This window comes from Canis lupus, chromosome 14 (assembly GCF_048164855.1).
Source record: "Canis lupus baileyi chromosome 14, mCanLup2.hap1, whole genome shotgun sequence".
In the NCBI taxonomy this organism is placed as follows: Eukaryota; Metazoa; Chordata; class Mammalia; order Carnivora; family Canidae; genus Canis; species Canis lupus.
In genome coordinates this window covers 5,990,087-6,061,665 of record NC_132851.1, presented here as the reverse complement: position 1 = coordinate 6,061,665, position 71,579 = coordinate 5,990,087, and the positions used below count along the sequence as shown (strand labels likewise).

General features: G+C 44.5%; 1 protein-coding gene and 2 long non-coding RNA genes across 8 annotated transcripts in view; 2 read left to right on the top strand and 1 right to left on the bottom strand.

Moving 5' to 3' along the window:
• Positions 1 to 3,616, top strand: part of KLF10 (KLF transcription factor 10) — a 6,692-nt gene extending 3,076 nt beyond the window's left edge. For all 3 annotated transcript variants that reach the window (XM_072774101.1, XM_072774103.1, XM_072774102.1), the window contains exons 2-4: positions 253 to 486; positions 624 to 1,536; positions 2,016 to 3,616. In XM_072774101.1, coding sequence (XP_072630202.1) covers positions 253 to 486; positions 624 to 1,536; positions 2,016 to 2,275 — 1,407 coding nt within the window. In that variant the 3' untranslated portion in view covers positions 2,276 to 3,616. The remainder of the gene's footprint in view (positions 1 to 252; positions 487 to 623; positions 1,537 to 2,015) is intronic.
• Positions 3,617 to 41,124: 37,508 nt separating this feature from the next.
• LOC140603651 (uncharacterized) lies at positions 41,125 to 63,879 on the top strand. Of its 3 annotated transcripts, none has more exons than XR_012006598.1 (5): positions 41,125 to 41,253; positions 42,577 to 42,763; positions 54,960 to 55,041; positions 61,627 to 61,873; positions 63,502 to 63,879. It is a non-coding gene; the product is annotated as an uncharacterized lncRNA (long non-coding RNA). The 3 variants fall into 3 exon arrangements; XR_012006596.1 differs by lacking the exon at positions 41,125 to 41,253 and adding an exon at positions 42,292 to 42,469 and having other exon boundaries at positions 63,502 to 63,871; XR_012006597.1 differs by lacking the exons at positions 41,125 to 41,253; positions 54,960 to 55,041; positions 61,627 to 61,873; positions 63,502 to 63,879 and adding exons at positions 42,313 to 42,469; positions 43,560 to 43,803.
• LOC140603652 (uncharacterized) lies at positions 50,601 to 53,833 on the bottom strand. Of its 2 annotated transcripts, none has more exons than XR_012006599.1 (3): positions 53,396 to 53,833; positions 52,845 to 52,974; positions 50,601 to 51,749 (listed from the first exon to the last, which is right to left on the bottom strand). It is a non-coding gene; the product is annotated as an uncharacterized lncRNA (long non-coding RNA). The 2 variants fall into 2 exon arrangements; XR_012006600.1 differs by having other exon boundaries at positions 50,601 to 51,705.
• Positions 63,880 to 71,579: the final 7,700 nt, after the last annotated feature.

Below are 71,579 nucleotides of genomic sequence, written 5' to 3'. Positions count from 1 at the left end.
GTGCTCCTCTCTTCCTTGCAAGGATATCAGTGTTCAACCCTACGTGTGATAGAAAGAATGAAGATTTTATTTTTACCATTAGTGTTAGTATGAGTGAGAGAAAAATTATTTCAGAAATTTGGAAAGTTGTGTGAATTATAAAGAAAAAAGTTTTAAAGAAGATAGTTGTGTGTTGCTCTGTGTGTTATTTGGATGACAAAAATATGCTTATAATCATTTGACCTTTGGTGTTTTTTGTTTTTTTTTTTTAAGGAGGAAAGGATGGAAATAATTTCTGAAAGATCAAAAGAGAGTGTGTATTCGTGGAACAAAACTGCAGAAAAGAGTGATTTTGAAGCTGTAGAAGCACTAATGTCAATGAGCTGCAGTTGGAAGTCTGATTTTAAGAAATATATTGAAAATAGACCTGTTACTCCAGTATCCGATATGTCTGAGGAAGAAAATCTACTCCCGGGTACACCTGATTTTCATACGATTCCAGCATTTGTAAGTATTTCTGTTTTTAAGATGAGAATGTAGATGATAGAATTGTTGGTTTTGTTTTTGTTTTGTTTTGGTTTTTTGTAGTTTACGTAATGGACTTAATTTCTCATGCCCATTGCCTGTATATTTCTCTTTTCTAGTGTTTGACTCCACCTTACAGTCCTTCTGACTTTGAACCCTCCCAAGTGTCAAATTTGATGGCATCAGCGCCATCTACTGGACACTTCAAATCATTCTCAGATACTGCCAAGCCTCACATTGCTGCACCTTTCAAAGAGGAAGAAAAGAGCCCAGTACCTCCTCCCAAACTCCCCAAGGCTCAGGCCACAAGTGTGATTCGTCATACAGCCGATGCCCAGCTGTGTAACCACCGATCCTGCCCAGTGAAAGCAGCCAGCATTCTCAATTATCAGGACAATTCTTTTCGAAGAAGAACCCACCTAAATGTTGAGGCTGCCAGAAAAAACATACCCTGTGCAGCTGTGTCACCAAACAGATCCAAGTGTGAGAGAAACACAGCAGCAGATGTTGATGAGAAAGCAAGTCCCGCACTTTATGACTTTTCTGTGCCTTCCTCAGAGACTGTCATCTGTAGACCTCAGCCAGCCCCTGGGTCCCCACAACAGAAGTCGGTGTTGGTCTCTCCACCTGCAGTATCAACAGGGGGAGTGCCACCTATGCCAGTCATCTGTCAGATGGTTCCCCTCCCTGCAAACAACCCTGTTGTGACCACAGTCGTCCCTAGCACTCCACCCAGTCAGCCACCACCCGTCTGCCCACCCGTTGTGTTCATGGGCACTCAGGTGCCCAAAGGCGCTGTCATGTTTGTCGTACCCCAGCCTGTCGTTCAGAACCCAAAGCCTCCAGTGGTGAGCCCAAATGGCACCAGACTCTCTCCTATTGCCCCTGCTCCGGGGTTTTCCCCTTCCGCAGCAAAAGTCACTCCTCAGATTGACTCCTCCAGGATAAGAAGTCACATCTGTAGCCACCCAGGATGCGGCAAGACATACTTTAAAAGCTCTCATCTGAAGGCGCACATGAGAACACACACAGGTACCAACCATTTCTTATTTGTGTCTTAGAAATTCAGATGAATATTTTTAGGCCGTGATCACATATATATAAACCAGGCATGTTAAAGAAGAGCTTGCTTTATTAACCAGTTCAGTGGATAATACTTAAAAGTTCTTCTAAAATATTTCATCAAGGTGTTTTTTAATTTATTTAATGATGATCTTTGAGTGTCTGAGTAATTAATAAAAGTATTTCTAAAACCTTTTTATCATAGTTGAAGTCAGAAAACTTTTTGTTTTTGGCTTTTTGTAAAGGGAAGATTCCTATAAATGTGACAGAATGAAAGTTGAAAATAGAGCAGCATACATATTCACTTAACAGTTGATTCATTTAGTAGCTTTTATTTTGAAAAGATTCTCTTAGGATATTTTAAAATGTATATCTTTAGATATAACTAGATATGTAATTTCCAGTGATTTGATAAATGCATAGTAACGATCTGAATTTCTTTGTCTCAGGAGAAAAGCCTTTTAGCTGTAGCTGGAAAGGCTGTGAAAGGAGGTTTGCCCGTTCTGATGAACTGTCCAGACACCGGCGAACCCACACAGGTGAAAAGAAATTTGCTTGTCCCATGTGTGACCGACGGTTCATGAGGAGTGACCATTTGACCAAGCATGCCCGGCGCCATCTGTCAGCCAAGAAGCTACCAAATTGGCAGATGGAAGTGAGCAAGTTAAACGACATTGCCTTACCTCCAACCCCTGCCCCCAAACAGTGACCGCTCAGAAGGTGAGAATGAGAAGTAACTTTGGTTACTGCCAGGAGCCAGTGGTGTTATAAAAATGCTTCCACTGCAAGTCTGTGGTCCTCTAGTGTGGGCCGAAAACAGAAGCCCTACAGCTGAGGAGAATGCTCCGCCTGGGTTAGAGGACAAGAAGTGCTGCAGCCACAGGCAGGTCACGGTGTGGCAGGATTCATTTCTTATCACATAAGAGAGATGAGAAAGCTTTTATTCCTTTAAATATTTTTTGAAGGTTTCAGATGAGGTCAACACAGGTAGCACAGATTTTGAATTTGTGTGCACAATTTATTACTTCATTTTCACCATTTATACTTGAGACCAACTTTTCAATGTGATTCTTCTAAAGCACTGGTTTCAAGAGTAGAGAGACTGGAGATAAACATTACGGTACAGAGATGGAGATGGAAAATTGATTTGTATTATTACGAATATTGGCATCTTTTCCTAGTTACCTTGTTTACTATTCATAGTCTTTCCAGTCAACTTTGTGGATGTAGTTGTTAAATATATCTAGAACTAGCATTTTTATACTTGATAACATTTGGAATTAAGCAACTGTATATTGCTGAAGAGGGCCCAGAGAATTGGAATCCTCAATAATTTAATTGCTTTGAAGTATAGCTATAATTTTTCACGTTTTTGTTTTGAAAGTTTTAACAGATGAATATATCTAGGCATTTTATTATGCTTTGAACTTTAGTCTGCCTGCAGTTTCTTGTGTAGATTTGAAAATTGTATACCAATGTGTTCTCTGTAGACTCTAAGATACATTGCACTTTGTTTAGAAAAAAAGAATTGAAGATAAAAATATATATTGTAAAGAAGGGATACCAAGAATTTTAGATAACTCCTTGAAAATGATGGCTTATGTCATTAGTAAAATACCCTTATATTATGAGGATGTAATATGTGCTCAATTGAATTAGAAAGTTAGTGACCATTATTCACATGGACAAATGTCATCCTGTTAATTTATAAGAGTTTTGGTGGGTGGGGAGGGAGGTGGAACTAGTTGAGTAGAAGTTGTTAAAAATTCACTATTGTTAACAGTATTTCTGTTACATTCTGTTGTATAGTGGATGATATACACAGTGGTAAAACAAAAGTCAATTGTTTAAAATATATGGTGAAAAATGGCACTATATTTTCCCATTTAACATTTTTCTCTATTGGGTATTGATTTCTGACATCAAAACTTGGACCCTTGGAAAACAAGAATTCTTTTAATAAAAAAAATCTTTGTGATTTACAATTTGCACAATATTTCTTTTGTTGTACTTTATATCTTGTTTACAATAAAGAATTTTCTTTGGTATATTTACTTGGTTGATTGCATTTGTTAAGAACTATTCTCAGTCTAATGTGATTTGGTCACTGACACGTGACATTGGTCACTTATGGTACTGTCCAAAGATTTAGTGTCTGAAATTCTCTTAAGAGCTTCATTCAAATTTAGAATTGTTAGGAGTGTGTCCTTAACATGAATCAATTTAGAGCATATACAAAGTGAGGCCTGGTATCCATATATTCATTGAGATAATTTGCAAGCCTGCCCAGTCTAAGAAACCAGCGCATTTTAATCTTTGAACATTCTTGTACATTTTGATGATTTGGGGTTGAAATATAGCTCTGGCTCTCCGCAAAACCTTAAGTAGCATTAAGTTAAAGGGCATACCACAGTGAATAATTACAAGCAATGAGACTGCTGCAGCAAATGAAAAGGAGCCTGACCTGTTAAATAGAGTGTAAATTACCTCTAGAAGTTAGATTAGCTCAGACTATTAAGTGAAACCTTAAATGCAATAAACATACTGGTACTTAAACTGCGAGAATGGTAATACACCTGGGAAGAGCAACGCTTGCTAGTTACTTGTCAGGGACCTAGGAGCTATAAATGCTACTTGGTGTATTGAGTATACTTCTGGAGATTGCTATTTTAGTTGGCTCTGAAACCCCCTTGTCATGGGAGAACATCTTTTGCAGTGTCCAACATAACCATTGACCTGAAGTCTGGCTCACTTACTGTTGAACACCCATGGTAGGGGGCGATGTAATGTACTCACTTGGCACCAGTTATAAGACTAGCATCCCGGGTCATCTGTGCATCTGTTGCTACTTATTTCTTGGAAACTTAACACCACCTAACAACAGAGCTGCTGGGGAGGGGCCTTGTTGTTCCGCAGCTTCTATAGTGGGAACCTGGACCATCCTGACTCAGTTCCTCATGGTGGTGGTAGGTCCTCAGAAGTGGGAGAACAGGAAAGTAGCTGACCTAGTACTCATCCCCTTGTACTGACATGGCCAGTGGATATGTGCCACCCATTGCTGTGTTCTTCCCAGTCCTAGTTGCATCCAAGACTTTTCCTTAGAAATTTTGTAAATCAAATCATTTTAACAGTAATATATTTGAGTTGAATGTTCATGCTGGTTCTGATCTTGATGCAAAAGTTGCCCCGAAGCCAGAATATTTGTAGCATGTAATGACAATGTGGTATTAGTGTAGCTTTAGCACTACTTTTGGTGGTTTCCTGTCTGACATCTATTAAGGTCAGACTGTAAGAAATTGCTGATATTCAAGCTGTTTTAATAGTTCATTCTTTTTTGATAATTTTTTTTTTTTTTTAAGATTTTACGAGAGACACAGAGAGAGGCAGAGACATAGGCAGAGGGAGAAGCAGGCTCCCTGCGGGAAGCCTGATACAGGACTTCATCCCAGGACCCCAAGATCATGACCTGAGCCAAAGGCAAGCCTCTCAACCACTCAGCCACCCAGGCGTCCCTCTTTGTAGATGATTTTAGACTTAGAGTTGCAAAAATAGAGTTCCCATTTAACCTTTCATCCAGCTTTCCCTCGTGTAACATCTTACCCATAGAACGTTTATCAAAGTTAAGAAATTAATCTTGATGCAAAACTATTAACTAAAGCATAGAACTTAGTTTGAGTTTCACTAGTTTTTCTATCCGTCTTTTTTTTCTGTTAGAGTATCTAATCTAGGATCTCAAACATTTAAATTGTCCTACTCCGTTTTCTCCAATCGATGGTCATCCTGTCTTGTCTTCTCTTGGATTGTACTTGTCGGTTATTTTGTAGAATGACCCTCAATTTGGGTTTGATGTTTTTTGATGACTAGATTGAGATTATGCATTAATTGGGAAGATACCACAGAGTGATGTCTTCAGTGCATCATATCAAGAAATACATGATATCTGTGTTTCTGGTGATAGTAACCTGGATCACTTAGCTAAGTGATGTCTGCCAAAATTTTCCACTATAACCTATTTTTCTCTTTATAATTATTAACTATTTGGAGAGAGATTTTTAAAAAGATTTTTTATTTATTCATTCATGAGAGACACAGAGAGAGAGAGGCAGAGAGATAGGCAGAGGGAGAAGCAGGCTCCATGCAGGGAGCCTGACGTGGGACTCAATCCTGGGTCTCCAGAATCATGCCCTGGGCTGAAGGCGGCGCTCAACCGCTGAGCCACCCGGGCTGCCCGGAGAGAGATTCTTTAAGACGAATAACCTGTTTCCACTTACACCTTTAGGCATACCACTCAAGTATGCTTAAATAGATCTTGCTTATGGCAGTTATTACTGTGATATTCTAATAGTGATTTCCTATTGCCTTCATTGTGTATTAATTGAAATTCTGGAGGAAAGAGTTGTTGCTTCTCCTCCATGTACTTATGTATTCAGTTATTTATGTCACTATGAAATTAGGGATATTTATGTCATTCTTTGAGTTATTATACAATATTTATTTTTATGACTCAGTTGTTCCAACTTTGACTATTCAACCATTTTTGATTGACAAAGATGGAAATTTCACCGAGGTTCAAGCTATCATTTCTCACCAAAATGAGCCATTTATTTGGTGTTAGTGATTTGACTTTTTCAAAGTTTTCTCTATCCATGTGGTTACCGCTCATCTAATCCACTCTCTCACTTAAACAACCAACTGCAACTATCCCAAACTAGTCTCATCCTGTCTCCCACCATCCAGCTTCCTTGCCAGTCTTCTGAAAATGCAAACCTGACCATGTCACTTCCTCATTTAAGACATTTCAAAACTTTCACGATGCTCTTAGGAACAAGTCTAAGTCTCTTAACAGGATCTAGAACAATGCTGTCTAATAGCAATATAATGTAAGCCATATATGTAATTTGAAATTTTCTAATAGCCACATCAAAAAATTGTTAAATTAATTTTAATATTTTTATTTGACCCAGTATATCCAAAGTATTACATTTCAACAATCAGTATAAAATTATTAATGAGATATATTCTTTTTTTGCATGAATCTTTGAAATCCAATATATATTACTTGCTCACAGTGTATCTCAGTTGGAACTAACTCCATTTCAAGTGCTCAGTAGCTGTAGGCGGCTAGTGGCTGCTTAAGGCACTGTGCAGAGCTAGAAGTCCCACACTGTTCTGCTTCTAGCAACCTTGCATGGCTTTCCACCTTATTCTCCACACCATGTCCAAGCTCTGAGTATGCAATTTCTTCTGCTAGAAATGTTGCCTTGCCCTTCCTTTTACTTTGACATTTCTGCTCTAATAATTACAGTTTGCTGAAATTGCTTAATGTCTTTTCCCTTGACCTTTGTAAAATTCCACAAAGACAAAGGACCCTGTGAATCTTGCTCACTGCTCTATCACCAGCACCTAATACAGTGCCTGACACATAGCAGGGGCTCATGAAATTTTGTCAAACTGAAAACTGAACTGAGAAGAGGTTCTGTGCATCGTTAGGGAGTGAGAACAATTAAGGAGTTGTTAGATGACCTGCAGTGTACAAAGGCAATGAAAAGCTGAAACTGCCTTTTTCTTATTCCTATCCATCTCTGCTAGTATTAGAAGGACCACTCACTACAACCTTCTAAGCTCTCAGAGAGTTGCATGGGATTTAGGTTCTCTTCATTGCATTTTTAATTGGGCAGGGAAATCTGATCAAGATGGCCATACATAAGGCTCACCAAAGCCCTCTCAGTGAATCTAATTCCTCAGCCTGGAATGGTTCAGCTCTCACCCCACCCTTTCTCTTTGGGGATACTCAGAATGAGGCAAGACATAAATGAGGACCTTCATCGAGGGCACTGGACAGTCAGCAAAACCTTGGAGTTAAGAGAAATCTTTTGAGAAATGAAATCAAGGGACACCTTAAGGGAAGCCTTTTTTTTTCTTTTTTCTAGAGATGTCCCACTGATTTTGTGTGTGCATGCACATTTTGCACGTGTGTGTGTGTGTGTGTGTGAGTGGTAATCCAGTTCTGGCATTTTTCTGATCAACTAAACAGTTTGGAAAAAGGCTTAGAGTTGGTTCTCAAATAGAAATGCCTCTAATTTTCTGCACAGGTAGCTGTGCCCTAGAGAAGGTGTAAGGGAAGAGCACTGGTCAAATGATAAGACCCGGTGTATTAGGGTTCTCCAGAGAAAGAGAGCAAATAGAATTTATATAAAGAGATTAATTATAAGGAATTGTTTTATGTGGTGTTGGAGGCTGGCAAGTCCCAAGATCTGTAGTGGGCAAGCTGGAGACTCAGAAGAGCTGATGGTATAGTTCCAGTGCAAATGGGGGCAGTCTCAAGACTCAGAAAGAGCTGATGTTTCAGTCTCAGTCTGAAGGCAGGAAAAAAGCTAATGCCCCAGCTTAAAGATAGTCAGATAGCAGGTATTCCTCCTTAGTCTTCTGCTGTAGTCAGGCCTTCAACTGATTGGAGGAGGCCAACCCACATTAGGGAGGGCAGTCTGCTCTACTCAGTCTGTTGGTTCAAATGTTAATCTCCCACAGAAACACCCTCACAGACGCAACTAGAATAATGTTTGATCAAATATCTGGACACTCTCTAGCCCCATCAAGGTGACACACAGAATTAACCATCATGCCTACATTCTGGTTCTGGGTCTACTGATAACTAGTTTATTCCTTGGGAAAGTTGCTTTCTCACTCCTGGGTCTCAGCATCCACTTTTAAGAACAGGGCTGAACACACCTGTCTTATTCAGCTCATAGAGCTACTGGCAAGCTCAAACAAAGCTATGTATACAAAAGCTCTTGGAAAGTATAATACATTTTACACTCGTTGGCACTGTACAGCACCCATGTCTGGGAACATATGTATGGCAGTAAATGGATTAGCATGCCCCTGTAGGGTGGCCACCTATTTTGGAAAAGAGAGGCCACTCAGAGCGGGGAAGATTAGCAAATTTTAATATCCAGGGTTTCCATATGTATCTAATTATTTGGGTGACCCATTTACAGTAATTGTCATTACAATGAGGCCAGTCTAATGGGAAGGAACACACAAAGTATAAAGTCATGGCTATTTGCTGAGCATAGCTAACGCATGGACACTTGTCATTTTATTATAAAGTACGAATTTGGACGGAGTTACCAGAGAAGCATCCAGTATATGAACTAACTGCCTTTATGGAGTCAATTTATGGAGTTTATTTTGTTCTTCTTTGTGAATTCTCCAAGTCTGAGCTTTGCTAATTCATGTTAAAGTGCTCAATATCAGATGCTCTATCCAGCATCGGCTAAAAATGCTTTACAGACCTCTAGGAGTCAGAATCCCAGAGTCAGCATGAGTGATAAAAACATCTTTCCTCCCAGAAAATGATCAGACCCCACCTTTGCCAGGTCTGCCCAGGTAATGGGATCTCCCCCTATTTAACAGACACATTCCAAAGAAGCATAATTCTGTCATCTTTGGCTTTTTGTTCCAATGGAAGGAATAAAACCAAATGGGGCCACATAAATGAGGTTGTTTTAAGCTTCCCCCCACCAGCTGGCGTCCGAATCTTGACAGGGACTTAGAAATGCATGACTGTCTTCCCCGGTGGATGCCAATTATTCCAGTTTGACCTTGACTGACCAGTGTGGCAGTGGGATGCTAAAAGGGTGGAAGTACCCTCCAAATATGAGAAAGTGATTCCTGATCTTTCTTTAACTTTTTTGGGATAATTTAATTTTAAGTTTAGCCAATGGTCAGTGGAGGCACAGCCTAGGTTTGGAAAGCTCTGTATGAGATTCTGGGAAGAAAGAGAGAAGTTAAGAATAACCCAAAGTGATGAAGGGATGGTCACTGGTAGGCTTTGGTAGATTAGATTCTCTGATAAGATTATCTGAACCTTGATTATCAGTTTTATTTTATTTTTTAAAGATTTTATTTATTTATTCATGAGAGACAGACAGACAGAGACAGAGACACAGGCAGAGGGAGAAGCAGGCTCCATGCAGGGAGCCTGACGTGGGACTAGATCCCAGGTCTCCAGCATCAGGCCCTGGGCTGAAGGCGGCGCTAAACCGCTGAGCCACCCGGGCTGCCCTGAATATCAATTTTAAAAGGTACCCTTCTACTTTGCACAGTCTGACTGAAAAAGATGAATACAAGCATTGAGTGTTTATTGCCCCTGGACAAAGTAAAACAGTGTAGCCCTGTAACCGGTAACTTCTCCTGGGGCTACGGCTATCCACTCTGAACTGTCTATAATTATGAGCTCAGCAATTTAATTTCGTGGTTCTGTTTCGTTAGCTATGATGGGGATTCTAATGCTTATCTGACCTGCTTCCCAAGAGAGAATTAGATTTGAAAACTGAAAAAATAAGCAAACAAATGCTAAGAGAGATATCCCAATACAAGGGGTGGGTACTGCATTGTCACAACTCAGATCAATCATGAAGACAGAAAAGGCTTCAAAGTTTCAAATGTCAGTTAGAAATTGTGATGGTGTGGTCCCTCTTAGGAGGGAAGGTCAAATTCCAAATGTTCAGAAAAATGTTCACAGTAGGAGGCCAGAAATCTGACATCAAGGTCTTAGCAGGGCTGGTTTCTTCTGAGGACTCTCTCTTTGGCTTTTTTTTTTTTTTTTCCTTTTCTCTCTTTGGCTTTTAGATGGCCGTCATCTGGTATCTTCTGGTCTTCCTTCTATAGCTACCTGTGTCCTAATCTCGTCTTCTTTTAAAAACACCAGTCATATTGGATTAGGGACCACTCCAATGACCTCATTTTACCTTATTAACTCTTTAAAGACACTCTTTACGAGTACAATCACATTCTGAGGTACTGGGGAACAGGACTTCAACATATGAATTTTGAGGAGATGCAAAGCATCCCATTATATTGGTCAACCCATGTCAATCTGTACTGTTCCATCTTAATACACAGAGAGCAATATTTTCTAAACTGATCTCAAGTTCTTATCTGGTAAATTTCCAATGAGAGCTAAGCATCTTCAAACCCCTACCTCATGTCACACAGTGACATCATGCCCGATGCAGTGTGTCATTCGTAGCCACCAGGGAGACATATTTTTCTGTGGCATGCTCAAGTATTTCTTAGTCATGGAATAATCTTTTTCCTCAACAAAGTTTTCCTTCATTACATACTTATACACATTATAATGTAATTTGACAATCCCTTCTTTTCTCTTAATTATCTCAAAAGACAATTTTGTTCTGCCACAGACCTAAATCAGATTCAGAATCCTCTGCCCATTCCCAACAATACTGTGAATGGAATAGGCATCATGATGGTCTTTTGATATCCATGTTTGGATTTGTTCAATTTTATCTTTTGCTAAGAGATAAAATATTCTTATTCCAAATTTAAATTTCATTCAATAAGGAAAATTCAGTCAAGGCTAGAGTCAGCCTTGCAAGGTTGGAGATCTAACCTATCCATGTCACCTTCCAATACCGTTTGTCACATTCATTCTATTCTTTGTCAGTGTGGTTCTAATAACAGTAATCTTCAAACAGAAAGGGACCCTGGGGTGGTGCCAAGGTGTCTCAGTCAGTTGAGTGTCTGACTGTTAGTTTTGGCACAGGTTGTGATCTTAGGGTCCTGAGATCAAGCCCCATGTCAGGCTTGGCCCTCGGCATGGAATCTACTTCTCCCTCTCCCTCTGCTTCCCCTCGCTCTTCCCCTTCTCTCTGGAATGGATAAATAAATTCTTTTAAAAATAATAAAAATAAAAAGGAAAGGGAGCCTGGGTCCCCATCCCTGTAGAGATCATGATAGTGAGCTCATCAAATATTTCAGGCTCTCTGCTTTTCACTTCTCCCTTGTGGCTGGATGGGGTCATGCATTCAGGTCTGGTCAATTCAAGTCTGTGAACGGAAACGCTATGTGTCACTTCTTGAGCAGAGCATGTAACTGCCCTTGTTAGACTCTCCAGAGCTGTCTTTCCTTCTGTTATGGTGACCAGTAAAATTCCAGCTAGTCAGCCTTTGCTTTGGAATGTGTAGACAAGGGAGTGAAAATGATAGCTTGGTAATTTTAAGACACCTTGACTGGGGGGATTATTGGTTGTCAAGGCAGTACCCTGACTGACTTATAAATGTATACTGATTGATTCAAGCCCTTTTGTCTCGTGGGGCTGCTTTGTTCTCAGCGAATTTATTTACCTCCCTCCAGGGATCATTTCAACATATCATGAGGTATTGAGGATATGACTTTATTTATTTATTTTTTTTTTGAGGATATGACTTTAAAGGGAAAAAAAGACCTGTTACACTTCCCCCACAACATTGGGTGTCTTATATTTGCATAACTAAAGGGGCCCATGTCCCAGTTCATGGATCCTGAACAAGGAAGCACTTCTGCAAGATGTTTGGTCACGTCTACCTGGAGAGAAAAGCAAGCTGCCTTTGCCCTCTGCCTTCACACCACCAGCACCCTCCTCGAGCTGGTGGAGACAAAGCAAAGCTTATAAACCACTGTTTGAATAGTGCAATGGTACCATCCTAGATAATGCACAAGACATTATCTTAATGCCTTAGTTTTGAGATTCGAAGTATTTAATGTCTACTCCTTCCACCTGTGTCAGAAGGCAGGCTGGAGGGTGGAATCCTCTGGGGAGTGGGAGGGATGTAACAGCGAAGGGGGATCAGGTCTCTCCCAGTGTTTTATTCTTAGCAGCTCTAAGGGGAGAGAAAGAGTGTAGGGTGGATGACTGCTGCCTTGTGCCTGGTTTTGAGGTGAGGATATTACAAACGCTAAATGGGTAAAATTCTTATCTCCTGACTCAAATATTTTAAGAAGGCAGAGTATCGTGATGGCCCAAAGCATGAGGTCTGGACTGTTGTTGCCTTGAAAATCCAAGCTCTACCATTTAATGCTTACATGATGCAGGGCAAGTTAGGATTAAGTTCGAAGATGAAATGAATTAGCATCTATAAAGCACGAGGAATGCCTGGTACATAGTGACCACAACCTTTAAGTGTTAATGAGAATGATGGCATTCTACATTTCAAAGCCCCAGCCACAAGGATCCTGTCCCAGTCAAGATTGACCTATTTGAGATCTCTGCCTTCAGGGGGGGAAAAAAAGGGAGGGGTTCTAATGGAGCACTTTATAGGCATTTGGACTAAGGGAGAACTTAATAAACATAGAGTTTCTGCAGTGACACGTGTGCTCTTTAATCATAAAGATTCAGGTTCGGTGAGACAGTTGAATCCTGTTTGTCCCCTATTTTGAGCTAAGGCTGGAGCTACAGGCCAGCTTCTCCCCAGGCTTGCTGCTTGGGTGAAAAGGTGTTTAACCTTTTTTTCTGGATCCGAATGTTTTAGGGATTGTTCAGTTTTGTGTTCAGGCTTTCTTTGGCAGCTGTGAAGTAAATCCTTTAAAGCCAGAGTAAGTGTGGCTGCACTTAAACCACCCTGCGTCTCTTGGCCAGTGTGCGAGCAGCCTGGGTGGCCTCGGCGGTCGCCACTAGTCACCATGAGAGAGACTTGGAGCAAGAACTTGGCCCCAGTGCTGGCTCCTCTGTTCTGCTTTGGCTGGCTCAACACTGAGTCTGCCCAGTGGCCATGTCTGGGATGGGGATAATAGGGAGGAACTACTTCAGGTTGGGCTGGTCCTAGAAGGTTCAGCCCAGCCCCAGGCTAAATGCCCAAATGATCCCAGGCCAACTGGAAGGGAGGAGCAAGCTTTAAGGCACCAGTTCTACCCTCCTCTGAAAAGTTGAAAACATTGTGATCCTGGGTTCAAACCATGATTTTCTCACTTACCTAATCTCAGGCATATTGTGCCGAGACTCAGACTGCTGGCTCAGGCACTTCTCCGAGCCACATTTTTCTCCTGTGTGAAGTGGGCTGACATTGATATTTACCTCGAACACATTTGTTTTAAGGCCAGGCAGGCATACCCTGTCTGCCACAGGAGGCTCTGGAGAACCGTCAGTTAGCTTTGTTCCCTGCAGTCCTGCCTCTCCCTATTGCAGAAGCATCCTGTTGGTGCTCGTTTCCCCTCACTTCTCTTGTCTCTTGTCTAGAAATATTTCTTTCTACTTTACCTACACAAGTCTCATCCACTATTAATGTCCATTTCAGAGCAGGAAAGGGGAAGGGCCCACGCTGGAGCCGCTTGGATCAAATCTGTAGCAGTTTAGCAGAGCTGCTGTAACAGAGTACCACACACTGGGTGGCTTAAGCAGCAGAAACTGATTGTCTCACAGTTCTGGAGGCCAGATGTCTGAGGCTCAGGTCTTGGCAGGGTGGTTCCTTCTGGGGGCTTCGCGGGACAGTCTGTCCCGTGCCTCTCCCCAGCTTCTGGCGGTCCACTGGCAGTCTTCGGCCTTCCTTGGCTTGTAGAAGCAACACCCCGTCTCTGCCTTCATCTTCACACGGCCTTCTCCCTGTGTGCATGCTTCTGGGTCCAAATTTCTCCCTGATATAAAGGCATTGTCGTGTTGGATTAGGGCCCACCCTCATGACTTCTTAACTACATCTGCAATAACCCTATTTCCAAATAAGATCATGTTCACAGGTACTGGGGATTTAGATCTATGGATTGGGCAGGTGATGGGGGCACAATTGAACCCACACAAGATTCAGTTCTAAACCCTGGGAGTCCTCCTTAGGCCTCCCAAAGGCAGCCTCTGGGAACCAGAGACCCTGCCTGCTTTCCTCTCCTGGGTCCCCCCACCCCTCTGTCCCTGCTCATTCTGGTTTGGCTGCAGACTCTGGGGCTCCACTCCCCTCCTTCTGCACTGCCCCCTAAGACAGACTCACAGGACAGGCTTTCCATGCAACTGACTATTGAAAAATAGATGTTAACAGTCATCTAACAAATCAGGAAAGATCTGAGCCCCTGGTACAGCTGGAGATCCCGACAGAAGCACACAGGACCCCTGGATGCCTGATGTCTAGGCTCTCTTCCCTGGGAGGAAGTAGGGCAAGTGGAATAACATATAGGTTGAGTAGTATAGGTAGGAGTTGTTCACTCCGAAAACCACTTTCCTCCAATTCTGAGATTCTTTTGGAAAAAGAGAGTCCAAGGTCTCAAACCCAAATGTCTGTAAGAAGGGTTGGGTGGATCCTATAAAGAAACCAAGTTTCCCATGTAGAAAATGAGCAGAGATAGCCAAGGTACCAGGGTTGCTAGAGGAAAAGCAATTTTCAGAATAGTCTGATTTTTCAAAAAAGCCAGAAATCTGGATTTTTAAAAATTGTGGTAAAATATACATGCATAAAACATTACAGTTTTAACCATTTTGTGTATGCAATTCAGTGGCATTGATACGTTCGTGATGTTTACGCAGTCATCATCACCATCCATGGAAATCTAGATTTTTTTTAAAAAGATTTTTATTTATTTATTCTTGAGGAACACAGAGAAAGAGACAGAGATACCAGCAGAGGGAGAAGCAGGCTCCCTGTGGGGAGCCGGATGTGGATCTCGATCCCAGGACCCTGAGATCACAACCTGAGCCAAAGGCAGACGCTCAACCACTGAACCACCCAGGTGCCTGGATCTAGGTTTCCTAGATTTTTATATCAAATTTTTAACTTTGGCATCTAATTCATATAAAAATAAACCTTTTATGTTGGCAGGTTACCAGTTGAGAACATCTAGGTCCACGAAGTGATTATTTGCTATTTGGGCCCTGGGATGGTGACAGGTGCATGAATCATGGGCAAAGGCAAGCCCGAAACACCAGAGCCCTGGGGCAGAGCCTGGAGGGGGTGGCCTCCAGAGGACCTGCCCCTCCAGGAGCAGCTGCCAAGTTCGTGGGCCAGCATTCAGCACAGATGTTATTTATTTATTTATTTATTTATTTATTTATTTATTTATTGATAGTCACAGAGAGAGAGAGGCAGAGACACAGGCAGAGGGAGAAGCAGGCTCCATGCACCGGGAGTCCGACGTGGGATTCGATCCCGGGTCTCCAGGATCGCGCCCTGGGCCAAAGGCAGGCGCTAAACCGCTGCGCCACCCAGGGATCCCTAGCACAGATGTTATATAAGAGAGCACAGAGGTTTCTTCTGCAGAGCAGAGGAAGGGAGTCCCTGAAAGGATTGACTTCAGGTTTTTCCCCCACTTTGGCAAGTGGAGGCTAGAATGGATTGAGTTTGATTGATAAAATGTGACCTTTCTTGCATTCCTAGAGTCCTGGGGCAGTTTGCAGCAGTTAGAGGTGTGATGTTTGCAGGTGTTCACACTGTTTCTCATCTATGGCTCCTGAACCACACCCTGTCCCCCAGCCCCCGCTTGCTCCTAAGGTGGTCCCTAGTGGCCACTGAACCTCTGTCTCTGTGCTTTATTCCCTATCCTTATAGGGCTTATCAGAAACCCCCCTCCCTTTGTGTCCTGCCTGGAGAAAAGCCTCGGAGGACTTATCCCCTGATGTAGCCATGAGGCAGGGGAAGCCGAGGGGAGGGGTGTTGCCAGCAGACACTTGGTGCAAAGGCACAGTCCGGACAGTGGCAGAGTGTCCGTCCCAGAGGGTCTCAGGGGATGCGGGGTGGGGTAGGAATCCAGTATTACAACTGAGCCAGACCAGATTTAGGAAAAAGGACTACAGCTGAGGGACACCTGGGTGGCTCAGTGGTTGAGTGTCTGTCTGCCTTTGGCTCAGGTTATGATCCGGGGGTCCTGGGAAAGAGACCGCGTTGGGCTCCCTGCAGGGAGCCTGCTTCTCCCTCTGCCTTTGTCTCTGCCTCTGTCTCAGTCTTTCATGAATAAATCTTAAAAAGGGGGGGGGGGTACTGCAGCTGAGTGTCAGAGTAAAGGAGGACAGATGCTCTGGGAGGAGGATGAGGGTCCAGAGCCCAAGCCTCATGAGCCGGGAAAGGATGGAATATAAGCAGTTCCAGGTTTCTCTCCAGGGGCTCTTTGTCCCCATTTGGCCCATTCTGACCCTTCCTGCCACACCTGCTTGCCAGCTTGTACCAAGCTCCATCCTTCCCATAAAGTTTTCTCAGGGGTCTCTGTCCTCCCACTACTTTCTCTCTTTGCTGAATGCCCACTGACTGTCCTAAGTGCCTCAACTCCTGGCTAAACCCTGTCCTGACCTGTTGTCATCTAGGTCCATGACCTGTCACCTTCTCTGGGCAGCTCTAGTTTCTGATGCAATGTTTATCTCACTCCCTAGACAGAGCTCTGGACTGGACATATTTGGTATCAACTCAACCCCAGCGAATTGCCCGGGACTCTCCCTCAACTCACCTACTCGAGGTGAGGGATTTATCACTGGCATAAATGGCCCAGCAGAACATTCTTTGGACCACAGGCTTCCAAGAACATTCTCAGGCCAGACAAGAAAAGGAAGAGAAAAAAGAGAGGGGAAAACAAACAACAAAAACCTGGATTCTAAGGAAATTTCACTGGCCTGAAGTTTCCTCCACATTAGCTGGGAGGCAGAACTGCCTGCCGACTTGGCCACCAGTTGGCATCCTTCACCAAAGGTGTCCTACATTCATGGAGCACAAACGGAGGGTGATGTGATGTTATCTGTATGGCCGAAGTAGCCTTTTTTCTGACATCAGACCGGGCACCTCTGATCCTTACCCTCAGTGACCTTTGTCTCCACCCGCTCACTCTCGGGCAGCAGAGCTTTGCATCTATCTGCTCTCTGGGGAGCCCATTGGAAATGAGCCATCCACATGACATCTTGCTGTTAGCAACTGGTGGGATGTGTGCATGTGTGTGTTAGAAGAGAGATGGAAACACATTACAGGCTGAGCAATAATACTGAATTTTGCTTTCATTCAGCTACACAAATGTTTATTGTGGTCTTACTTTGCAGGCACTGCTTCCAGAGTTGATGTTCTGAAATACAGACCTTACAAACCATTACTGAGAGTCACCCCATTGTCCGCAGAGTGGGGTTCAAACTCCCAGCATTTGGGGATCTTCACAATCTGACCTTAGCCTCCTGTTCCAGCACCATCCGCTACTACTGCTCCATCATCTACAGGCGCCAGGCACAGAGGCCCAACAGACCATATTCCTCCCATCGAGGAGCTCAGAGCTGGGGCTGGCGCAGGCCATGTCACACCTCCATGGATCAGGTTTATGCGGCCAAGCTCCCCCGGAAAGGGCCACTTAATGCTGCACTCCACGACAGGCCTGGAGGTGGACAGGGCACGGGCGGAGGCGCCTGGCCAGCAACCCCCGGCCCTCCAGCCCCTGCCCACCTTCCCTGGCTCCATCCTTCTTCTCTTGCTTTTCTCAAAAAGAGCCTCTCTTCCTCCCTGCCCTCCTGGCCCGCCCGCTGCTGCCTTTTCCCCGCAGCAGGCACCATGTCTCCAGTCGCAGGGGGAGAAGGACACCACTCAGGAGAGGCAGAGATGGGGCCTCGCCGTGGCCCACACGTCCTGCCCAGACTGGCGGCCACTCACTCCTGCCCCGTCCGGGAACACCCTGGAGGTTGGGGTGGGGTGGGAAAGACCCCGAGAATGGGGGGACCTGCCAGAGGGTGGCTGAGTGCAGACTTGACCCCTGGTCCCAGTTTTGGTTTTTGTGTTTTGGAGGACTGGGGCTTGCTTCTCAGCTTCCCAGTTCTGACAGCAGGACGTCCGTCGTGTTCACAGGTGGTCTGTCAGTGACAGACGAGAATTATCAACTCCACAAACTGCTGTGCAAACCAGAGTGTCACTTTATTGCTTTATGGGGCAGCAGGGGTGGGGGTGGGGAGTTAAGATAACTCTGGCCCCTGTCAGAGATCAATCCAGAAGAGAGGTTTTGCTAACAGGGCTTCTGCCCCTCCGCCCTCCCCAAGCCAGGCTCCCTCTGACGGTGGCTCCCACAGCCAGGAGGGCTCCCAAGGGCAGGAGGGCTCGTCTTCATGCCAGGCAGCCAGAGGGGGCCGAGCAGGGGTGACTGTGCCTGGAAGGGCTTAGGGCCTGAATCAGTGCCCAGGGCTGCCGTCACAAATTACCATCTGATCTGTCTTAAAACAACAGAGACTCATTCTCTCACAGTTCCGGAGACCAGAAGTCCAAAATCAAGGTGTCAGCAGAGTTGATTCCTTCTGGAGGTTCTCAGGAAGAAGATTTTTCAAGCCTCTCTCCCAGCTCCTGCTGGCTGCCTGCAATCCTGGCAATCCTTGGCTTGCTATGCTTCACTTCACTCTGCTCACGTGGCCTTCTCCCCTGTGTGTCTCTCTGGCGCTTCCCCTTTGCTGACTTATATGGACCCTTGTCACTAGATTTAAGGTCCACTGTAATCCAGGATGATTTCATGGATCCTCCTTCCAAATAAGGTCACTGGGACATAAAAAGAAATATATATTTGGTCTCCACCCCTAGTTCTTGACACAGAGCTCCCCAAACACTCATAATCTCCTGAGTGATAAAGATACGAGGACATCTTTTGTTCTAATATTCCATCTTTAACCCCCAGTTCCTGACAGAGCTAAGTCCCCAGGGGTTTCCTGGGTGACGGGAGTGTCTTTTGTTCTAATGACTGTTGGTGTGCTCCTGGGTAGCTTCAGGAATGGAGCTGGTGACCAGAAAGACCAAGCCATGATTAGATGCTTGGAATGTTCAGCCCCACCTCTATCCTCCAGGGAGGGGAGAGGGGCTGGAGATGAGTTAATGCCTATGTGACGAGCCTCCCTAAAAATCCCTCAACTACAGGGTTGAGAGAGTTTCCAGGTTAGTGGAGTTTCCATGTGCTGGGAGAGTACTGTATTCCAACGCCATGTGGGCCGAAGGTCCTGCAGTCAGGACCCTCCTGGACTTCACCCTCTGGACCTCTGCATCCAGCTATTTGTCTGTATCCTTTATTATATCCTTTATAATAAACCAGTAAATATAAGTGAGTGTTTCTCTGAATTCTGTGAACAGTTCCAACAAATTCTCAAATCTGAGGAGGGGATTATGAGATTCCCCCAATTTATAGCTGATTGGTCAGAAGTACAGGTGACAACCTAGGGCTTGGGATTGGCATCTGAAGTGGGATCAGTCTTGTGTGATTAAGCCTTTAACCCATGGAGTCTGTGCTAACTCCGAGTAGTTAGTGTTAGAATTGAGTTAACGTAGAGGATACCCAATTGGTGTCCACGAGAAGTGGAGAATTATTTGGTATGGGGACGCTCCCCTGCTCAATGTTCGGGGTCAGGAATATTCTGTAGGCATAGAATAGTCTTTTGGTCACATCTGAGGTTCTGGGTAGACATGAATTTTGGGGAGACACTGCATCCCCCCACAGGGCATTCATGGATATATTGCACCACTTGGGCTCACTTTCCATTGGCCAGAAATTAGTCACATGGATGAATTTTTTTTCTTAAGATTTCATTTACTAATTTGTGAGAGACAGAGAGAGAGAGAGAGAGAGAGAGAGAGAGGCAGAGACACAGGCAGAGGGAGAAGCAGGCTCCATGCAGGGAACCCTAGGTGGGACTTGATCCTGGGACCCCGGGATCACGACCTGAGCCAAAGGCAGATACTCAACCACTGAGCCACCCAGGTGTCCCTCACATAGATGAATCTAATTATGAGAGACACAAGAAACCATCATCGAGCTGTGCCCAAGATGATTAGGAAACTGGTTTGGGGAACAGCTACCAGTTTCCACCATATGGGGGAGGGTCCTTGTCCAGGACCAGAAAGCTCTGATTTCCTGGGAGAGGAATGACGCTTCGTGAGGCAGAACCAGTCATATGCTGACAAGCATCTCGTATCCAGTCCCCTTGTCTGTGGCAAACACTGGTTGATCTGCCATCAGACATTTTCTCTTTGATTCACAAGTTTCAAGGTCTGTACAGGCTTGTACAAGCTAACAGAGCTGCTTGCACCACTTGTCCTGCAGGTGAAATCTTTCAAGGTCCTGGTGTCCCAGAACACCTGGGGCCATTACACAGTCTTCCCCACCCTCCTAGGCAATCTCTCCCTCCTCTAGTTTATATCTCTTGTCAGGGGAAAATATTTTTTCCTCGTTGCAGTTGCTTCCTCCTGTGGGACAGTGTTCCCTTGGACCCTGTGCTCCTGGTGACCCCTTTCTACCACCTCCTCCCTAGAAGGAGATGAGCCCCATCAGGTTGGTGATCGTGGAAGGTGGAAGCCAGGCTCTCCTTCTTCCTTGGGTGCTAGTTTCTTTCTTTCTTTTCTTTCTTTCTTTCTTTCTTTCTTTCTTTCTTTCTTTCTTTCTTTCTTTCTTTCTTTCTTTCTTTCTTTCTTTCTTTCTTCTTTTTCTTTCTTTTCTCTTTCTTTCGTTCTTTCTCTTTCTTTCGTTCTTTCGATTTTATTCATTCATTCATGAGAGACACACAGAGAGAGAGAGAGAGAGAGAGAGGCAGAGACACAGGCAGAGGGAGAAGGAGGCTCCATGCAGGGAGCCTGACTTGGGACTCGATCCCAGGTCCCCAGGATCATGCCCCGGGCCAAAGGCAGGCGCTAAACCTCTCAGCCACCTGGCTGCCCAGGGTGCTAGTTTCTAATAAGGAATGCAAGGAAAAAAAAAGGAAAAAAAAAAAAAAAAAAGGAATGCAAGGAGAGGTATATTCTGTTCCTGCAGCTGAGTGAGCAAACCTGCCTGATTTGGGCTTCAGAATTAGGAAGCCAGCTTGCCTGCAGATATGTCAGATTTTTCAATATTAACACAGATGATATTTTTGACCCTAAACACCTTACTCTTTTGTCCTATTTCTCCTTTGGTTTAGCATCGGCCAGAAAGAAGGGCGCTGTTGATTGAGACTTGATATCCCCAACACCTCTGCTATAGTCTTTTTAACTTCATGCTGCTTAGCTGGGTACATATTTATTTTTAAGTGCCTTTCCCAGTTCCTGGCACAGTCAGTGTTTGTATTTGTTGAATGAATGAGTGAAAACTGGGAAAATTATATACATCACAAAAAAAGTCACCTCTTAAAAAAAACCCCAGGGAACTGCAAAAATGGGACATTAAAAATTCTTAGCTTTCTAGAGCATAATTTGGCAACATTTATCAAGAGCCTGGGAAAGGTTCATACTTTTTTTTTAATTTTTAAAAAATATTTTATTTAAATACAATTACATTCACACTTTTAATTCAGGAATTCCACTTCTAGGAATTTAGCCTATGGAGATGGATAGATATGTACAGAATTGTGTCTGGGGATGTCAGCCCCAACATTATTTAAAATGGCAAATGTTGAAACAACCTAAATACATATATATATGTGTGTATCCCGGAAAACCAGGGAATCAGGCATGGAGGAGGACAAAAATAACCCTCAGAATAAGCTACAGCATGTCTAATGAAGATGCCCCTCCTGACACCCCTGGGCAAAGATACTGCAGTGAATGCTGTCAGCACCACAGCTGACAGGGTTCCAGGGTTCTCAACCTTTTGGAACCTGAGAGAGCTGTCACACCTGTTCCACCTTTACCCGACTGGAGGTCTGAGATTCCTTCTTCTTCATATTCCAGTTTCTGGGGCAAATTAATCTCACTGACATTGCCTAGGATATGTGACCACATTCTCAAAGCAAGGTAGCCTGGAAAAGTATTATTTCCAGCTTCCCTTGTGGGAGGCAGGTTCTGTCTCACTGGGTGGAGGGTCTCTAAGACATAGGAAAAGGGTTCACATACAAAGTGTACTAAGTGGTCCACAAAAATGATGAATATCCATTACAGTGTCCCCTAAGGATTAGTAAGTACATCTTGATACATCCAAATAATTCCATTATATGGGAGTCTTTTAAAAATCATGCTTTAGGGGATCCCTGGGTGGCTCAGCGGTTTATCACCTGCCTTCGGCCCAGGGAGTGATCCTGGAGTCCTGGGATTGAGTCTCACATCAGGCTCCCTGCATGGAGCCTGCTTCTCCCTCTGCCTGTGTCTCTGCCTCTCTCTCAGTCCGTGTCTCTCATGAATAAATAAATAAAATCTTTAAAATCAATCAATCAATCAATCATGCTTTAGAAGAAGATGTAATGACCTAAGGAGAGTAGCATGGTATGCAAGTGAAAAACATTTGAGTTATAAAATCGTGTGATCCCAAATATATTTTTCAAAATCTGATGGACGTAAAAATGGGACTATGTACAGCAGAATGTTAATAGAAGGGCTCTAGGTGGTGGAAATTTTGTGAGTTTTTTTAAATTTTTTTTTTCTATTTTATACTTTTCTGGGATTTCCCAGTTTTCTAAATGAGTACACATCTTTATAATTAGAAAATAAGTAATGCAAAGATTTTCAAGAGACTAGAAATGAGCAAAACAGAAACAGTAAGAGAAACGTCTTAGTAATAAGCCCCTAGGAGCACACTAGCCCTTCACTGGGAACCACTGACAGCAGGCTTCTCTCAAAACCTCAGATGCACCATTGTTTCAAAGTCTGTGAGACCATAGGAGACAGGCCTTCATTTTCACTAATTCTCATCTTGTCAATTTTACCCAGAGGAGGCTCTTACCTAGAATAGGCCTGCGGGGCTGTGTGGAGGCACCATTCTGCACCTTCCCCAGGGAACACAGTAAATATGTATATAAGTGCCATGGGTAGCCTTTGTGAGGTGGATGGCAGGGCCGGCTCTGGGCCAAAGGTTTGGCTGCAGGAAGGGTGTCAATGTATGAGTAGGGCACAGGTGGAAATAAATTGATTGCTCCACTGTGAGCCCCAAGACCTTTTTCAACTAGGGAGGCTTTGGTGTGTGAAAGAAAAGGTCAAGCTTTCACGAGTTTGAAAGACGGGAGAAAAAATGTGACAACTGAAGGTGATTAAAACAACAACAACAACAACAACTAAAAGCAAAAATGGGACAAAATTCAAAATTAGCCTAAGAATATGCAGCCAAAGGTTACTGGCATTAAAGAGAAGGAAGAAAGAAACCAACACTTGGGGAGCCTTACCAAAGTACCCAAGAGTACTAAGGGCTTTAGGGTATATTGATCTTCTTTTAGCGGGTCAATCTCTCGGAAGGGGCCCCCAGTGTAGCGTAAGCCAAGAGCTTAAGGGTTTCAGACACCATTTTTCATTCAAAGGACTTCCAAATTCTCACCAATAAAATCATTCATTTTTGTCAAACCGCATAAACCAGTGAGATCTCCAAAAGTATGTTAAAATATCTCTTGCTCTGCTCACTTGAGTTGGAGGTATGTATTAAAATGCAGATTCCAACGGGCACTGAACCCATTTAATGTTCTGAGGAGGGTCTGGAGATCTACAAATGCACTCCCCAGTGAGGGTTAATGGGGATCATGCTTAGAGAAGCATGTGGCCAGCTGCCTCCCAGAGTCTGCTGGCTGGGCTCCGAGCAAAGGGGCAGACTTTAGTGACAGGCTGGCTCTGCCTCTCCGTAGGTCTGTGAACTTGAGCCCTCGCTCCACCTCTTTGTCCTGTCAGATACCCCTGTACTTCCTGGAGGACAAAATGAGATCATAGAGATAACAGCAATGAAAGTGTGTTGAAAGCTAAGCACTTTCTGCAAAATGAGGCAGTGTGACCACATCAGATCATTTAATCAACTTAGAAGGTTCAGAACTCAGTGTTCTGTTCTGGTGGCAGGGGGTGGGGTGGGGTGGGGTGGGGGGCAGGATGGGGGAGCTGCCGTACTGTGTGAACAAACTAGGGCTGGCCCAGGAAGGGCAAACCTTGCTCCGGGGAAGGCTGGATGGCACTCTGTGTGGTTTAATGGGGTTAAACCACCAAGAGTTCCTGTGGCCTCTCTTTGGGCTGACCCCAGCACCAATTCCTTGGCTCAGGGTGGCGTGGCTGTCTGCAAATCTGAGGTTGGTTCCTGTTCTGTCAAATTCCAATCCTGAGAGCCTGACTTGGTTGGTCTGGCAGTTTATTGGAGAGAGAAGTGTCTGACTGCAGGGTGGCCTTGCTGGGCGCTGGGCCAGGGCTGGGGCTGCTCAGACGTCGCTGAGCCATAGGGCAGGGCCAAGGAAGGCAAAAGAGGCAGAGATGCCAGGCCCCAGGCAAGAGTCCAGGAGGCCCTGCCCTGGTCTAGGCAGGCCTGAGCCCTCCAGGAGACCCTTCTTCTGTGAGCTAATTCCCAACCCAAATGATGGGGTGAATGAATATTCACCCATTTGCTAAATAATTGACGATCATTTACCAGTCCCAGACCCTATGCCATGTTCCAAGAAAACCACAGCGGACAGCACACCATTCATGTTTTCAAATTACTTACAGTTTCATGATTCTTACCCTTGAGTTTGGATCTAAATCCCTAGAGAGCTTGTTAAAAAGGCTCATTTCTGAGCCCCAGCCCCAAGATTCTGACTTGGCAGGGCTGGGAGGGAGACCAAGCATCTCATGTAATTATGCTGGGGTAGGGGAGAGGTGGGGGGGTCTTCCCACCAGGCTTAGAGAAACACTGCTCCAGCCCAAAACTTTGGGGGAGAATGAGGTGAGATGTAGCCTTGAGAATGTTGCCTGTTCCATGGGGATCACCCTTAGGGTCAGCTTTGGAAGGAAAAGAAAAGGGTGTACCCTGGTGAACAAGGCTGATTAATGGAAGTTGGGGAAGCACTTTCTCTGGATCAGGTTACCCACCTTCCTCCAGGCAAGCTCCCTTGCCAGCCAGACTCCTCCTTCCTCACATTTTCAGCTCCCTATGCCACCGAGATGTTTTGCCTGGCTGGAGACTCACTTGGGCTGGATTCCCTTATGCTTTGTAATTGTCTGCAGCCGGCCTGGCTGGTGCCTTTTGGGTTATTTTCTGGACACCTTGCCTCTTGATTTCCATCCTGATTTTCTGGCAAGCTGTGAGTCTGGGTAACTTTGTACTTCTCATGCATTCTAGAATCTTAAACATGTCTGGATTCAGACTCAGAAAGCTACTGTAATTAAGGAGGGAGGTACTGACTCACCCTCAAGTCCATTTTAATGCAGAATCTGGATTAGGAGGCCTATTAAATGCACACAGTGAATACTCTATTCCCCGACCACCACCCGTCCCTAGCCACAAGTTTTAAAATTTTTTGTTATCAAAAGCAGAGCACTTCTTTAAAAAGAAAATAACCAGGATTAAGAAAAATTTTAGTCTGGGGCAGCTGGGTGGCTCAGTCGGTTAAGCATCCAACTTTTGATCCCAGTTCAGGTCATGATCTCAGGTCTGTGAGATGGAGCAGTGGGGAGTCTGTTTCTCTCCTTCACTTTGCCCCTCACGGCATTGGGGCACACACACACTTTCTCTCTCTCTTTTAAATAAATAAATAAATAAATTTTAAAGATTTATTTATTTATTTTTGACAGAAGAGAGGGCACAGAGACAGAGACTGGGGAGGGGCAGAAGGAGAGGGAGAAGCAGACTCCCCACTGAGCAGGGAGCCCAGTGCAAGGTTTAATCCCAGGACCTGAGATCATGATCTGAGATGAAGGCAGATGCTTAACCAACTGAGCCACCCAGGTACCCCTAAATAAATAATTTTTTTAAAAAAGAAAAAAGAAAAATCTTAGTCTGGAAGAAAACAGATTAAGGTTTTGAGTCTTGTGTCCAGAATATATTTGTATAAGATTTTTGCTGTGTCTGGGACAAGGGTCTCCAAAGATCTCAATTCTAATTATTTTTCAGAGTTTTTCTAATACTTAATAAAGGGAAGGGAGCAGTCTCTGAAAAGTTTCTAGAAAAGAAAATGAAAAGAATGAAAAAACAAAAAGTGAAGCTTCCATATTCTAGAAATGTTTAGATGCTTTGTTATATCATTAGAAAAATAGCACCACTGTTAACTGCAGTGATTTGGAAAGGATGGAAAACCATGCAGAATAGTTCTATGCCTGGGCTTCCCTCAGGCTCCTAAATTTCTGAAAGCTTCCTAAATTTCTGAAAAACTCAACTTTCTGCCTGGTAAAATGAGGATGTGAAGACCAGCTTATAAGTTAATTAAATGCAATCATTTGTGTAAAGAGTTTAGTGCAGTGCCTGACACAGAGTCCACAAACAAATAGATCCCTATCATCCTCATCATCATCCTCATCACCATTACCATCTGCATCACCATCACCACCCTCATCACCACGACCATCATCATCACCATCATTGTCACCATCCTTGTCACCATCATCATTACCATCCTTGTCACCATCACCACCCTCATCACCATCCTTATCATCATTACCATCCTCATTACCATCACCATCATCACCCTCAACACCATACCATCCTCATCACCATCACTATCATCTCTCAATGTTAGAGTCCACCAGTTTGCTTCTATAGTAAAATGTGGCCGCTTTAAGGAATATGGTTTTCTCTCATTCTTAAGGCAGCAGCTCCTTTATTTCTGCCATTGAACTAAGCTTTTGGGGATTTTTTTCCCCAAAGTGACATTTATTGAATAGTATAATGCTAGGTTCTGAAATAGGCACTTTACGTGACCTATCTCTTTTCATTCTCTCAACACTCCTAAACGGTTAGGTCCTCCTGTTGTTAACATTTAGTATGGATCAGGGCAGAGAGAGGATAACAATTTGTCAAGGTCACTCAGCTATCAAGCGACAAATCTAGCTCTTTAATTCGAGTCTACTTTTATTATTTTGCTTGAGGAAATACTTCACTGTGAACTCTGATCTTCAATTTTTTTAAAAGATTTTATTTATTTATTTATTCATGAGAGACACAGAAAGAGAGGCTGAGACAGAGGCAGAGGGAGAAGCAGGCTCCCTGTGGGGAACCTGATGCGGAACTCAATCCCAGGACCCCAGGATCACAACCTGAGCCGAAGGCAGACGCTCAACCACTGAGCGACCCAGGCATCCCTGATCTTCATCTATATAGAAAAATATAGGATCATTGTTAAGAACAACTTATGGTCAATAAATTATTCAAAAATTGAAATTATCCATTTCATCTTGAAAATGCAGTTTTGTTACAAGATTGAAATGAGAAAGCATATTTTTATAAAGCATCTAGCATATTATAGTCATTTAAGAAATGCCAAATTCCTCTTATTTATACCTTGGTATAGCACCCCATCATCTGTCACCCCAAAGGACCTACCACGGGGCGTGCAGAATAAGCACTCAAGATTTATTTCTTCACTGGATGAACTTGAGCTTCTTGAGAGGCCTTGTAGCTGAGAAAGAGTTCTCTGATTCTTGAATCCATGCCCTGTCCCACAGCATACCCTTGGGATGGCAGGGCCCTAGGCACTGCTGGTCCCCCTCCTTCTATTCTGTGGGGTCTCTTGCCAGAAGACTGCAGAAGAAAATAAAAAGTAACAAAAGATATTTGGAGGGTTGAGCAGGGAGGGGTTAGAGGAGGGGAAAGGTTAGAGGGAGCAGAGGGAGAAAACCAAGGAGACTTAGAAGGAGGATGAGGGCCATGACCTGAGAAGCAGGGCACCCTCCTCCCCTCTTTCTGCTAATGCATCGACATGCTCTGGGTCCTGCTGGGACACCTTCGTGCTGTCAGTCAGGACCCTGTCCATTGTAGGCTCTCCTGTCCCAGTGGCCTCACTCTTTGGGTCCCAGTTACCAGCTACCACTCGAGTAGCCTGCCTGCTGCCTTATTTAGGACACAGGCTAGGCTGCTGCCACAGGGGCTGGAGTTTTGTTTCCCCACAGAACCATCCTGGTCACTACTCCAGGGTTGGTGTGGGGCTTGATCATGTCAGAGGCCTGGGCTCCCCCTGCCTGATGTCCTCCCAAGTGCTGCCTTCCCTGCACAAACGTGGTTCAGCACCAGTCCATAGCCCATGAGAAGGAGAGAGGAAGGGAAGCATGAGCTCCTTGCTTTGAAAGCACTTGATCTGGAAGTTGCACATGCTATGCCCTCTGCTGCCTGTTGACCACAGGGACTTTGTATTAGTTGGCTAGGGCTGTCATAACAAAGTACTATAGACTGAGGGGTTTACACCATGGACATTTATTTTCTCCCACCTCTGGAGGCTGGAAGTTCAAGATCTAGGTGTTGGCATGTTCGGTTTCTCCTGAGGCCTCTGTCCCAGGAGTGCAGATGGCGGCCCTCTTGCTGTGTCTTCACATGGTCTTTCCTCTCTACATATCACTGGCACCCGTGTCCAAATTTCCTCTTGTTATGACAACACCAATCAGACTGGAAGAGGCCCTAACCTAAGGGCCTCCTTTTAATTTAATCACCTCTTTAAAGGCCCTCTCTCCGTCACTTTCTGAGGGACTGGGAGTTAGGACTTCAACATAGGAATTTGGCGGAGCACACAATTCACATCGGGGGCCCCCATCAGGGGCCACATGTCCAGCTGAACTAGAGAAAGGTTGCATTCACTGAGGAACAACCACAGTCCCTACCACACCCCTGTTTTCTTACCTCCAGCCTCTTCCTTCCAAAGCCTAGCTCTTAGGGACTTTCTAGATCACAACTCTAATGAGCTGGCCCCTTCCTTCCTGACTGAGCCCTGGGTTTTCTGCCTCCACCCCTTTGCTTAGGCAGGGTCTTTCCTGAGGATGTCTTCCTCCCACGCCTAAGCTTTGCAATGCTCCCCACCTCCTCCCATGGATTCTTCAGGGTCCTATGTGCCATGTTCTTGATAAAAGTGGTCCCATTTAAGTCCCCACAAAATGTCATTCCATTCCCTCAAGCACACATCCCATCAACAAACTCTTGCTGGCGCCCCACCGTGTGCAGGGCTGGAGGAAATGCTGGGTGCCCAAGGGAAATGAGAGTCCCTGCCCTTCGGTGCTCAGTCTGGCAGCAGAGTCTTCATCCCTCTGCTTTCCTCCTTATAACTTATTGACCTCTCTTAGATTCTGTGCATCTCCTCCACTCTCAGTGCTCTCATGCAATACCCCTCACTTCTGACACACATCTAGCAACACCGGCTGGGTGTCCTACAATTTAACTCCATTCTGATAATACTGTCTTCCTGGTCCTTCCAGTGAAGGGCTCAGCCCACGAGTCCATCCCGCCCCTCATGTCAGACACTTGTCAGAAGTTCAGATTGTCACCTGTGCTTCTGCCCCATTGGCTGGTAAGTCCCAGGTTCCCACGACCCCCTCTTCAGGTTCAATTAATTTGCTGGAGGGGCTCACAGAACTCAGAACAGGTTCACTTACTACACTACTGGTTTGTTATTAAAGGATATAACTTAGGAACAGACAGAAGAGATGTATGGGTTGAGGTACATGAGAAGTAGCGTGGAGCTCCCACGTTCTCCAAGTGGCCACCTCCCAGCAGCACTGAGTGTTCAACAACCCTGTCCTTTTGGGGTTTTTAGGAGGCTTCATTCCATACCAGTTGATTAAGACATTGGCCATCAGTGACTAATTCAACCTTCAGCCCCCTCTCCTCCCTGGAGGTGGGGAGTAGGGTGGGGGTGGGATTGAAATTTCCAACCCTCCAATCAAGGTTGGTGGCCCTGGCCATCAGGGCATCCTTAGGTCACTAAGGGCTTTACAAAACTCACCTCCTTGACATAAGGTGTGGTTGTTAAAAGGGGCTTGTTGTGAATAACAAAATAACAAAAGATATCCATTTTACCCTTATGGCTCTGGAGCTACTTCAAGAACTAGCAAAAAAGAGAATGCCTCCTTAGTTCATATCACTTAGCTATAAAAAGGCTTTAGAAGCTCGCTCCAGGACAGAAGACCAAATATATGTTTCTTATTCTAAATCACAATATCACAGATGCTTATGCCACACTTTGCTATGTGAGGCTGCTATTTATATATTGGCTTTATTTCTTCTTCTGGAGTGGAAGTGCAAGGTCCAGGGATAAGCATACACTACAAACTGTCTAGGTCGATAATACTTAATTTTGAAAAGTAAACCCGATCTACTTCTGGGTATATACCCAAAAGAATTTAAAGCAGAACTTGAACAGATTTCGTACATCCACATTCACAGCAGCATTATTCACAATAGCCAGAAGGTAGAAACAACCCAAATGTCTGCGGATGGATGAATGGATAGGTGAAAACTGGTATATTCATAAAATGGAATAGTAGCCTTAAAATGAGAGGGAATTCTGACACATTCTGCTACACAGATAAACCTTCAATCCATTATGCTAAATGAAGTAAGCTAGTCACAAAAGAGTAAGTACTGATGATTCCACTTCTATGAGGCACCTAGGGTAGCTGAATTCGTAGATACAGAAAGCAACACAGAGGTTCCTAAGGGTGGGGATAGGGGTGGGGTGGGGAGGGGCGAGGGCAGGGAGTTCAGAGAGCTATTGTTTAATGGGAACTGTTTCAGTTCAGGAAAAGGAGAAAGTTCTGGAGATGGATGGTGGCGACAGAGGCACAACAATGTGCATGTATGCGGTCACTGAATTGTACACTCAAAAGTGGTTAAAATGGTGAATTTTATGATGTATATTTTAACCTCCCCCCTCCCAAGAAAAAGTAAACCCGGTAACATGAGCAGCTTGGGAAGCACCCTTCTCTGGTCAGCCCAAGCCAGCTTCTTGTCAGAGCAGTGCACGCTTCAGGTGGCTGTCAGGCCTTGGAGAATCGGGGTCGTTATGGAGGAGAGGACAATGAACAGGTACTTCTTGTTAGCCTGGAGACACGAGTGACCCACTACAACCTCCATTCACAGAAAGCAGAAAAAGAATTGTTAAATTGTTGCAGGGAAATTTACAACTTTTTTTCCTAGCAGTGCATTTTTTTTTTCTCTAAGGACTAGAGCAATCAGTAATCATCAAAGATACAGAGTCTCTATCGGTAAGAAGAATAGGGTTGCAATCCTGTCTCAGAATGTCCTGGTCCTGGTATCAGACAGGATGCAGAGCCTTCCTGGAGTCCTGGGGCCCCTCTGTCAATCAATCACCTTGTGGCTCAGCCTGCCCACTCCTTCCGGAAAGATCAGTAAGCGACACCAATCCTCCTCTGTTCTTCCACCCACACCTCCCGTGTCCCAGGAAGGACCAAACTTTGAACCCAACTAGGTAGGTGGTGGGCAGGGAGGGCACTTACTTGAATAAGTTTTAAAGAAACACAGGCACCATTTCTTGACGCCTTGCTCACCCCTCAGGGAGAGCTCTAGCCACCCCCGAGTTGTTTCCTCAGCTCTAATAGACCTTGGATGCAGCCTTGTGGTCCAGAGCTGGGCCTGGCCCAGCTATTTTTAGAAGGAGAACTTCTGACCCTGATCTAGATAGGAAAGGGTGTCTGACAGCCCCCAAGTGGCTAGGCCTGGAGATAATGCTGCTGTCACCTTTTCATCCCTTGTTGCCCTGCCTGGGATGCTTCTTATTGCCAGAAACCCAGGGTGAGCTCATCCTGTCACAGCTTCTCCTGGATGTTAGGGCACACTCCTGTGCTCACTGAGCTGGCTGAGGAATTCTGTTTGGCTTGATCCCTCACTGTTCTCAACCTTCCAACTTCCTGGAAGCCAAAGTATGTGGAAATTAGGGATTTCCTGTGTTTATTGGAAGTAGCCATTATGGAACCATCCTGATCTTATTGTAAAGGAATGTATTATTAATAAAAACTCATATGCCATGTATGTCCTCATACATGGTGAGGTTTAGAATGGAAAGCAGTGAAAAGTCAGTGTTCCTGGGTTTAAATCCCAGTAATGACAGTCACTGTGTGTCCTTGGGCAAGTTATTTGCCTCTTTAGCCTTATTCTCTGTATCTGTAAAATTAGAATACTGGGTGGGTACCTCACTGAGATATTATGAGGATTAAATGAGATATTACGTACAAAGTGCTTAGCAGTGTCTGGAAGAGAGTATATTAGTTATTGCAATTTCAATTTTGCCATTCAAGCAGAAGAATGTATTTATACATAACTTTCATTTGTGATATTTTCTAAGACATTTTCATGGCCAATCTATATCTCTTTTCAGTAATCAATATGCAGTAAAAAGCAGAGAAAAACACTGGAGTGTGAGAATGTAGAACATTGTGAAATGCTTTGCAGTATCACACCTTTCCTAGCACCTGGCTGCCCAGCCCACTCAAGTGTCGTTTTGACACCTGGAAGCCTTTGAGCATTTCCAGGGAGATTATATATCCCTAATTTTCAGGAAACATAGACGGAAAAAGAATGTCAAAGATTCACTTGATTTTTCACTGTCCAAATAAGCAGTAACTAAGTGCATGCGCTTGGCACTGAATTGCGTGTCCAGAGGCAGAGAACTCGAAGTTCTGAACCTTGCCCTCCAAAGAACACAGATCTAACTCAGCCAGCACTCCTACCACCACACCACTGTAGGGGACTGGGCCAGATTGCTCCACACTCCTTAATCCGTTTTACATAGGTCATCTTTATTATTTTATTTCTTTTTAAAAAAAAAAAATTATGTATTTATTCATGAGAGACACAGAGAGAGAGGCAGAGCCATAGACTGAGAGAGAAGCAGGCACCCTTCAGGGAGCTTGATGTGGACCTCGATCCCAGGACCCCAGGATCATGATCTGAGCTGAAGGCAGACGCTCAAATGCTGAGCCACCCAGGCTTCCCACATGGGCCCTCTTTAAAGGCAAGACAGAATTTTGTTGGGGATCTAACCCCAGAAGGAATCCACGTGATATCATTGCCAATGAGAGCCTTCTTGGTCAGTGCCTGGAGCTGACTTAACAAAATACAGGGATGTTTGTCAGACTCTGGTTGTATACAAAAGCCAAAGTTTGGAATCTTGGTGTGAGATATTCACATAATAGAGAACTATACAGGGAAAACTGTTTCCATTGACGGGACCAAATCGTGTCACCAATTGGCTTTTACTCTGAAACCATGAATAACAGTGCTAGTTAAAGCTGTTGCTTGGTGACATGCCCACGGGTCCATGTGGCTACTACCAACTTTGTAAGGCTTCTTTTTCTTCTTCTTCCTCCTCTTCATCTGGTAAGGTTAATGCATATTTAGCAATGGGTTAATCTCCTTATGTAAGCATCACCTCGAAAATCCCCAAACATTCACACCTCACATCATTTTCCACAAATGAACTGTGTAGTTTGTATGACCAAACATAGTAGTTAAAGAGAAGGGGACTTTGGACCTTGTTTTGGTGTTTCCGATGTTTGGAATGCCCTCTAACCATCAAACCAGACAAATATTACAAATGCTAATTGAATGTAATTTTTCCAGTATGGTTTCCTACAGCATCCTCAGCTCTCCCTTCCCCTTGGTGGGACTCAGTTATTACTATATATCTAGATGATGCTACTGACCCTTTCCCCCTTGAGAAGGCCTATCCTATACTCTAAATTGCCCTCCTCCCACCAAGAGTAGTGATGAATTTGCCCTGAACCAAGTGCACCTATCTCATACTTGTATATAATGGCATTAATTTCATAAATTGGGAGTGTAGCAGGTATATGTCATATTTACTTGCTCTGAATTCATTTAAAATTTTTTAAAAAGCATCTGATAGGTTTACTTAAGAAACCACTTATTCTCCACTCTGAGTACATGTGGTTGGAGTGGCTGAATCCACAACCCCACTCCCAATCCCCCCTCCTCTCTGCTCCATGGGCCACCATGCAATCAACCATCAGCTGGTGGTATAATCTACTCCCAGGTGCAGAGATGGTGCAGCCATGATCACCTGCTTCAGATGGCCCGATCTGACTTAGTGTAGGGAGCTTTACTGGACACTTGTAAAAAGAATCTCTTTCCTGAGGTGAGGTTCCTGATCAACTGGACTGTGAATCTGGAATAGCTGGTGGCTATTCACTTGGGAGTGGGAGGAGCCTGTTTAAATGAAATCAACACAGAGAAAGCAGAACCAAAAGACAGGTAGAGAGAGTTCAAGTCCTAGTGACAGTACTGGAGCCCCTGCAGATGCCCCAAATTTTCCTTTGGACTTTGGTTATATGTACTAAAAATTGAACCTTCTTTTTCTTCTTTTTCTCCTCCTCCTCCTCCTCCTCCTCTTCCTCCTCTTCCTCCTCCTCCTCCTCCTTCTTCCTTAAGTCAGTTTGGGTTGTGTTCATTGAATCAATGAATGGATGGGTGAATGAATGAATCTGGCCACACACCAAAACCAAGAATACCTGCTACCATCCCAATCAGTACCTGTGCTGTGGCCTTGTAGAATGTTCTACCGTTGAATCACAGCGAGTGATTCCCATCTGTGGCAGCCATTGTTAGTTGCCTGCCCATCTGCTACTTCTCCTGTCTCCTCCCTCCTTGTGTCTTGTTAACAGGGCAACCAGGTTCAAGCCTGCAGGGATAACTCCTAATTGATCTCTAGTGTGTCTCAACAGAAGGCACACGACTTTCAGGATAGCTGGTCCCCACTCATTAAGGGACAGTAGCCATTGTTGCCAACTAAAAATGCCCTCTCCACTTTCCACTGGTCTCCCCCACATTTTCCTTTTTTTTTTTTTTTAAAGATTTTATTTATCTATGCATGAGAGACACAGAGAGAGAGAGAGAGAGAGAGAGAGAGAGAGAGGCAGAGACACAGGCAGAGGGAGAAGTGGGCTCCATGCAGGGAGCCTGATGTGGGAATCGATCCCGGGACTCCAGGATGACCCCCTGGGCCAAAGGCAGGTGCCAACCCGCTGAGCCACCCAGGGACTCCCCCTCCCCCACATTTTCAAACTCCTGCTCCTTTTTGCCAAATATTCATTCTCCCAAATTTTCTTATTTCTTATTACTTTTTAAAAAATATTTTATTTATTTATTCATGAGAAACACAGAGATAGAGAGGCAGAGACCTAGGGCAGAGAGAGAAGCAGGCTCCCCATGAGGAACCTATGTGGGACTCGATCCCAGGACCAGGATCATGCCCTGAGCTGAAGGCAGACGATGAACCGCTGAGCCACCCAGGTGTCCCAAAATTTTCTTATTTCTTAATAAACAATAAGAGAAGTAAAGTTCTGCTAATCAAAAATAAAATTCTTTCTTGCCCCCACTCTCTTTCTACTTTGAATACGTGAGTGTGAGGAGGTGATATTTGGTGAGGCAGTCACCATATTTAGACCATAAGTGTATTTGTTTTCTAGAGGTGCTGCAGCAAGTTATCATAAACTTAAGATATCAGAAATTTATTTTCTTGTCATTTTGGAAGCCAGAAATCTGAAGCCAAGATGTCAGCAGGGTTTGTTTCTTCCAGAGCCTCTGAGTGAGAATCTGTGTCTTAACCTCAGCTAGCAGCAGTCTCTGACACTCTTCAGGAATACCTCACTCTGACATCTGCCTCTGTCTTCACAGTGCCTTTTTGGTGTAACTCTTCCCCTTCTCTTCTAAAGACACTTGTTTTTGAATTTAGGGTCCATCCTGATTCAGTATGATCTCATCTTGAGATTAATTATATCTGCAAAACCCTTGATCCAAATGAGGTCTCACTCACAGGTTCCGAGTGAACATATCTTTTGTGAGGCCACCATTTCACCCACGACAATGAGGTAACAAGTCCAGGATGGAGAGAAGAATGTTAGAAAGATCCAGAGTTTTCAATTGTATTATCCACTCATGGATGGTTTTTTTGAACCACTCACTCAAGCCTGGAATTTGCCACCTCCTAGGCTTATGTCAATTAATCAAGAAATCTTAGAACAATTCTTCCTTAGGTCTCTGACTCAAGATTTTGCTGTCATTCATTTGCTGCTTTACCTAACAGTCAATTTAGTGGAACCTGGCAAATTCAGCAATAAGACAGGGAAATTCAATTTAATTTAAATGACCGCTTTCGGTGGATTAGGAATGTCGTGAGAAACAGGAAAAATAAGGGCACTGTATCGCTCAGTGTTGATTTATTTTGACTGAGAATGTTTAATTTCAATTATTCACGGTAAAATTTTGTAGGAAAGCAGCTAATGTGTTCTAGGAAGCTGTGTTAAGGGAACACACGAAGCCAAACTCTAGCTTGAGAGCTCACAGTCCTCTGCACAAAACCCTTCCCTGGGGTAAGATCTGGATGAAAGGAGGGAAGAATTAAGTCCTTCTTGCAGTCAGGCAGCTGGGATTTTTTGTTTCGAATCATTTAAAATCACCCAAGTAGCATATATATTCTTTTTGTCATTTTAATCTTTAAATTTAATGTCTTTATAATGCCTTAACATATGCACAATTTTTTCCAGATGTATAAATGCAAGTGTATATGGTTCCTCTGTGTTTTCCTTTTATTATTGGTTCCCCTTTCCCTCTCTGGTCTTCTGGTCTTCCCTTAACCACATGGTCCCTGACCCCTACCTACTCACCCCTGTGCCCAACTATGTGTCTGTCCATCTCACTCTCCATCTACACACACACTGTGTGAAGCTGTAGCCAGGCCTGCCCACAGGAAGCTCCTATGTGGACATGAACTGTAAAGTCCTGGATTCTGCAAATGCAGACACAGATAATGGGAAGCCACATGACCTGAGACTCACGCACCACAAGAGGGAGTCACTCAGTGTTGGATGAGTCGACAAGTGTTGGCTCTCAGGCCCCGGAGGCTGGGCCTGGCAGGCAGGGTTTGCAGAGCACCAGGATTGCTGAGCCATGTGTGACCTAACCAGGTGCTGGCAGGGCCTTTCTGGGGGAAGGGGGGCCGGTGGAAGACAAAAGCCCAGGAGGCATCTGTTGAGCGCAACCTCCTACCCTCCTGAGGGAGGCACAGAAGGCAACCCCTGGAACTGCCCTCTCTTAGATATACTCTGTGCTCTTCTCATATACTTTTTCAGACTCTGTGGAGCTTGTGAGTGGGACTGAGCCAGACTCAAGGGCTTCATCTCTGCCATCTTTGAAGCCAGTTCAGGTCTTCTCAGGTTTAGGTCTAAGGCCTAAATACAGAGGACTGTTTTTAAGATGAGTTCATGTATCAGGATGCCTGGGTGGCTCAGCGGTTAAGTGTCTGCCTTCGGCTCTGGGTGTGATCCCGGAGACCCAGGATCAAGTCCCATGTTGGGCTCCCTGCATGGAGCCTGCTTCTCCCTCTGCCTGTGTCTCTGCCAATCTCTCTCTCTCTCTGTCTCACATGAATAAATAAATAATCTTTAAAAAAAAAAAGAGTTCATGTATCGAAAATTGGATTTGAATATTTTTTGCATCCTTCTATATCTTCCTTTTTCCTACTCAAGGAATTCCCTTCAATTTAACTGTCACAGTGCTCCTGCATTCTTCTGCAGTTGTGTGGTATTCCATGTCTCTTCCAATTAACCAGCATCCATGGCACTTCCAGTTTTTTTTCTTTCTTTCTCTTCTTCCCCCCCCCCCTTTTTTCCTGTTGTGAAAATTTCTGCTGTAAACATTCTTATACACATGTCCCAAGGCATGGGTGCTTTTACTGCTATGGAATGGACCCCCAAGAAAGAGATTACTGCAACATGGATGAACCTTGAATACATGATACAATGTGAAAGAAGCCAGTAATAAATGATTCCATTTATGTGAAATGTTCAGAGTAGGCAAATCCAAAGAGACAGAAATGGGTTGTTGGTGGTTGCCTAGGGGTGGGTAGGAAGAGAGGAGGATTGAGAGTGATTGCTAATGGATGCAGGACAGGGTTGGGGTTCCTTTTGGAGTGATGAAAATGTTTTAAAATTGGTTGTGGTCACGGTTGTGCAACTCTGAACATACTAAAAACCATAGGATTGTATACCTTAAATGGGTAAATTATATTACACATGAATTTTAGCAAGACAGCTGTTATTAAAAAAAAGGATGAGGTCACTGGATCAAAATGTATATGTATTTTTATTTTAATAGATGCCACCAGACTACTTTCCAAAGAAGCTGTAACTCTTCCCATTTCCACCAGCACTGAATGAGAACACCCTCTCCCCCTGTCCCACCAGCAGTAGGTCTTACACTTTTCTAGTTATGCCAATCAATGCAGATAAAGTGATTTCTCATTTTTTTACTTTATTTTCCTAGGTAGATCCTCATTATAAAAGTTCCAATAATACTTAAGTGTACAAAGTAATAAGTACAAGTTCCCTTTTACCTCCTATGACACCCCTGAGGTAACCATTCTCAACAGTTGGGTCTCTAGGTACCTTTGAATACATTTATAAACTAATACACATATATCATTTTATAATTAATAAATAGAAGCACACTCTAATGCTCTAGGACTTATTTTTTCATATTTACTGTATGTTTTAGAGATCTTTCCAAATTAGTACATACAGCTCTCGCTCATTCTTTTTAATGGCTAAATGAGATCCATGGTATGGATAGACCCTAATTTATTTAACATGGGTGGATATTAAATTGTACCCAATGTTTTGCTCTTTCAAACCATGTCTCAGTGAACGACCTTTTGGATATATTTTCTTTACTGAGACAAAATTCACATGACATAAAATTAACCATTTTAAAGTGAACAATTCAGTGGCATTTAGTATAGCCACAATGTTCTACAACCACCTCCACTATCTAGGTCAAAAACATTTTTATCACCCCAAAAGGAAATCTCTTACCTTAAGTAGTCTCTCCTCATTCTGCCCTTCCCTGAGCCCCTGGCAACCACCAATCTACATTCTGTCTCTGTGGATTTACTTATTCTGAATATCTCATATAAATAGAACCATACACTATATGACCTTCTATGCCTGGCTTTTTTCACTTAGCACTATGTTTTTGAGATTTATCACCATTGTAGCATGTATTAGTACTTGATTCCCTTTTCTGGCTCAATAATATTTCATTGTATGACTAGACCACAATTTGCTTATCCACTCATTCGCTGATGGGTTGTTCATACATCTTTGAGTTCACAAATAACTCACACTCACAGAACTAATGCCCATTGACTATGTACCTGGAACTATTCTATTGCTTTAAATATATAAACTCATTTAATCCTACAGCAGTCCTATAAGGTAGGTCCCTTATTCTACCTTATATCCCCAGTCCCAGACATCACTGATCCACTAACTTCACCAACTCTCAACTTGCCTTCCCCTTGACTTCTTAGGCTGTGTAATATAGCATTCACTGCTTAAACTAGTTTGAATGAACTATTCTGGTACAGGAGCCAAAAGTACCCTAATTTGTCTGTAGTCACTACCTGCCTCTAATCCAGCCCCACTGGACTCTAGGTTCCATGAGAGCAACGACTGTGTCAGTTAAGTTCATCAGCTTTTGGCATAGAACCTGGCACATAGGAGTTGCTCAACAAATATTTGTTGAATGGTGAATTATAAAGTGCTTTGAAATTGAAGCTAAGGAAACAACTGTTTTTGGTTTGAGTATTGAGAAAGTCATCATCCTCATTGGAGATGGAATCTGAAAGACAAGTGGGAGTCCATTTGGTGAGAAATGACACTCGTGCAGAAGACAAAGTCTAAGCAAGCCCTAGAACTGTGAGCATGTGTGGTATGGTTCTAGCACCAGAGTGGGCTTATGTTAATTGAAGAAATGGGAAAGGCAGGAGATGAGGTTGGAAATGTTGGCTCAGATGCCAGAGTCTAAGGAATGTGATGCTAAAGAATTTGGATGTTCTCCTCAGTGGCTGGGAGTCATTGAAGAGTTCTAGGCAGGAAGACATATCTAGATCAGCAGTTTAGAAAGATCCATCTGGAAGCCCTTTAGAGGACGGATTGGAGGTTGGCAAGCTTGGAGGCAGGAAAACCAATTAGGAGATATATTTACCAGGTCCTTTTTTGTTGCAATTAGCAAAAATCTAATTCAAATGAATAAAAGTGGAATGTATTAGCTCACTGACCACAGGAAGGGCAGATGTATTGTTGGGCTGCAGGAACGCCTAGAACGTGGACCTGGATCAATGCCAGGCCTCCGCTTGGCTGTTCTGGTCTTAGTCAGAAACTGCAGGTTTCATCTGCAGCCTGGAGACAAGTTCCAAATGGTAAAGGCTTGAAGCTTCCCTTTAGCTGAAGATGAGGCTGTTGCTCTGGGCAGGAAGAGAAATCCAGTTTCACACGGCTGCTACCACCCAACAGCAGCCTCCCAAAGAAATACTATTTGGAACTTTCCACCTGGCCTTGATTTGGGGTGGAAAGAAAGCTGGGGGAATACAGATGATTGTGTCCCTCCTGGTTGACAAGAGGGCGAAGTGGTTGTCCTCAGCTCACCCTGTTGTGGCTACTGGCTGAAGGCCTCTGGCAGGCTGGCTGGGACTGAGGGGTGAGAAGGGGCACTCGGCCAAGAGAACTCACAGGGACTGGTGTCTCTGCTCAGCGTCTGCTCAGCAGAAGTGCATCTGGCTGTGAGCTCAGCAGTTCCACTCAAGGCCAAGGGAGGGGTGGGACCCACTGCACTCCACCAGCCCCATAAGGATGGGAGAAAGCCAGAAGTCTTCTCCAAACCTGGGCCAAGAGAAGCTCTCTATTGGGAGAGGAAAGGGCCTGGATAGTTTAGGTGAAAGTGAGGTGAAGCTGGCTGGCTGCAGGGGGTGAGAGGAGTGGGATTAAATTCAATTTATTTTATTTTATTTTATTTATTAATTTTAAAGATTTTATTTATTTATTCATGAGAGACACAGAGAGAGAGGCAGAGACACAGGCAGAGGGAGAAGCAGGCTCCCTGCTGGGAGCCTGATGCAGGACTGGATCCCAGGACCCCGGGATCACACCCTGAGCCAAAGGCAGACGCTCAACCACTGAGTCACCCAGGTGTCCCAGGCGGGGTTCATTTTAAAGCATGGACTTGAGCTGCCAGGAAAAGATTACCCTACCTGGAAGATCCAAGGATGCTCTTAGTGGGTCAGACCTTTGGATTATTTTTAACTCTGGATTGGGTTACAGAAGGCATTTAGTCCACAGTCTGCACAGCTCTGGAAAGCAGACCACTGTGCTGGCAGGAGCTGGCAAGAGAGTGCCCAGCAGCTGATTCTTAGGTCACCCTGACAGGGCCAGGCGCCAGCACAGGGGTGGGGTGCAAGACCAGAGTCCTGAACCTCAGCAACGACTGCGCTCAGCTCGCTCCCCGGGCCCCTTTCCCCTCAGGAAGTTTTGCATTTTGGTAAGAAAGTTGTCATAGAGTTAGTCGGGCAGCAGGAGGAAGGCGCCAACACCACCCATCCTGCACGCAGGGTAGGGACAGGCCAAGGGACAAAGCTCAGGGCTGTCCCTCGAGGAGGAGTCATCTGGACACATCTAGGCCACCTGGGTCAAGGACCAAACAAGAGTTTAGAAGCAAAGGGCTACAAAAGCAGAGATGTGTGAGTGTCCGGGGTGGGGGCTGGGACTCGCAGGAGGAGGCGGCACCGCTGCTGGACCTTAGAGGATGGGTAGGATTGCCAGGCACGCGGGGAAGGGGGCGGCGGGGGGGGGGGGGGGGGGGGGAGCCACGGAAGAAGCCACCTGACCCAGCAACAGGAGGGATCTGGGCCCACTGGGGAGACATACACTCCCCATAGCTTATACTCTGGGAGTCCAGGAGAAAATCCTGGAAGGGTCAATGTAACCACCTGTTAAGGAGTTCCAACTTTCAGCCATAGGCGGAAGAGTCCAGGAAGGCTTTGAACAGGGAGTGACCGGTCTGAGTTATACTATACAGATGCTTCTGGATGGCCCTGGGGAAGGCCGGCTAAGGGGAGAGCCCAGAGGAGGAGGGCGGCTGCCCAGCAGCTCAGGTGGCGGGAGGAAAGGAACAGGAGATGGGCAGGAGCCCTGTCCGTCCGGGGGCTCCGGGGCAGTGGGAGCCCAAGGCCCCGGGACACAGGGGTGGGAGTTGAAGGTCACACCAGATTTGGAGTGTGGGTGGCTCCTTCAGAGGATCAAGGAAGGCGGAGGGAAGTTGCAGGGAGAGCGTGTAGGTGGATCTGGGTGTGGGGCAGCCCCAGAGGCTCGGCGAGAGCCCGGGGTCGCTGTGTGCAGAACAGAGGCTGCAAGGAGATGGGGCGCGGGGCCCAGGGAGGAGGACAGAAGCAGGGGACAGGGAGGCTGCAGGGACTGCTCTTCGCTGCCGGGGGCCCCGTCCCCAGGTGGGGCTGCACGCGGCCGCGCGGCTGCAGATGCCGTGTCCCAGCTTCCCCACAGCCTGCTGTGGCCGCGGGACGTCCTGGCCAGCAGGATGCGCCCAAGTGTGACGTGCGCAGCTCCTGCCTTCTGAAAAGGGGCTGGTTTCCTTTCTGCCCTCGTCCTTCCCCCGCTCCACCCGGGGAGGCAACTCTGACGCGAGAACGGCCCCCCTCCGGGGACTGGCAGAGAAGAGCGCGGCGGAGGGAGGGGGCCAGGTGTGCGCCGGGGGGGCTGCTGTCGGGGCTTACTCTGGGGGAAGGGCCGAGAGGGCGGCTTTTTGTTACAGCCCCATCCTGCGCACCACTGAGTTTTTATTCCGTAGGGAATAAAACTGAGAGATGCCGACGCTTGTGAGACACAAGGGGGAAGTGACTACAAAACAGAGAAGTGTAAAACCAAAGAAGGAAACTTCTTAGAGAATCCAGAGGAAGGGAATAAAGAAGCAGAGAGCAAATAGGGTGAAATGCAGCAGGAAAGTCTACAAAAACAAGGACCAAGAGACAGATTTGGTGAGTAGTTCGGCAGATTGACAGGGGCTTCGGTTAGGCATAGGAGCTATGCCAGGAGGGAGGTACGAATAACATTTTGGCCATCTCCGGACAGACTTTTTGTAAATGTGTCACTTGTTTGGACACTTTTATTTTTATTTTTTTAAAGATTTTATTTATTTATTCATGAGAAACACAGACAGAGAGGCAGAGACATAGGCAGAGGGAGAAGCAGGCTCCCCACAGGAAGCCTGCTGTGGGACTCGATCCCAGGACCCCAGGACCCCAGGATGGTGACCTGAGCCAAAGGCAGATGCTCAACCACTGAGCCACCCAGGTGCCCCTCATTTGGACATTTTTAGTTCTGCATTGGCTTTTTGATTTAAAAAAAAAAAAAATCAGGGCCATGCATGCTTGTGCTCATGAAATTATACAAGTGTGTATGCTGGTGCTGATCTGTATGAATCATGACTTCTGTGGTATAATATGCTGCCAAAACAAAACTTTATAATATTTAAGTGTTTATATTCACCAAAGAATGCTCATTTTTCTCATGAACTGACTTTATAATAGTAAAAAGCTAGGTAGGCTGAATTACAAAGTTGATGAACTGAGCAATACTTGCTAGGAATGTTTGTTTTTTGTTTTTTGGGTTTTTTTGCAAGTGAAAGGTAACTCAAACCAAACTTTTTTTAAACAGAAAAATAATTCCCTAGCTCACCAAACTGAAAAAGTCGTGAGTAGGGCTAGCTTCAGGCATGGTTTGATCAGGGGCTCCCATTTTGTTATTGAGATTCAGGTTCTCTCTTTCCCTTAGGCCTATAATGGCTTCATTCATAAAGACGCTTCCTCCCTGTGGTCACCAGATGGCTGTACCGCTCCTCACATCTACCCCACTTCAAGTTCAGGGAAGAACAAAAGTCTCTTCGGGAGAGGCCCCAGCAATTGCATCATATGGGCTCTTATTTGGTCATAATGCTGAACCAATCATACCAGTCAGAGGAAAATAAAACTTATTAGCTGTGCACCTTAGACAAGTAACTTCCCAATTTCTTAGTTTTCTCATTAATAGAATGGGAATAACAGTACTTATCTGATATGGTTGTTATGAGGCTTAAATAAGTTAACACTTAAAAAGTACTTAGAAGGGGCATCTTCATGGCTCAGTCAGTAAACAAGTGTCTGCCTTTAGCTCAGGTCATAGTCCTGGAGTCCTGGGATCGAGTCCTGCATCAGGCTTCCTGCTTAGCAGGGAGTATCCTTCTCCCTCTGCCTCTCAACCCACTATGCTGTCACTCACTTTCTCTTTCTCAAATAAATGGAGTCTTTTTTTAATTTTTTAAAAAAAATTTTAAAGATTATTTATTTATGATAGACATAGAGAGAGAGAGGCAGAGACACAGGAGGAGGGAGAAGCAGGCTCCATGCCAGGAGCCTGACGTGGGACTCGATCCCGGGACTCCAGGATTGTGCCCTGGGCCAAAGGCAGGCGCTAAACCGCTGAGTCACCCAGGGATCCCTAGAGTCTTTTTTGTAAAAAGTACTTAGAAGATGCCTACTCAGTGTAAGCACCATGTAAGTACTTGTTGAACAGATCTGTTGACCAGGCCTGAGTCACTAGTCCCCATCACTACTCCCTTACACCATAGTGATTGTGTGGGAGGAATGGCAGGGATGCGACAAAGGGGAAATGGATCCCAAGGACACAAGTGACTCACGTTCTCTAGCGGGCTGAAATGGGGCAGGAGTGGAAGAATTCATGGTTGGATGAGATGGCAGGATAGATTTGGGAGGGTAGGAGATTCTGATCGTGGAGGGGAATTTCAGGCTTTGGAGGCTTTACCAATGCTACCATTCTGTGATGAAGAGGATCCACGAGCGGTTCTGCTCTGCGTACTGAAGTAGAGGTGGGGGCAAAGACAACCATAAGGCCAAGTTATCTGAAGATTTATCTGTGACAGTCCTTGCAGAACTTTATCAACTCAACTGGGCTGAATTTTGTTCTATAAATAATTTTTTTAAAAGAATGTTGGTTTTTAAAACTCTAGGTACTATACCTCAATATTTCAGGCTAGGTTTTAAATAGCCCAAGGCCAAAAGTATCTGTTTTTTGAGGGGGGAGTAGGAGACATGCCTTTTTTCTAGTCTATCTTTTCTTCTTCAAATCAATTTCATAGGATTTTAGGCCCAAAGAGATCTATGAGGTTACCACTAGGCCCCCTCCTTCAGTCCTTGAGGGCAAAGGATTTAACTTGAAATCAAAGGGTGACAGGAGGGGGTGCCTGGGAGGCTCAGTGGTTGAGCATCTGCCTTCGGCTCAGGTTATGATCCTGGGGTCCTGGGATCGAATCCTGCATCGGGTTCCTTGAAGGGAGCCTGCTTCTCCCTCTGCCTGTGTCTCTGCCTCTCTCTGTGTCTCTCATGAATAAATAAATAAAATCTTTTTTCTAAAAAAAAAAAAAAGAAAGAAAGAAATCCAATTTGGGGGGACTCCACCCTCTTTCCTACATTGATTTCTACTGTTTTTTTCTTTCTTCATGTTAAAACGTGCCTAGTGGGGCAGCGTGAGGGATGAGAAGTTAAAAGGACATCACAACAGACCCTGGACTGAGTCCCAGCCACCCCCTACCCATTTGACTCATGGGAGAGACAGTAGACCTCTCTTGGACATGAGCTTTCCTTTCTGTAAAATGGGGATCATAATGGCATTTTCTTTGTGGAGCTGCACGGGGTGGGGGGGCGTTAGATGGAATGATGTGTGCAGAGTGCCCTGGGACATTGTAATACATCAGTAAATGTGGGTCTTATGTCTTCCTTCCTCGAAATCTGTGAGAGATTTGTATGGAAGGCTCAACCGGGTTATGGCCTCATACCCCATCTTCACTGGCAGGCTCTCCCCTGAAACACGAGTCTGTTTTTTTGTTTGTTTTTGAAGATTTTATTTGTTTCTTTGACAGAGAGAGAGAGAGAGAGAGAGCACAAGCAGGAGGCAGAGGGAGAGGGAGAATCAGGGTCCCCGAGCAGCAGAGAGCCCCATGTGGGCCTCAATCCCAGGACCCTGAGATCATGACCTGAGCAGAAGGCAGATGCTTAACGTCTGAGCCACCCAGGAGTCCCCATGAGTCTTTGTTTTGAAGAGTCTCAGCGGTGGCAGTGGCGTGGTCTCCTGCGGGCTCAAAATTGCTTTGTAAAAAAAAAAAAAAAAAAAAAACCTGTTTTTCAGCAGTTTCTTCTAGTGATTAAAAAAGAAAAAATGATGCAAGGCAAGTTGGAAAATGTGCACCACGCTGAAAACTGTTGTGAGACGTAGTGTTGCCTTTTTATAATTATTTTTATTGTTTATTTCATAATAAGCAAGGATTTGATAGTTGGACCATATTAATATAATAAAATACATTTATAGGTTTGTGAAATGCAAGTATAATCCCCATTAGCTAGTATCTATGTAATTTCCACAACACAAATGCACTTAGAACATAAAACAGAAACATTTAGAGATCTTTTTTTTTTTTTAAGATTTTATTTATTTATTCATGAGAGACACAGCGAGAGGCAGAGACAGGTAGAGGGAGAAGCAGGCTCCCCACGGGGAACCCGATGCAGGACCTGATCCCAGGACCTGGGATCATGCCCTGAGCGGAAGGCAGACACTCAACTGCTGAGCCATCCAGGCGTCCCTAGAGGTCTATTTTTATAGACCTTTCATTCTTAGCCTGTCAAACTTGAATTTTATTTTAGCTTTTACCTGGTTCAAAATATATTTTTTAAAGATTTTATGTAGTTATTTATTTGACAGAGAGAGAACATAAGCAGAGGGAGCAACAGAGGGAGAGGGAGAAGCAGAACACACCCCGCCCCCCCCCCCCCCCCCCCCCCCCCCCCCGCCCCGCCACTGAGCATGGAGCCAGACTCAGGGCTTGATCCCAGGCCCCCAGGATCATGACCTGAGCTAAAGGCAGACTCTTAACTGCTCAACTGACTGAGCCACCCAGGTGCCCCTAAAATACATATTTTTTACGATGCTGTAGATATTTAAAATTTATATTGTGAGGCTTAAGATGGAAGTCTCTTCTGTGAGCAGATTAGGGAGATAGCTTTATGTTATTACTTGGGTATTTTTTTTTTTTTTTTTACTTGGGTATTTTCTATGGCCACAAACTTAAATCCTATAGCTGGTCTCCATATTCTAAGAACCAGGTAGTCTTTCTAGTTACTGTATCTTTGAACTCAAATAATTTAACTTTTATACCAATTGGAAAATATAGTTCAAAAAGCAGCTCCTCTCCCTTACACTGGGTAATGGCAATTAACATGCAATTTACACCTGTAGGTAAAAAGAGACATCAATCCTCCCCTCAAATATGAAGAGCCAGGTCTCTTATGTTACAGGCAAAACTTAACACCACTTCACTCTGTTAAATTTTTTCACTGTGTATTAAATTATCTTACATTTTTCTGATTGAAACAGAATCAGTCCTCTTCAGGCAACTTGAAAAACAGCATTATCTTTGGAGCTGATCCTAAATTTTGAAATAATTCACCTTTTAAAAATCTTTCCTTCAAAGTCAAGGACATAACATGTGATTCAGAAAGCAATAATGAAAAATGCAGGTAGAGATTTCATAAAGAGATGTTGTTTCATCACAGTGAGATGATGTAATAAACATAGTTTTCATTTATTACAAGGAAAAATTGCAAGCCACCTGGATATTAGGAAAAGATAATCTATTCCTACAGATTAAAGTAGAGCTACTACAAATAACAGATTCTGTAGCATTTTTCCTTTTTATTTTCATTATTGGCTCCTTGCCAATATTGGCAAGGATTTATTTATAAATTAACTCAGTACAAAGTGTGCTGACTAAAAAGTTTCAGGGCACAAATACTACAAAGGAAGGCCTGATTTTTAAGGACTTTACTCATAATCGAACAATAATCGAAAAAAGGAAAAATATAAAATTCAAACTACAAATTGATCTGTGGCAATATACCATAATAATGCAGGCTGCCTCTGGCTGGTGGAATTCAGATCATTTTTCATTTTCTCTCTCTTACTTTTTGGCATATTCCAGAATCTCTATAATAACCATGTAAACTTTTATAATCAGGATTAATAAAAGGTAAAAAAATTTTTTTAAAGATTTTATTTCTTTGTTAATGAGAGACCCAGGGAGAGACAGAGACATCAGCAGAGGGAGAAGCAGGCTCCCTGCAGGAAGCCCAATGTGGGACTCAACCCCAGGACTCTGGGATCACACCCTGAGCCAAAGGCACCTTAACCACTGAGCCACCCAGGTGCCCAACGTAAAAAAAAATCTAGTAGAAACGAAAAAGAAAATACAAAGGCCAAAGCATTTTGTAGACTTTGGGGTGAAAGACCATACCAGCTAACAAGTGTGTTTCAGGTTGTCTTATCCGAACAAACCTCAGCCCAGGGATGGTTTCTGATGTCACTAACAAGCTTTGTCCTACCAGTAAAGGTGCTCATGTGGCAGCCTGGCTGCTGACATGTGGCTCTGCTCTGGGCAAGCCATTTCATCTTAAGGCCCCTACTTCACCCTTCTGAAGGTTGAGGTCCATCCAGTGTCAAAGTCCTAAGATTCAATTTCATATAATCTAATGTGTGTTTTTCTAAAACCATCTGCTGGAAAAATATTCTGCTTTGGCTAAGAAGGTTGAATTCTTTCGGACACACTTGCTTCCTGCCAGGCACTGTGATGAATTGGACATAGTCAGGCAAGGAGCAATCCCAGCTTTAAAGGCATTACCAACTGATGAGAGGGCCAGATAGGAACAGTTGATGGGGATATGTTAAAAGTAGGTACGGAGAGCTGAGAGCACAGAGATGGGCATTTAGACCAGTCCTGGGCTTGGAGATGTTCTCCAGGAAGAGATAGTATTAAAGCTGAGTTGTAGTGGAAAAAACAAGGTAGCCTGAAGGAGGAGGAGGCCTTCCATCCTTGCAGTGCACTGGACAGTGCTTAGGGCATGAGCATGATCAGTTTTAAAATCCAAGGAATTTGGGCAGCCCGAGTGTTTCAGTGGTTTAGCGCCTACTTCAGCCTGGGGTGTGATCCTGGAGCCCCGGGATCCAGTCCCATGCCAGGCTCCCTGCAGGGACCCCGCTTCTCCCTCTGCCTGTGTCTCTGCCTCTCTCTCTGTCTCTCATGAATAAATAAATAAAATTTTTTTAAAAATCCAAGGAATTCAAGGCCTAAAGACTTTCTAGTAGTTATTCAACAAGGCCAGTGAGTGGTTAGCACCAAGTAGATCGTGTCATCCATTGTGATGCTCTTCAACATCTGGGAGGACAAGAGAGACACTATTTTTTTCCTTTAATTAACATATAGCTATATTAGCTTCAGGTATACAGTATAATAATTCAACAGTTCTATACATTACTCAGTGCTCACCATGATAAGTGTACTCTTAATCCCCTTATCTATTTCACCCACCCCCACCCACCTTTCTTCTGGCAACTACCGGTTTGTTCTCTGCATTTAAGAGCCTAGTTTTGGGGGGGGGGGGGCGCCTGGGTGGCTCAGTCGGTTAAGCATCTGCCTTCAACTCAGGTCATGATCCCAGCATTCTGGAACTGAGCCCAGAATCAGGCTCGATGCTCAGTGGGGAATCTGCTTCTCCTTTCCCCTCTGCCAGCCCCCAGCTCATGCTCTCTTTCTCTCTCTCTCCCAAATAAATAAAAACCTTTAAAAAACAAAAGTCTGGGGTTTTTTTGCTTCTTTTTTCTTTTTCATTTGCTTTGCTTCTTAAATTCCATATATAAGTGAAATCATATGGTATTTGTCTTAGTCTTATTTCATTTAGCATAATGCCCTCTAGCTATCCATGTTGTCGCAAATGGCAAGATCTCGTTTTATTTATGGTTGAGAAATATTCCAGTGTATATGTATATCACTTTTTCTTTACCCATTCACCTATCAGTGGACTCTTGGGCTGCTTCCATATCTTGGCTATTATAAATAATGCTGCATTAAACATAGGGGTGCATGTGCACTTTCAAATTAGTGTTTTTATTTTCTTGTGGAGATACCTGGTAGTAGAATTGCTGGATCATATGATAACTCTATTTTTAACTTTTTGAGGAAACTCCATACAGTTTTCCACAGTGGCTACACCAATTTGTGTTCGCACCAACAGTGCACGAGGGTTGCTCTTTCTCCACATCCTTGCCAGTACTTGTTGCATCTTATCTTTTTGATTCTAGCCATCCTAACAGGTGTGAGGTAATATCTCATTGTGGTTTTGATTTGCATTTCCCTAATGGTTAGTGATGTTGAGCATCTTTTCGTGTGTCTGTTGGCCATCTGGGTGTCTTTGGAGAAATGTCTACTCAGCTCCTTGCCCATTTTTTAAATTGGATTATTTATTTTTTTAGTGTTGAGTTGTATGGGTTCTTTATATATTTTGGATACTAACCCCTTATTGGATATGCCATTCACAAATATCTTCTCCCATTCAGTAGGTGGCCTTGTTGTTTTGTTGATGATTTCTTTTGCTGTGCAAAAGCTTTCTATTTTAATGCAGTCCCAATAATTTATTTTTGCTTTGGTTTCCCTTGCCTGAGGAGACATACCTAGAAAAATGTTTCTATGGCTGATGTCAAAGAAATTATTGCAGGAGACACTATTATTAACAGACAAAAAAATCTGATTTCTAGGGTAGTCAGTCCTTAACTTTTCCCATGAAGCATTTTAAAATTCCTACTGAGAAACCACCTCCACTTGGAATCTCTGCCTCTCTGATACCCTCCCTATTATTACCTTTCTCACTGCCCTTGCTACCACCACCACCACCATCTGTAAGACAGTCAAAGCTCCCTTTTGCTAAATTAGACCTCTCAGAGCACAACTCACATGAACTGGGCCACAGAGAGCTGCTGTGAGCCTGGCGTGTATCTTTGGACACATGCCTAAGGCCCTTGCCCTTTTCCCCATTGATAAGATAGAGAAAGAATGGTAATAAAAGCTGGATATTATAACTAGGCCAAGACACTCCCCACTGAGCCTGTGTCCTGCTTGGAGAGACTGGTGGCCGATTAGTTATGTAGAACCCGTGGCAGGCCCTGGCTGTGTGGCAAGGTTTGCCTTGGGATGAGTTTTTTTGCCGTGAGTTTCCCTCCGGCTCTCTGCTCTAGCCCACTCCGAAATAGAAACAAGGATTGTGCACAGCCTTTGCCCCGAGTGTGAGTCCTGCAATCTTGCAAGAGAGCTGCTCAGCATTCAGAACGGTTTAGACGGTCGTGGGAAAGGAGAGGGAAACGGAGGCAGAGGAAGTGATGGGTTGGCTGATGCTTTTGAAATCAGGGCAAGTGAGAAGGACCCCCACTGCCTCCAAGCAGAAAGAAGGGAATAGCTTCAGAAATGAACTGCCCTAATTGGGGTTCCCTTCGAGGATCCACGGTGAGAGAGCAGCTGTAATACTCAGGTTCATGCTAGGTGCTGCTACACATCAACTGCAACATTTTCGGTGAACATGACAAAGGTTTATTTCTTGCTCCTGTGACAATTCCTGGTCTGTATTCCTGAATGGGGGCAGCTTTTCCGGGATAGACACCGTGTCTGCGGGCTGCAGGGAACTCTGGCTGCAACGTTGAGGAGGCCCTCATGGGGAAGAAATGAACAGGATGAGACTGAGAAGCCATCTTCCGATCCCTCCACAAAGCCCTGTGTATCCACTGTGCCTCCCCTTCTGGATCATAGTTCTCACGGGGGAATGAGCACAGACATTGTAATCAGATCTGTGTTTGAATCCTAGCTCTGTCACTTCCTGGCTGTGCCATTGTGGATGATTTACTCTCTGAACCTTGGTCCCCTCATTTGACAAACAAGGATGCTCACACCTCACGTGGTTGTTGGGAAGCTGAACCGACATTTAGAACATTTACATCAATGCATGTTCTTCTTCTAAGCAGGGCCCCTTGACTAGTTCTTGAATGGCTCTTGCTGCTTAAAGGAATCCAGAGAAATGGTGTTAGGGTGACTGCCGTCTGGAAAAAAGGAAAGCAGAATTACCTGCCTCTATCCTCACCCCTAAATAAATCCAAGATTCCTCTTACTATCTTGGAGTGGATGCCTTTCTGAGCATGATTCAAACCCCAGAAAAATGAAGGAAAGCAATGGTCAATCTGACTATAGAAAGATAAAATATATATCTGCCAGGGGGAAAAAATAGATGTAGTGAAAGAGAGATGGCAAACTCTCTTTTTGCCATTTGTGACCATATCCAGAAGACCTAATTTCCTTAATAGAAATGGACAAAGGCTATAAACATTTCCCAGAGAAGAAATACAAATGTCTTTTAAAAAGTCGAAAAGATGCCCAACTTCCCTCATAATAATATAAATGTAAATTAAAACTACAATTAGATACCAACTTAAACCTTTCAGATTGGCAAAGATCAAAAAAATTGGTAACGCTGTTAGTGAAGGTGTAAGGAAACAGACCTTTATATATATTGCCGATTGAAGTGGAAACCGATTTGCTTTCATGGAGACTAATTTGGTAATTCTGTCGACATTTAAATTTCATATACACTTTGATTTAGCAATGCTACTTTATAAATTTATCTTGTAGATACTTGGATATAAATTACTTAAAGATTGGCAGCAACCTAACTATCCATAAATAGAAAAGTTGTTAATTAGAATATGATAATGGCATATAAGTGAGTGCAGGGTTAACCCTATATGTGATAAGATGCAGACTTTTCCAAAGTGGAAAAAGATTAGAACAGGGTAGTGTGCATTTGCAGTGCACTCTCATTCATGTTTTGAAAGAGTAAGTAGTATCACCCTCATTTTGCAGTGAAGAAAGTAAGGCTCAGAGGAAGTTAGACAGCTAGCCCAGAGCTATCACATAGGCTGTGGTTAGACAGAAGCGGGCCAGGTGCAGGGCTATTTGGTCTCTCTGGTAATGAAATCCAGGTTCTTCCAGTCCTAACCTGGTAACCGAGGGACTCTCCTACCCTGTTTTCTACGTCTTCGCTTCATATACTTCCACTAACAAGACTGACCTTTCCTGCATTTCCCCACACGCGTCTTTACTCTCCCAAACATCTCTGTGTCTTTGTTCATGCTGCTTACAGTTCTGGATCAGCCAGATCAAATGCCTCCTCCTCCAGGAAGCCTTCATTGAGTGTCCCAGACAAAATTAATCTTCGCCTCTTCTAAAACCTTGACTTTACCCCATTTAGAAATCTTTGGAGGATGGGCTCTGGAGGGAACACAAGACAGGAGAGGAAACAAACAGTTAATTGTGAGCCTACTTTGTGCCAGGCTCAATGCCAGTGCTTTTCCATGAGTCTTCTCATCTAGTGTGTTAAGTATGTATGATTGGGCCATAAAATCACTGAGGGGAGGCTCCATGTCTGATTGATCTGGGCATCTCTCCAAGGGCCTAGCACGGCCCCATTCCTTCAGGGCAAACAATTTTTGAGATTCTACTACATGTCAGGCACTGTGTTGGGTGTGGGAGACTAAAATGAATAGGATGAGCAGGGCAGAGTGTCAGCCCTCCCGCTGTCTGACTACAGTGAGGGAGGCACTAACTCATATTTGGACGCTGTTCATAAGGTGGGGTGGAAGATGTTTGGTGGATGGATGCGTGCATCTGATTGCATCTGTCTGTTGCCTACCTTCACCTCAAAACTTGCTCAGCTCATCATGAATCCAATCCTGTGACTCCTCAGTGCTGGGGTTGTACGGGTCTCCCTCTCACATTGCCTAGAACTGCACTGTCTGATGCTGTAGCCAACAGCCGCAGGTGGGCATTTACATTTAGAACCTCAAAGAGGCGGGAAAGCCTGAGACTTGGAGGTGGCGTCCAACGCACCACAGAGTCGCAGAGAACTGGCTGTTTCCCTGAGAAAGCAAGCACCCCCCCAGCCCCTCCACCTGGAATCTCTCTAAGCCTCCCTTCCTCCACCAGGACGGGCGGCAGCTGCAGCCTCATAGCTGCCGCCTCATAACCGGAGGGCCCGCCGGCAACGCCGCTGGGCCACCCGTGCCTGAGGGACGCGGCACCACAGAGGACTCTCGGCTCTCCTGGCATGCCCACCGGGGGTGCAGCCGGGCGCCCTGAGGCCCCAGTGGCCTCGCAGTACAGACCCACAAGGCGGCAGTGGCCTCTCCACGGGCTCCCCTTGCCCGCGTGGGCCTCGCCGCCATCCCCGGGGCAGGGCCTGCCGGGCGCGGCCCGAGTGCGGCGCTCCTGCTCCTGCTCCTGCTCCTGCTCCTGCTCCTGCTCCTGCTCCTGCAGCTGCCGGCAAGCGGGCCTGTCTTCCTGCCGGGGCGTGGGGATGGGGCAGGGGGCCTGGCACCCTGTGGGGAGGACGGTCCCCTGTCCGGACAGCCTGCGACCTCCTCAGGCTCCCTGGCGGGCGGGCGGCCGGGGCTCCTCAGTCGGCTCAGCCTGGCGGGGAGTCCGGAGCCGGCGGCTAGCGGGAGGGGAAACCCTCTCACCCTGAGGAAGGTGGCGGAGGGCAGCTCCCAGGGTGCTCGGGGCTCCCAGCGCCGCCCAAGCGACCGTGCGACAGAGAACATTCAAGAGAGGCATGAAGGCAGGATACATTTTCATGTAGTACGTGAACCTGCAGGTCGATGTGACTCTGAAGGACTCCCTCAGGGAGTCAAATAAGAAGCCTCCCGAAGCAAGGTGCTTCGCGTCCACGCTTCCCGTGCCACGTGTCGGTGGATTCCTCGCCGCGGAAGGCCACGTGTGCCCGGACAGCTGTTCCCTCAGGCCGAGACCCAGCCGAGGCCTCTCTCCCTCCCTTGGCCTTCCGCAGTCGCTCTTATTATGCTTGTCACATGGCTTCAGAGCTAAGTTTAGAAACGAGATGAAAATTCAATACCTGCCTCAGCTGAGCTCTCGGCCCTTCGCCGCGTTCTGTCTCCGCCTTCCGCGGGGAGAACAGTCACTTTGCCGTCAGGCCCGGGTCCAGCTTCCACACACACTGACGCCGCGTCCCCCGCGAGGGCACCGCCGCCTGGCGGCCGGCACGGTCTTCCCTCGGCCCGCGAGCCGGGTGTCATTGCTGAGGGAACTGAGAAACTTCCCAAACTGCCTTTCTGCCTTTTGGATGATCCTCTGTTTTGCCTGTACTATGTTTTTTGATCTCCAGCGTGTTTGCGTATCTTTAGAGACCAAGAAGTTACACTCCTTATGAAGCTGTTCCTTTTTTTCTCTCTCTCCCACAGGCAAAACAGCACAGAAAATTTCTTTCCAGGTGATGCCTCAGACCTAGACGGCACCAGGTCATTTTCAAAACAGCCCTGAAAGGCACGTATTACTCTCCCTATTTTGCCGATGAAGAAATGGGAAGGGTCCCTGGGAGTGTCTCAGCCAAGGCTGCACAGCAGTTCCCCCATGAAGTCCAGATTTGAAACCGGATTGCTTTGTTCTCTCCTCTGATGAACTTCTGGAGGACAAGAAACCTGTTAGGTCAGAGTCTCTGAAGCCATCTGGCACCTGGGCCCGCAGCTGGCACGTCCTAGGCCCTCAGTGCACGTGAAGAAGGAAGAAGATATGGAATACACAGAATAAGGAGGTGGTAAAAAGAACCCGCAGGACCAAAATGGAGTCCCTTGTGCTAGACCCGCATCCCCAAACTGGGACTTAATACCTAACCTGATTGCAATTTTCAACCCTTCCCAGGAGTGTAATCTTAACTGATCAGTCTGGAATTTCCTGGTCAGCACAGGTAAGAGAATTCACCTCATAAGGAAACCCTTCTTGTCCCCTAAAGACAGGTGATTTTGCCCAAAATAATCCTTTTCTTTTTTTTTTTTTTAAATCATGTCCTTGTCTTGCCTTTAAAAACCTTTCCCTATATGTAGCCCTTTGGAGCCTTCTTTCGATTTGCTATATGGGATGCTGCCCGATTCATGAATCATTCAGTAAAGCCAATTATTATCTTTAAAATTTACTCAGTTGAATTTTTATTATTTAGCATGAGGCAAAGCAAGAAATTACCAGACCCCTGGGAGCCGAGGGATAGACTGTGCTTTATTGAGCTTGCTGGGGGCCGCTGGGTGGAATACATGGTCTGCTGGCCTCTCTTTCCTACCCTTTCCGTGCTGATTCCATTTTGCAGTCCTCAGCTCCAGCTCAGTCCACGGAGAATGGAGGCCATGACATGAGAGTGGGTGGGGGCAGGGAGGCAGGGAGAAATCCAGCGACATGCCTGCACTTGCCTGGGCACATTTCAGCCAATGCCAGCCCTGCTCTACCTGGAGCCGTGCAGGCTTCCTACCTTCAGCCACCTTCAGGACTAAGGTGGTTTATTGAGGACCTACTTTGTGCCTCTGATACTTGGCAGAGTTATTTTATTTAGTGCTCTCAAAACACAGCAAGGCTGTCTCTTTGCTATAGTATGAAAAAGAAGCCTCAGAGAAACTAGTTACTGATCCAAGGAACAAAAACCTTTTTTTTTTCTTTACCTTCCTTTGTATACATAGTTCCCAATTTAAATGTGTTTTTTTCTTTTAAGCAAATGTATGCCAAGAAAATGGAGAAAATGTGGATGTTCTGAGGAGAAATTTTACTAGGATCTGTGGATGAAGGGGTTTAGGGTAGAGAAAGGGTTTGGTTTGGTTTGGTTTGCTTTGTTACAGAAGAGCCGTGTGTTGGTGTATGCCTGGAGAGGCTCTAACAGGGATAGAGGAACAGACATTACCTGAGAAGGAGGGCAGGTTTGGGGTGGCAGCCTTGGGAGTCAGAGAGAGTGGTCAGAACTGAGGTGCCTGGGAAGGTCTCACAGTGGCAGGGGCCACTTCATCCGGCCTGCTCCCAGCTTATGGCACCAGCTAGACTCAGGAGGGTGCAGACCACTTATTCTTTCTCTGTCCCTACAGGTTTCTTACCCACTGAGAGGTGCCTCCTCCCGTTTTCTTTTTTCTTTTTTAAAAAATTTATTCATGAGAGACACACACAGAGAGGCAGAGACATAGGCAGAGGGAGAAGCAGGCTCCCTGTGAGGAGCCTGATAGGGACTTGATTCCAAGACCTGGGGATCACAACCTGAGCCAAAGGAAGACACTCAACCACTGAGCCACTCAGGTGCCCCAGGTGCCCCCTCCTTCTGTTTTCTGCTTATCACCTTCCAAGTCAGTGTGGGCCGTGGGCGAGCAGCACAGGTGTCACCTGTTCAGAAATGAAGAACTTAGGCTCACCTCACCTGTTGAATAAGAATCTACATGTTAACAAGAGGCCCAGGTGACATGGTAAGCAGTCGAGTTTAAGGGGCTCTGGCTTACAACTCCCCACAGCCCTCCCCAACTTCCAGCAGCATCCCTCTTTGCTGGGTCACCTTGCACCTGCAGAAAGATCCTTCACCAGTGTTCGTTTTTAGGCTCCCCCTAAGTCCAACCCCCCTCTGCCCACCTTCACCTGGCCCCTGGGAAACATGTGTGGGAGAGGGGGAAAAATCTTTCCTCTGCCCATCTTAGGTGCTTTGCCTAGGGCCCTATAAATTAGACTGAAAAAACCCAGAATAGTAAGAGAAAACAAATAGAAGTAACATGTACATTTGCATGAGGAGCATTCAGCCATGAGTAACTCAAAGGAGTGGTTAGAGCTTGGGCTTATATAGCATGACAAAAGAACAAGAAAGTCTTAGAGAAGTGACAAGACAAAGGAAAAGAACTTTGAGCTCCCAGGGATGGCAAATTGTGGGAAAGCAAATATATGGGGAAATGAGTGCCACCTTTTGCAAGGTTTGTTAGGTAGACCCCATTGGTGCTTATAAGAGTCTAGAGTTATCTCCGGTGATTAACTTCTGTCCTTCCTGGTAGAGAGGGCAGGGGTAACAGCTTTACAGATGTCCTGCTTTTAGGCAAATAGCTGGAGGTCAGGGAGCTATTCTTGTATCTGCTTCTTCTCAAGTCCCTTTAGCTCAAAATAATCCTTATACCAAAGTGGCATATTGGGGGTGGCATAGTCTGCTACTCTTCACATGCTCGCCTCTTACTCTCTCAGATCTGCCACCTGGTAGAGTGATCCTTAAAGCAGAATGGCTTTCTTTTAGAATTCCTCAAGTGGGGTCAGATACTAACCACTCTTCCTCCCAAATCCAGGGGACACATTTTAGATTCTCCAAGTGTTCTCTCAAAGCTTTTGTACGGAAGGAAAAAGTTTTCCTTGACCCTCTTAGGGTACCAGCGAGGTCTAAAAATTAAACTGACAAAGACATGAACAGCAGGAAAACACAGGTTTACTTGCTGTGAGTTTTATGTGACATGGGAGCCTTCATAGGAAATGAAGACCTGGGTATTTTTATGCCATAGCTGAAGAGTGGTATAGATGAAGCTGTGTAGAAATACGATAGATTGAGGAGTATGAAGTAAGCATAGTGAACTGAGGGGAGGCCTGTTTATTAGGGTTCTTGTTGGCGTTGAAGGGGAGCAGATTTTGCCACCCCAAGATATGCTTCTTTGGCATATTGATTATTTTAAGCTGTTATTTTTAAGAAACTGCAGACACAGAAGAAGCTTTGAAAACTGAGATGTTTCCTTTTCATAAGAGACATTTAGATTTATAAGAGGAATCTCCATTAAGTAAGGATGCCTCCCTGTCTGTAAGATGAAGAGAAGGATGACTAAATGTTTAGAAACTCTTATGGAATGAAGGAGGTGATAGCTTAAATCTGCACAGCAACCTTACCTTGTTTATTGTGCTTTTCCTGGGCATCTCCCAGAACTGATTCCCGGCCCTGACATCTTTGTCTTTAGCTTGAGATGGTACTTAAAGCAATGGCTCCCATCATGTCAGAGACTTCCTTCATTTTCCTGGATCTCTCCCATGGATACAGAAGGTATACATGTTATTAAGCTTTTGTTAGTTCTCCTCCTGTTAACCTGATTATGACAATTTAATTATTAGGCCAGCCAAAGAATGGAGTAGGGAAGAAGGGAAAACTTTGCAGCCACTACAGTGTCCCATTGTCTTCAGATACTAGGATGCTCCTTTCCTCCAGGTGAAGGGAGGGCACCTCTCGCAGGAGGACTTTCAGACCTATTCAGAGAAGGGTAGGGGAAGGTTACAGTGAACTTTCTGCTTCTGCTGTTTTCTCACACACCTCCCACTTAAAGTAGCCAATATGCTATTTTTAAAAGTTAACCTTAAGAATAAACATGCCTGTTATTTTACCAGCAAAAAATGAGTTTAGTTGGAACTCGCAGAGGTCTGCAATCCAGGACAAGCTAAGGCAAAACCATTGGCAAGTGCAGAAAACAAAGGTGAGGAAAGCTCTTTTTTGGAAGAAAGGAGAAACTGGACAGGCTGCTAGGAACAAAAAGTCCATTGACTAGTACCATTATTTATTAAGTAAACTGGAAGTTTGATATACAGTGGCTTTTTGATGGGACAATGTCTCATTGGCTGGGCTGTTGCTGAGGAGGAGAAAAGCCTTTCTTCCTTTTGCTCGAAGAGTAAAGGAGTATCCAGGTGCATGGACTCGGCTTTCTGTTGGGTCTGTGATGGACAGTGAGCAGTGTTTAGGGTGTGAGGGCTCCCCCTGCTGGCCTCCTGGCTTCATTCTAAATGAGATTTCCTTTTATTAATTTTCACCAAAAGAGCCACCCAAAACAAAAAAAAAATTCAACTGAGTAAATCTGAAGATCTAATTGGCTTTATTCTATGATTTATGAATTGGGCAACATCCCACCTAGCAAATAGAAAAGCACTGCAAGGAGCTGTACTAGATGGGAGGTTTTTTTTAAGGCAGAGGGGAAGTGGGACAAAGAAGCCATAAACAACAACAAAAAAGATTATTTGGGGTAAGGGCATCCCCCTTTAGCAGAGTGGTACTAGATGATGGGAGGCGGGTTTCTTATCAGGTGGATCACCTCACTGGTACTGCCAGGAAATTCCAGACTGACTGGTTAAGATTACATTCCTGGGAAAGGTTGAGACTGCAATTAGTTTAATCATTAAGCTGTGGTTTGGTGATGTGGCCCTAGCACAAGTGACTCCATTTTGGACCTGTGGTTTTCTTCTTAACAATGGCAAGGTGCCATATTTTGGGGTAGCATTTCTGAACCCCATCACTTCCCACACTAGTTGAGGTGGAGTAGATGTATTCCTTCCTTTCCGTGATGGGGACTAAGGAGGTGCACAGCTCAGCACGCTGACATATCTCTCTTTATGGAAACCCTCACTACCATCTGCTTCCATGCCCAGTGAGCCCCCAACCTTCTTGTAGGGGGGCTTGGAGGGGGGTCATAAGCAGAGACAGTTCCCCAGTCTCTTAGAATGTCTCACCTAGGTGTTTGTATTTGTTATCCATTGCTGTGTACCAAATTATCCCAAATTTTAGCACTTAAATCAATAAACATTTATTATCTCACAGTTTCTGTGTAAAGATTGAGCTGGGTCCCTCCAAAATATATATGTTGAAACCCTAACCCTTCCAGTACTTTAGAATGTGACTGGATTTGAAGATAGTGCCTTTAAAGAGGTAGTTAAGACTAAATGAGGTCATGAGATAGGCCATGATCCAATATGACTGGAATCCTTATAAGAAGTGGGATAGGGGGGATCCCTGGGTGGCTCAGTGGTTTAGCGCCTGCCTTTGGCCTAGGGCGTGATCCTGGAGTCCCAGGATCGAGTCCCATATTGGGCTCCCTGCATGGAGCCTGCTTCTCCCTCTGCCTGTGTCTCTGCTTCTCTCTCTCTCTATGTCTCTCAGGAATAAATAAAATCTTTAAAAAATAAACAAATAATGTTTAAAAAAAAAGAAGTGGGATAGGTACCAGGGGTTGTTGCATACAGAGAAAAGGCCATGTGAGGACACAAAGGGAAGGTGCTGTCTCCAGCCCAGGACAGAAGAAATTAAACCTGCCAACACTTTGGTCTTAGACTTCCAGCATCTAGACTATGAGAAAATAAATGCCTGTTGTTTAAGCCACCCAGTCTGTAGGACTTTGTTATGGTGGCCTGGCAAACTGATACACTATGAGTCAGCAAAGCACAGCTTAGCTGGGTACCTTAGGCTTAGGCTCTCCCAAGGCTGCAATCAAGATGTCGTTTCAGGCTGCAGTCATTTCAAGGCTTGACTGGGAGGATCCACTTCTAAGCTCACTTTCATGGCTGTTGGCAGGCCCCTGGTCCTCACTGACTGTTGGCCAGAGATGTCAGTTCTTTGCCAGGTAGGCCCCTTCATAGGGCAGTTCACAACACGGCAGCTGGATTAACTCAGAAGAATAAGGGAGCTCAACAGAAGCTAGTCTTTCAATAACCTAACCTCATAGTGACATCTGTCACTTGTACAATATTCTGTTTATTAGGAGTGAATCACTAGGCCTAGCCTACACTTAAGAGGAGGCAACTACACAAATGCAGGAGTACCAGGAGATGAGGATCGTGAGGAGCTATGTTAGGGGTTGCCTTGCACTGTAGACTAGTACTCCACTTTAGGATTGAGGAGTACTTAGCACCTATGACATTGCTTTTTGTCTTTGTCTTCGAATTGTAGACAGCAAGGAAAGGGCCGTGTAACATCCTGTTACTCCAGTGACAAGAGAGAAGTCAGAGAGTGTAGATACATATCCCAGTGGATTTGGTGGTAGGAAGATAAGGAAACATCTGAAGGGTTCTATTTTCCAGAGAAGTAGGAGGTGTGGTCATCAGCTAGAAGTGGGACTATGGAAGATGTGACAATCTTGGCTACTCATACAGCAAAGACTCATGCTCCCTCACATTCCCCTTCCATTATTCTAGTGTTAGCCAGCCAGGAACTACATATCCCAGACTCCCCTACAGCTAGATGGGGGCACATGACTAGTTGCCAATTGACTATAAGTAGAAGCAGTTTGTGGCATTTCCCGGCTAAGGAAGTTACACATTTCTCCATTTTCTCTCTCGTAGATTTGCATAAGCTGTTGGGTGGGTATGGAGAACTACATGTAAGGCTAGGAGAGAGGAGCCACAAGATGAAAGGCACCTGGTTCCTGAAAGCCATCTGCCAACCAGAGAACACCTGTCCTGGATTTTTATGTGACTAAGAAATAAACTCATTTTACAAGTTACTGAAAATTTGGAATTTGATTGTCACATTACTCTAACTGATCCTGGCATGATAGTTTTGAGAACTGAGAAGCAGCATGGAATACCGGTGAGTAGACATAGAGGGAACAGATGCTCTCAGTGGGATAGCCCACCACATGGCAGGACACTGGACAAAGGTGACCCACTCAGATGTCTCCATAGCCAGATGTGGGCTGGGGAAGAGCAGAGTTGTGCAACAGGCTGCAGGCCAAAAAACTTTTCAACCCTCTACGCCTGTAACCCTATTACAACCCTAAGAGGAGGGTGCCCTCAAAATGACTGGAAATGGACTTTCTACCACCCATATGGAAAAAGAGTATGAAAGTGCAGTGACTCATACTCCATAAATATGGGTGTGCCAGAAACATTGCACATTTTTACTTTGTTTAAATCAAATTTAGTTTCCAAGCCTCTACCCTGCCAAATTGGTGGAAGGTCAATTCCAGACATTACTGGTACTCTAACCCTCCCCCTAACATTGCATAGGCCAACATGGTGTTCCAACAAGGCAACACCTATCATCTGTGATTCAGGATGATCAGTGCTGACATTCTTAAAAGGAGCACGCAAGGTCCTCTGCAGCCCTGCTATATTCTCTGGACAGTTGGAAGAATAGGACCAGGTCCATTAACTACTTAGAAAGCTACCAACCTCAGGAATCTCACCTCATATCTTTCTACTGCCCAGGACCCAGTCTTTTCCTCCTGCCATCTTTCCCCTGGAGCAACTCTACTTCTGAGACACAATAGCCAGAAAGGCCAGTTAGATACAGGTGGCTCCTGCTTTCTGATCCAACAACATAGATGTCCGAGGAGTCTGAAATTCAGGAAGAAACACATATGAATATTTCAGTACATCAATCTCCTGGGGCAACCATGAGGACAAGAAGCAAGTACATATCAAGCAGCCAGTCCAGGGCCTGGCATCGAGCAAGTTTCTTGGCATTATTATATGTCTTTGTCCTCTGCCTCCCACAGTCCTTGATCTTGTCATGGCAAAAAAAAAAAAAAAAAAGTGAAAGTTTCAGGCAAGTCCTAGGAAAATTTTAAATTCCTCCTGTTACTCTCCTTGCTAAATAAGAGGTGCCACAACTCCATGAATGACGTCATTAGCATAGTCCAAACATAAACATTAGGCTTAGTTCACAGACATTTGTGGACAAAACTGAGAATGCCAGTGGTGGCCATGAGAGTGCATCACTCAAATTCACCTGCAGGGAGTGCAACTGACTGACAGCCTCAGATGCCCAGCTCTGCAATGGTTCCTGTGTTCACGTTGCTCTCTATAGTTTATGCTAATTTGTTGTGTGAAAAAAAAAAGTATGCCATTGTTGTTTTGATCCACATTACCATGAAGACCACAGAGGTCGGGGTGTTTTTTCCACGTTTATTGACTACTTGCAATTTCTCTTCTACAAATTGCCTGTTTGTATTCTTGCCTATCATTTAAATTTTTTTATTTTATCGTATTATTTTATAAAGCAGTTTAAGAACAGTTTTAGATTTACAGGAAAATTGTGAAATTGATACAGAGAATTTCCAGATAGCCCAAACCCAGTTTCCCCTATTAATAACATCTTACATTACTATGGTACATTTGTTACAAAGAATGAACTAATACTGATACATTTTTATTAAAGTTTACACTTTATCCAGATTTCCTTGGTTTTTACCTAATGTCCTTTCTCTGTTTCAGGATATCATCCAGGACATCACTTCACAGTTAGTTGTTTCATCTTCTTAGGTTCCCGTTGGCTTTGACAGCTTCTCAGATTTTCCTTGTTTTTGATGACTTTCACCAGTCATCATGGTGACCTCACAGTACCTTGAGGAGTACTAGTCAGGCATTTTTTTAGAATGTCCCTGTCCTGAGATTTTTCTCATGACCAGATGGGCGTTAGAACACATTATCATCAACATGATTTATCACTTTTGTTATTGACCTTGATCATCTGGCTAAGGTTGTATTTGTTAGATTTCTCCACTACAAAGTTACTCTCCATCTCCTCTTCTCCATACTGTACTCTTTGGAAGGAAGTCACTAAGAATAGCCCACATGTAAGGGGCTGGGAGTTATGTTCCACCTCCTTGAGGGTGGAGTCTTTGTAAATTATTTGTAATTCTTCTGCATGAGAGATTTGTCTCCTCTCCCTCATTTAATTATTTAATCATTCATTTATATCCATATAGATGTGTGGATATTTACCTTATACTTTGGGTTTAATCCAATACTACTTTATTTATTTTTGGTTTTCATATTGCTTCAGCTTTGACCATTGGGATCTCTTTCAATTGGCTTCCATGTCCCTTTGACATACTTCATCAATATGATATTTTTGGTTTTTTGTTTTTATGTGTACTTGCTTTCTTTTCTTTAAGATTTTATTTTTATAAATATTTTATTTATTTATTTGAGAGAGAGAGAGAGCAAAAGCAGGGGAAGAAGGAGAAGCAGACTCCCCACTGAGCAGAGAACCTGATGTGGGGCTTGATCCCAGGACCCCAGGACCATGACTTAAGCCAAAAGCAGACATTTAGCAGACTGAGCCACCCAGGTGCCCCAAGATTTTATTTATTTATTTGAGAGAGGGAGAGAGCGTGTGTACATGTGCACATGCAGGAGCACGAGGGGTGTGGGGCAGAGGAGAAGCAGACTCCCTGCTGAATGTGGAGCTAGTGTGGGCCTCCATCCCAGGACCCTGAGATCATGACCTGAGCCAAAGTCAGATGCCCGACTGATTGAGCTACTCAGGTGCCCTGAGTACTGCCTTACTTTCTAGCACCACAAGATCCTCCAGGTCCTCTTATATGTTCCTTACCCTTGTCTGAAAAGCAGCTACTTCTCCAATGTCTTGGTTTCTTTATTAGAGAATGGTATTGGAAACCAAGGTCAGAGCATAAGATATGCTCATTGCTAGTTGGGTGTTGCTGCTTCTAAGTCCTCTCAGCTGACAAAGCAAGGAAATATATGTGTGCCATACAAACCAGGGTATGTATACATATCTATAAATCGTCCTATATGAACAGGAGTTCATTTCCATGCCTGCAACTCTAGTCCACAACCACCGGATCATTCTAGTCTCCTCCCCCTTGCTTGTTTATAAATGGCCACTCCAACAGTGAGAAGAACTAGCTCCCACCATCCACCAATATTTATTTAACTGTTCATTTCCAGCATACAAGTATAACAGTATGTTAACCCTGTGCCCTGATGGGAAACAACTTCATCAACAAGAGTACAGTTTTCTGTGCAATTCTTTTGCCTTTAGTTTTACAATTCCACTCATTTTCTTTTCTTTTTTTTTTTTTTTTAATTCCACTCATTTTCAAAGCTACTTAGGTCACCACCTCTTCCCCCATCCTACTTCAGTAAGACATTTTAATGCATTTGTAATACAGATTATTTTGTGACAGTCTATATTCTATCCTGGTATCCCTTGACTGCCTAATTGATTTTTTAAAAATTTGTGTGTACTGGTTCCTCTTTGTGCTTTAAAGTTCTATGCATTTTGATAAATGTATAGTGTCCTGTATCTATAGTCACAGTACATTACAGAATAGTCTCACCACCCTAAAAAGTCTGTCTACATCTGTCCAAGCCTCTACCCCCTCTTACCAACCCCCTGGCAATCACTCTTCTTACTGTCTGTCTAGTTTGGCTTTACCAGATCTTATATCACGAGAATCATAACAGTATGTAGCCTTTTAAAATTGGCTTCTTCATTGAACAATCTGTATTTTTTGTCATCTTTTTGTGACTTGATACTCTTTTTTTTTTAAGTAGACTCCATGCCCAGCATGAAGCCCAACATGGGGCTTAAACTCATGACCCTGAGATCTACCTGAGCTGAGATCAAGAGTTGGATGCTTAATTGACTAAGCCACCCAGGAACCCCTGTGACTTGATACTTTAAAAAATATATGTATAGGGGATCCCTGGGTGGCTCAGCAGTTTAGCGCCTGCCTTTGGCCCAGGGCCTGATCCTGGAGACCTGGGATCGAGTCCCACATTGGCCTCCCTGCATGGAGCCTGCTTCTCCCTCTGCCTCTCTCTCTCTCTCTCTCTCTCTCTCTCATTCTGTCTCTCATGAAGTGTAATTATGATTACACTTTTAAAAAGTGAAGTACAGCTGACATACATATTAGCTTCAGGTTACAACATAGCGATTTGACATTTTTATGCATCGTGAAATGTTCACCCTAAGTGTAGTCATCATTTGTCACCTTATCAAGTTATTACATTACTACCGACTATATCCTCTATGCAGTACTTTCCATCACCATGACTTACTTATTTTATAACTGGGAAATCTGTAGCTCTCAATCCCCTTCACCTATTTTGCCCATTCCCTCCACCCCCACTTCTGGCAAAGTACTAGTTTGTTCTCTGTATTTACAAGTCTGTTTCTGTTCTGTTTCTTCATTTGTTTCCTAGAGTCTACATATAAGTGAAATCATATGGTCTTTGTCTTTCTCTGACTTATTTCACTTAGCACAATACTCTCTAGGTCCATCCATGCTGTTGCAAATGGCAAGATTTCATTCTTTTTAGGGCTAAGTAATACTCCATTGTAAATATGCACCATATATTCTTTATCCATTCATCTACCAATGGGCATTTGGGCTGCTTCCTTATCTTGGCTATTGTAGATAATGCTGCAATAAACACAGGGGTGGACATATCTTCTCAAACTAGTGTTTTCATTTTCTTTGAGTAATATCCAGAAGTGGAATTGCTAGATCATGTTATATTTTTATTTTTATTTTTTATTTTTTTAAGCTTATTTATATGGTTTTAGTAATCTCTACGCCCAGCATGGAGCTTAAACCCACAACTCTGATATCAAGAGTTGCACACTCCTCTAACTGAGCCAGGTAGGTGTCCCTGTAGTTGTTTTAAATCTTTTGAGGAACCTCCATACTGTTTCTCACAGTGGCTGCACCAATAGCATTCCCACCAACAGTGCACAAGAATTCCCTTTAATTCACATCCTTGTCAATGTTTATTTAACTTTTTGACACTAGCAATCCTGATAGGTGTGAGGTGATATCTCATTGTGGTTTTGATTTGCATTTCCCTGATGATCAGTGATGTTGAGCATCTTTTCACTCTGTTGGCCATATGTATGTTTTCTTTGGAAAAATGTTCATTCAGACCCTCTGCCCAGTTTTTAATGAGATTGTCTGGGTTGTTTGGTGTTGAGTTGTATAAGCTCTTTATATATTTTGGATATTAATTCCTTATTGGATATATCATTTGCAAATATCTTCTCTCATCCAATAGGTTGCCTTGTTGCTTTGTTAATGGTTTCTTTCACTGTGTCCTGGGAAACCTATCTTGCTCTGATTGTTTTCCACCATCCCAAGGTTAAAAAACATCCTCTTGAATTTCTTTTCTGTTACATATTAAGTAAGAGTGTGTAGGTTTAAGCAAAAGTGGTAGAAATGCGGAAGAATAACAGAAAACATGGGGGATAGTGATTATGGGGCCTGAGAAACATTTTGCCTCCGAATTCCGAGTGGTCCATCATGTGGGCTTTCTAGGATCAGCTCTCAGTCAGAATTTTCATGGGGTCTCTTCAGACACCATAGTTCTAGGAGCAAGGATCTATGTGGCCAACTTTGGAGAATCAAAACTAGACTCCAAGGTTGTTTCCCTGAGCTCATCTATCCCATTCCTGTATCCCTTTATCTGTAATGCTCCATATTTGTCTCCCTCCTGGACTATAAATTCCATAATATGGAGAGCCAGGTCTGGCTGTTGCTCTCTGATTCTTCAATGCCTGGCCTGATGCCCTGTGGGCAAGCAGGAAACCAGGTAAGGAGGAAAGAAAACAGAAAAGTGTTGGTTAATTTCCATTAACTCTAAAGTTTCATGTTAAGGTAGTCTCTGTTTTGTTGTAAGCCCTGAGTGGCTAACCTCATTGCACCACATCACCAGGGCTCCCTTACCTTCTGGTCTCCCACCGTGATTGGCCAATGGGATGTGCTCTTAGGGAACCAGAAGTTGGGAGAACAGGGAGGTCAGCATTTATTCGTCTCATAACCCACCTGCTGGGCAGTTCTTCTAGCAGCAGTTGCATCTCCCCCCTCCCCCCACCCCACCCTCCCCAGTCAGAGCCTCAGATGTCATCTGGACCAATGATTCCATTTCTTCCCTGCCTCTGCAGGTCAGGTTAAGAACAGCTTCCCTCCTTGGGTAGTTACTATCAACCTCAACATCCCTTATTATTTAAGTCTTTTAAAAAAATTCCAGCCAACTGTCAGCTCAGTTTCCTGCCTGGACTCTGACAGGTCCCTAAAAGACAGGAAATAGGGAAAGGAGCAAAAGGAGATTGGAAAGATGAGGGGGCTCCTTTAGAAGAGCTCACACAAACCCAGGAGGAGTCATTCTTATTCCTCTCGTTCTTCCACCAAGGGCAAGAGGACTTAGAAAGTGATTGTGTGAGACCTACCACCCAATGGCCTGCCTGAGTAACCCAGTGACCCTACAGCTAGTGGCTCTGTCATTTGGTTCTCAGTGCTTGGTTCCTTCTCAATAGGAATCCTTGATAAGGTGTAATTATAACTCACCACCTTGTGTGTCTTCCACGCTGGATTGAAAATTAAAAGGCAAAGATTTGGGTGTGGACCATTTCTGCATCCTGCCTTGCTTCTCTCCGCCTGCTGGGCACAGAGAGTGTTGTTGCGTGGGTTCACATGAAGAAGGAATGAAGGCTGCTCCCACAGATGGATCCTATCACTCTTCTAGAGCCCACCCCTTCCTAGGAGGTGGATCTACCTCAGAAGCCCATGGCCAGGCCCTGAAGGCTAAAAATATTTGACCCTGATAATACTGGAAGGTGAGTAAGCTGCTGACTCAGGGAAACCAACTTCCTCTTCAAGACAGTTGCCTAATCTATCATCAAGTTGTTTTGCCCAGGCACATGCTGGTTTCAGGCATTCCTGCCACCTTTGAAAGCTTCTTCAAAGGCTGCCAGTTTGGCTCAAATACCTTTCTTTGCTGTTGTGCCCTTTCATTGTGTTGCTGTTACCTGCTGTAACGATCTGTCCAAACCGCTAACACCTCAGTCAGGAGACCCTGACCACACACAGGCAACACGTATGGTCCATATCCTTCCATCCCCAAACCAGAACATGGCCATTTGGAATCTGGGCTGTCCTGGAAAATCTGGGATATATACTCATTATATTTATAGATGTAACACTAAGCCTTGATCCATTTTCAATTCAAATGGTTTTAATAACCACAAACATATGGGGAAAAAAACTAGCAAGCAAAACTTATTTGTGTTTGATGGTAGTTGTTTTCACAGGCATGGTGACCATATTCCTATAATTTTCTTTTTCCTTTTTTTTTAAGATTTTATTTATTTATTCATGATAGACAGAGAGACAGAGAAACAGAGACACAGGCAGAGGGAGAAGCAGGCTCCATGCCCAGAGCCCGACGCAGGACTCGATCCCGGGAATCCAGGATCATGCCCTGGGCCAAAGGCAGGCGCTGAACCGCTGAGCCACCCAGGGATCCCCTCCTATAATTTTCTAATGCAGTACTAATTTCAAATGTTCCATGAGTTAAAATATTTTTAATGCTGATTATTATGACCTTTTGATATTGCTGTATTGTTTTCAATAAAAGCAGTTGTTTACATGTATAATGATGACATTTTCTATACCCTTGTAAGACTTTTTTCTTCCAAAATCACTGACTAGATGACCATGTCAGCTAAGCCCAGTCTTGGAGTCATCCCAGCCCAGGTGCCAGATAGTGAAGAAGCCTCCAGAAGATACCAGTCATGCCCTATCTGAATTTCTTACTATGAATTCATGGGTATAAAAAATAGACAAACCAGGGGAAAACTCTTTTCAGACCATTTCCCTTAGTGTGTGAAAATGCAGTTATCACTGAAGTTTGAGTTGAAGAGAAGGGGTATCTTCCTCCAGAACCTTCCAGACTGGTAATTCCAGGCATGCCAATGCTTAGTGGCATTGGCACCATTCTACTAAGAGCAGAAGTTATTCCAGCCATGCAAGGTTATGTTCTCTACTCTGGGGGAGCTCTCTACTGTGCAAAGAGAAAGATAACCTACCAGAAGAAGTTCTAACTGGTGGACCATTTGCTTCAGGAACAGTGAATGCTGGATTTCAAACACCTTTTCTGGCATCCTGGTTCTATGACTCTGTTACTGACACATTTTCTGAAGCACACCCAAGGCCCTGGAATCATGGGCTTTATCACGTGTCAAAAGCCAGGTTAATGAGCCTTCAAGGTGTAGTGCTACATCTGCCAGGTTTATTAACTTTTGTGTGACTAATACTGGTACCAGAACTTGAGAGTGGTTAGGGAGAAGAGTACGTAACTCTAATTGTCAAGTTTTGAGACTGCATCAGGATCCAGAGACCTGAGCAGTGATGTCTTTAGTTTTTGTTTTATAATTAGAGACAGGAGCCAATTACTTACTGTACAGCTCCAGACTGGAAAGAAGTGCTTCTGGGTCAGCATGGAAAGCAGTTGCTCCCTGCGGGTAACTTCTGAGTTGATCATCCATCCGTGATGACAAATAATGTGACTCATCCAAGAGTCTGTTGAGAATTTGCTATGATACATGCCAACAACCCTACCAACTTTGCTTGAATTCATCTAGGTCACCCAGCAAGACCCTCCCTCCCTCCTTCTGCTTACAAACCCACAGTTTCTTCTGGTTTCAGTATGAATTTTATCTTAACTTTCAGTGTAATGTCCTTGGCCAAAAAGCTAAATTGGGGTGTGACAACCTTTTCCATTCCATGACACTCATGGGTTTATATGGGAGAGAGAGAGAGAAGGAGGACTTTTTGTGTAGGGAAGAGAAGTTGAGATCATTTAAAACGACTTATTCCACCAGTTCGGGGGACACGAACAATTTGTAAATAAAGTTATTGTATGACAGAAGGGCAGTCAACTGAGGATCTTTGATGTCATTTTATGGAATGCTGCCTGAGTTTTAAAAGAAAGCACTCAAATAATACATGGTAGTCAGTGGGGATGGATTCCCCTCAATCCTGTAACCTGAGAAACTATGTAAGTATAATGCTATTAAGCAGCTCTTTGGCTCCAGAATGTACCGTGTTCACTAAGAAGTATAACTACCTTCATCTCCAACTTTAGTTCTATAATATTTACCCAACACATGTATTAGAAGGTAGCATATTAATAGGTCCATTCATTGTAATATGCTGGACAATGGAGTAGCTCAGAGGCTCTCTCATTTTTCAACTGCCCCCTGGGCCAATGTCTTACATCTGCCCACTCTAGAGTCTCCCCCGTTTCTATCTCCCGCCCTGGTGGATGAAGGAGGGTGTTTCAGTTGGATTCGGGGCTGCCAGTGTACCAAAGGCCACAGCAGAGCTGTCCAAGCCCCAGGGGTCCATCCGACCAGTGAAAGACAATTTTGAGAACAGCAAATGATTCTTCTTCTCCCTCATATCCACTTTCTCCTCCTTCTCAGGAACCTGATTAGTTCATGGAATGAACCCTGCTTTCTGCCTTCCCTCCAGGAAGCAGACAAGACCCACACCCAAGCTCTGCCTCTGGCCTGTGTCACCTCCCACACCCTCCTCTACAAAAGGAAGGCACTTCATGTCTACACTACACAATTTAGTTCTTGATTCCATGCTGTCAAGTGTCTTGACAATTATATCCCAGGTATTAGTCTTGCCTTGGCTAGGAGAAGCTCTTGGAGAGGTACTGCTTCTTGGTAATAGCGCCTGGCACTGTACTTTGCTGATAGC